The sequence below is a fragment of the Rhododendron vialii genome, chromosome 8a (assembly GCF_030253575.1).
Source record: "Rhododendron vialii isolate Sample 1 chromosome 8a, ASM3025357v1".
In the NCBI taxonomy this organism is placed as follows: domain Eukaryota; kingdom Viridiplantae; phylum Streptophyta; class Magnoliopsida; order Ericales; family Ericaceae; genus Rhododendron; species Rhododendron vialii.
The window spans coordinates 14,563,106-14,635,194 of record NC_080564.1 but is presented as its reverse complement, the minus strand read 5'-3'; the positions used below and the strand labels follow the sequence as shown (position 1 = coordinate 14,635,194).

At 36.6% G+C, this 72,089-nt stretch overlaps 3 protein-coding genes across 4 annotated transcripts in view; 1 reads left to right on the top strand and 2 right to left on the bottom strand.

Annotated features, from left to right (window-relative positions):
• The window catches only part of LOC131336162 (uncharacterized), a 24,253-nt gene extending 14,625 nt beyond the window's left edge, over positions 1 to 9,628 (bottom strand). The window contains exons 1-4 of the mRNA XM_058371889.1: positions 9,419 to 9,628; positions 9,117 to 9,275; positions 500 to 751; positions 259 to 378 (exon numbers count right to left, since the gene is read on the bottom strand). Coding sequence (XP_058227872.1) covers positions 259 to 378; positions 500 to 751; positions 9,117 to 9,275; positions 9,419 to 9,481 — 594 coding nt within the window. The 5' untranslated portion in view covers positions 9,482 to 9,628. The remainder of the gene's footprint in view (positions 1 to 258; positions 379 to 499; positions 752 to 9,116; positions 9,276 to 9,418) is intronic.
• A 20,727-nt stretch (positions 9,629 to 30,355) lies between these two features.
• LOC131336161 (thioredoxin H-type) lies at positions 30,356 to 33,635 on the top strand. The gene is made up of 3 exons (XM_058371888.1): positions 30,356 to 30,592; positions 33,085 to 33,207; positions 33,324 to 33,635. Exons 1-3 carry the CDS (start codon positions 30,506 to 30,508, stop codon positions 33,453 to 33,455), a joined length of 342 nt encoding a protein of 113 aa, XP_058227871.1. The 5' UTR covers positions 30,356 to 30,505; the 3' UTR covers positions 33,456 to 33,635.
• Positions 33,636 to 43,645: 10,010 nt separating this feature from the next.
• On the bottom strand, positions 43,646 to 51,358 carry LOC131336160 (beta-galactosidase 3). Of its 2 annotated transcripts, XM_058371887.1 has the most exons (19): positions 50,907 to 51,358; positions 50,675 to 50,770; positions 50,444 to 50,556; positions 50,085 to 50,151; positions 49,861 to 49,953; positions 49,571 to 49,714; positions 48,425 to 48,513; positions 48,232 to 48,337; positions 48,035 to 48,122; positions 47,638 to 47,756; positions 47,401 to 47,565; positions 47,118 to 47,296; positions 46,577 to 46,686; positions 46,291 to 46,400; positions 45,590 to 45,700; positions 45,393 to 45,506; positions 45,055 to 45,257; positions 44,446 to 44,782; positions 43,646 to 44,343 (listed from the first exon to the last, which is right to left on the bottom strand). In XM_058371887.1, exons 1-19 carry the CDS (start codon positions 51,075 to 51,077, stop codon positions 44,194 to 44,196), a joined length of 2,565 nt encoding a protein of 854 aa, XP_058227870.1. In that variant the 5' UTR covers positions 51,078 to 51,358; the 3' UTR covers positions 43,646 to 44,193. The 2 variants fall into 2 exon arrangements, with proteins under 2 accessions (XP_058227870.1, XP_058227869.1); XM_058371886.1 differs by having other exon boundaries at positions 43,646 to 44,782; positions 50,907 to 51,340.
• Positions 51,359 to 72,089: the final 20,731 nt, after the last annotated feature.

Sequence of the window (72,089 nt, the reverse complement as noted above, 5' to 3'; positions counted from 1 at the left end):
ACCATCTCAAGTTTTACGGTCCCTCCGATGAAAAATGAAGAAGATTAAAATTTCATCACATCACAACTAGGGACACTCATGTTAACCCACACATTATTCTTGTTTTGTTTTTTTTCCTATTCTTCAGCTTTGTCATGGAAGAGAGTTAAATACGAACTAGTAATATATAGGAATACTCAAATTTTGTTAAAAGATTAACTGAACAATACAACACAGTAGTACACATAAAAGATCAAGAAAGACGAAACGTAAACGTACATGGGGCTGCAATTCCATTCTTCCACCAACGATTATCAATCCTGCATCTCCATGCTTGAGAGTATAATTACTTATGGATATAGATATCTCCCTATGATGAGCATTATGTGGAAAATCCTCCTACAAATTATAGGGTATGAGCTAAACCAAAGAATTACACTTGAAAGTCCACAATGGTCACCACACGTGACTTTATCAAATACATAGCAACATAAAATGAGAAGGCAACAAAAAAAAAAACCTGCAGATTTGCCTCCCAGAGCTTCTGGAGGTTGTGATCGAAACACATTACAGACCAATCTGATGTAACAACAACTAGGACCTGCTTCTCTACTTGACCATGCTTATGAATCCGGTCAATAACTCCAGTTGCCATTGCCACAGCACGTCTTCCAGATGCAACACGGATCTTGTCAGGCAACAGGGAGACCTCTGCAAGAACACGTGCGTCACTGAATCCTTCATCCACACGCCTAGCATGGGGCTCCAAAACCTAGATCCAAACAAGAGGTGAAAAAGCTACAACTAACCATAATAATGAATAATGATGTTGATATGGCAGAGGAAGGCAACTGTATCAGTGAGCAAGTAGAAAAAGGACAGACAAATTAAAGCCTTTTTGTAAAGCTTACATCCAAAAAACGTTTCCTCGGTGATTGGAATTAAAAAGTAACCAATCTGTATTATCCCTGATAACCACTGGTACAAAAAAGTCCACAAGCAAAATTTAACCACATAAATTGGGTTTCCATCTCATCAAAATACCAGGATTTAGTTGCAGCACCATAGTACACCAAGGGTATTCACGTGAATACCTTCGATTTTCATCCACACGACAAATATACATGTTACTCATATTAATTTCAGCCCATTGCACTGTACAATTGAACAGCCAACCCACTCTACTCTAAACTTGAACAGAGGCAGTCAGCCACTTACAAGTTACAACCTTCCTCTTCACCTTCTTCACCAATAAGTATCCATCATCACACATTGATTTGAAGATCTCAAAAGAGGTTTGTTCATGCAAACCAATTGATTCGTTGGATTTGAAGATTTTTGGTTGTCGTGCTTATCTTATTTGCATGTAGGGATACAAACAAGCCAAATCAACCGAACAATGTCAGGCTCGGCTCGGCTCGGCTCGATACAATATTGGCCTAGCTCGAGTTCGGCTGGGTTCGATTCGAGCCTAAACAATTGAGCTCAAGTTTGGCTTGGTTCGACTCAAGCCTGAACAATTGAGCTCGAGTCCGGCTCGGTTCGATTTGAACTGGAGTTCAGCTTGTCTGAAATTTTTGAAGCTTGGGCTCAGCTAGTTTGAGTTTAACAAACCAAATCGAGCTAAATTTAGGCTCAAGTTCGGCTTGTTAGAATTTTTGAAGCTCCGACTCCGCTCGTCGAAACTCTTTGAAGTGAAACGAGCCAAATTCAAACTCGAGTTTGATAAGTTTTATTTTATCACAAACAATTTATATATACCCCACTAAAATATTATCTATGAAAAGTCCTCCAAAAAGTTATTATTTATATTTTGACCCCTGGTTTGCGAGCCTAATCAAACCACATACTCTTAGTTTTAGGCTTGGCTCCTTCATGAAACGAGCCTAAAAATGAGACTTGGGTTTGGTTCGTTTAGTAAACGAATCGAACTCGAACGAGTTCTTATCAACACGAGCCTCGAACAGTTTGCAAACAGCTCGCTTCATTTGTAGCCTATTAGCATGTGCAGGAGGGAGAAATGTCTAAGCTTGATCCCAAATGCATCTTTCTTGGTTTGTAAAGGTATCAAAAATACGGGCTTTGGGATCCTGTGGCAAAAAAGAGGATGACTAGTAAAGATGTTGAATTTGATCAGGTGCTTGTGTTGAATCATCAAAATGATGAAACAAAACCAGTAGGTCCCATGGAGGAATTCACAGTCGAGGAGGAGCTCAATAAGCAGAGTTCGTTCAATGACATAGGCGATGCTGATCATGACCCGCAACAGCAAGATGAGCCTTACATAGCCACAAAAGAGAATTGGTGAGCCTTACAAAAAAACGACAAGAGGCCAATTGTCGTTAGAGACGGAATCGCTCCATAAGAGCAAGACTTGGGAATTAATTGGAGAAATTGCCCAAGGGAAAGAAGGTTGTTGGCCACAAATGGGAGTATTTGGATTATTATTGGCAATGGTCAATATTTATGACATGGAGTTGGAGCAACTTGATTCAAAAACTACTTTCCATGAAGACTTAGACGAGCAGAATTACATGCAACAGCCCGAAGGCTTCAAAAAGCCCCGCAAGGAAGAGTACGGTGATTGTTGAAGAAGTCACTATACGGCTTGAAACAGTCTCCTAGATAGTGGGACAAACGCTTTGACTCATTCATAGTGTCGCATGGGTACACAAGTTGTGAATATGCCTATGGGACTTACTACTTGCCAATGGTTCCATGGGGTGGTGTTTATCTTGTACTCTCCAAATGGATCCCGAGTTCACACTTGGATCTGAAAGACAAGAACCACCGTTAGTGCCTGATGTCCAGAGACGTTCAGGGAGCCATTAGGTAAGTCTCAACTCAAAGAGAGGAAGTGCAGGAGCTCTGAAGGTGAGCATGAATGGCGTACCTCTCTAGGGTTTAGATCTAAACGTTATATGAGTGACTTAACTTGGGCTCCTAGCAAGCTTGTGCTAGGCACATGCCATAATTGTTCTTGGAAAAACGTCATGCATGATGTACCGAGTGCCACATGGAGGCCAAGTGACCAAACCGTCTCCAATTAACGCGCAGACTCTCAATTTGATTCGGGTCAAAGAGATCCATGCCGGGGCTCAGCTCTGTAGATCAAGGTGTTTGGGCTTTACCCCTGAAAGGCCATACTCTCGTGCCGGCCCAAGAGGTTCGGTTCGGCCCAAGCGCTCAGCCTCTTGGTGCTGATCATCCGCTAGGCCCAATAAGGGGTCATGGTTCGGCTAATTACAAGTTCATATATTTTACTTATTTTCAGTATTCTAATAGTCAATAGGTGCTAGTTAGACGGTCAGGCACCGCCTAGTGCCTAGGCCGCCTAGAGATTAGCCGGGTTTTTAACCCTTTCCTATTGTTTGGAAATATTCTCCTCCCCCCTCTCCAAGCTTTGAGTAAGTAGAATAAAACATTAAATAACATCCAAAACAGAGGAAATAGAGCCTCCACACACATAATTTCACTACAAACGGAGCCTACATGCACATGATTTCACTTTATTTCACAACAAAAATATGGAAAAGAAAAAAAAAAAAGTGACTACACAAACAGCAAGTATTAGGTCAAAAGCACAACAAACAGAAGGAGAAAAGAAAAAAAAAAAACAAGGACTACATACAAAGAGTTATTTTCTATGTTGATGACATGCCAGTAGCGGCAAAATGGAAGCATGATTGAGAAGTTGAAGTCTATGTTGAGCAATGAGTTTGACATGAAGGATCTTGGAGCTGCCAAGAAGATACTTGGGTTAGAAATCCATTGATAAAGAAGGGCTGAGTTGAGGTTCTTTCGGAAGAGTAATACTTGCAGAAAGTGCTGCAGAGGTTCTACATCCAAGACGCCAAGCACTTAAGTATCCCACTTGTAGCTCATTTGCACTCTCCGCAAAGTTGCATTCTAATTCAAAGTATTAGGAAAAAAGCACATGGCAGAGGTTCCCTATGCCAATGCAGTTTTCTTATGTATCTATCTGATGGTTTGTACAGGACCTGATGTGCAATCAGTGTGGTAGGTGCAGTGTTTTAAAAGGCGCGCGCTGAGGCGAGGCGAGGCGAGGCGCAAGGGTTGGGTTTCGTATAGTTGAGGCAAAGCGCAGAACCCATAGACAGTGTTCTAAAACAAGGAATTAATCGCCGATTAATTGTTGGCGGGGCCTATCCGATTAGGTTGGACTAACGATTAATCACCGACTACTAATTAATATGCACCGATTAATCGCTTGAAGGTGGCCCATAGGCGCTGATTAGGCGCTGATGCGCAAGCTTTGGCACAGAGGTGCAAGGCACAGAGGCAAGGGCTTCTTCTATTTTTCTAAAGCTTTAAAACTAAGAGCCTTGCAGCCAATTGCACCGCTTGGCAATTTTTGGCCAATTTTTCCAATTGTGCCCCTCGATTGGAGGTTCTCTGGCTATGCCTTTAGGGGCAATTCAGTCTTTTCCTTTCTAATGACTGTTAGTGGATGCTGTGTCATGCTGACACGTGGGAACACTGGGAAGAGTCCAGATTTTTCGTTCCAGTTTTTCTCCTCTCGCACACATGTACGCCGAGGACAAGCGAGCTACCCAACGGAACATAATTTATAGGGAGAAGACGAAGACGATACAGGGAGATTCTCCTCACCCGCGATCATCTCCGGCCACTCCGGTAAGATAATCGTACCCCCAAAGCATTCCCTTATTCAACATGATTTCCCCACTCATTCTAGGGTTTCAGCATTCACTTCTTCTTTTTTCTTCCTGAAATACCTGTTTTGTGAAATCATTGATTTACTTGTTGTTCCCCAATCTTGTTCTTCTGCTTGCATAGAGAGAGATAGAGAGAGATGTTTCTAGAGATAAATCGGGGGTTCTTCGTCGTGTACGGGTAGAAAATCCTATTCTTGTTTATAATTACATATATCCATTAAGTAATTAAGGCCTTCCTTTGATACTTCCCATTGAATGGGATGAATATGACCTCGGAACTAAAACCCAAACAATGAAAAATGCACTAATTGAAGACTATCCCATGAAAATTAAGGCAAAACACCATTTGGGTCTGGTTTGTCTCTGGCCTCCAACAAGAAGTGCAGGTCATTTTCGGAGCCCCCGTATTATATAAGGTAATTTGCAGCTTTACAACTACCTCAATTACTAGAAAACAAGGTAAGAAAGGAAACAAGAATAGAAAACTTCAATTTTTGCATTTATTTTGGCACCAGTACTGTGATCCGCAAGAGAAGTGTTATTGAGAGGATCGTGTCACTACCTTGGAAGTAAAGGCAGATTCCTCCCTCTTATCTCTCCACAACTTGTTGTGGCTTTGTATATATGTGTGCTTGTGTTCAAGGAAAAAACTTTGAGGTGTAGCTGTTTGGTAGAAGTAGAACAGCATGAATACCCTTGGAAAAAAGTTTGGATTCAAAAGAATTTTCTGGGTTGCCATGCTTGTGTTTTTCACTGTAAATTTGAGCTACAATGTTTTGGTATTATTGTTTTCCACTGCATGATTAGTTTATTGTTATTATTGTTCTCAAATTTGTATTTTAGCAAGTTTTCGCATTTGGCATGGAGTTTATGGTTATTGGTTTTAGCATTCAGCAGTTGTGGAGGCAGATGGCTTCTAATACTTCAAGAGATGGATGTTTCGACTGCAATTATCAGGTGCATTGCTATTTGCTGTCGTGTGCAAGTCCTGATATACTCTAGGGTAGCAATCTTTGGCATGGAGTTTATAGTTATTGGTTTTAGCATTCAGCAGTTGTGGAGGCAGATGGCTTCTAATACTTCAAGAGATGGATGTTTCGACTGCAATTATCAAGTGCATTGCTATTTGCTGTCGTGTGCAAGTCCTGATATACTCTAGGGCAGCAATCTTTGGCCTTCGCTTCTACAGCTTAACCTTAATCATTTTGTATTGGATACGGACATGTTCTAGATGATACTATAAGCAAGTGTGTGCACCCTACATATTGTATGTATCCTGTGAGATTGTGTGCTTCATCCTTGGATTCTTTGGAGTGTAGATAATATGTAGTGCGCAAGTTATTTGAGGTACAGTAGTGGGAGTGGGTGAAACCCCAATCCCTTGATCTTGAGGGAGTGATCGATAAGTTGGAAAGTAGAAATCTGTTCTGGGATTGTTCATGTTCACTGAACCATGTTAACCTTTTGCTAATTGGTTCCTTACCGGTTCAAACTGGAAATCTGTTGTTAGTCTACTCTTGCTTTGACCTGGAACGTGCTTAATGTCATTGTTATTTGGTTCAAGCTGTAATCTCCTAACCGTAAGGGGCTGTCTATGGTAGTCATTAATTCCTGCAGTTATTATATTTATCGCCTATCATTGAGGGGATGTTATTTGGATTATCTCTCTTCCTTTGTGCATGGTTGATTATAAGTCCTGTGGCTGTACGTGTCCAACTAGCCTTTTGGGTTTTTTATTGTGAGATGTTGCTCTGTCCAGCTAGCCAATTCTGTCCTCGTGTATGAGGTCGCCGGCTTTCTTTTGAGGGATTGCACAGCTTACTTATGTTAAGTTGTGATGTACTCGCATTCCAACAGCCTTGTCATTTTGGTTTATTCGAAGGAGCTATCATGTGGCGACAATTTATTTCCATTTGTGCTAATGCCAATCTTTGAGTGGCAGAAGTTAATATCTATAGTTGAGTTGGTCTAAACTCATCCCATCTAGCAGTCAATGCCACAAGAATTCAAAGCATTTCAATGTTGCAATATGGCCGAACTCATAGGTTTATTATGTAGTTTTACAGGCATGTGGCTAACATGTGGTGAATGCCCTCTTAGTTTTATGCCCCTCTTTTATGTTACTTTTGCCCATGTGTTTCTTTCCATGTTTTTGGCGTGTCAATGAGCGATGGTTATGTTCCAGCATCTTGCTACCCTTCATTGAGTTATGGATCAAGCTGTCTATTTGACCCTGTCTTTTTTTTGTCAAACTACGGATGGAATAGCAGTAAAAGTGCATAATGTGAATATTCTACTTGAAAGGGGGTTTCTTGGCAGAGCAAGTTGATCGAGTGTTGCATGCGACTTCCGCTTGTTCCGGTGGCGTTGGCTGCTGAAACTGGTTGGACGAGGTGCGATTCTTGCCCTTTTAAGTTCTCGCCTTTTTTTTTTTCGGTTCATATTTTCTCTTCATGTTCTGCAGCCGATGGTTGTAGCTGATCAAAGTTTGATGCAGTGCGGAGTTTGTGTTTTTTCCCTTTCATACCTCCTGGACATTTTTGGGGGGGGTTTTTTTTTTTTTTTTGTTTGGCGGGGGGGTGGGGGGTGGTAATAGTATTTCCATTTGCCATCTGTGTAGGGCTATCATGCACAGTTTGTGTGACGTTCCAATTGTTTCTTTGGTGGCTTTGTTCCACCTATTCCCGCGTTAATATTCCTGGGCAATTGTGAAGTCTTCCTATGAACACCAAAATGTGTACCTCTAAGAATTTGTCATTGATATGTTGCCAGAGTAATTATGCTTGTGTGGTTTTGTTACGGCCTTCTTTGGTGCCATGGATACTTTTGTGGTGTACTTGCATAAATATTTCTTTTTCCCCCATCAACCTCGCCTAGCCCACCACCTCGCTCTTGCCTTCGATAACTTCTGCGACAACCTCGTTCGTGGTTAAACCCTACCCTTCGTTTATCCTCTGGGACCAACGGGTTGCGCACATCCTCGTCGATAGGGCTTGGAAAAAAGGGGCTAAGCAAAGTGGTCTTGGTTTTTGTGCTTCCCGGGCGGATGGGACTCCTATCTACCAATGCTCTATCTCGTGTTGTAGTTCGACTCCCCTGCAAACGGAACTCTTGGCTATTCTAGTCGCTGTTACATGGGCCCTACAATTTAATTTCAATGTCACTTTCATCTATTCTAATTGTTTAAATGCTATTATGCAGCTAGCAGGACGGTCTGATTCACACTATGCGGATAAATTTTTGTTGCACAACCTTGGTCGGGAACTCTCCAAATTAGATTTTTGCAGGTTATCCAAGGTTGATCGTAAGGACACGCACTCCGCCCACTGTCTAGCAAAGCGGGGTTTGCTGTCTCCATCCACGTCACCAAGATGCAAAGGGGATTCCGTTTTGGACCGGAGCTACTGCTGATAGCCATCTTTTGTTCCTGTAGCTTCCTTTTGGTTGCATATATTATGGTGTTGTGTTTTCACTTCCCTTGTAATCTATAAACCTTATTTCCGCCATCAATGCATTTCTAACATTTTCCACAAAAAAAAAAGAAAAAATGGTATAAATTAGTTGCCTGTTTTTGATACCTTCGTATAGTAGACATGTCTAAGATAGAGCCATCGTTTACTTTGCTGCTTGGTTTTAGCTTCTCCTTTTACATTGTTTCTCTATAGAGCACTAAATTATTCTGCTGAATAATGATAACTAACATGTTTGATTCCACATTACTTTTGGGATGGATATGGTTATGTTTATGATGCACTAAAAGCAAATTTTTTGGTTTGTATGATTTGCTTTTCAACTCTTGCACTACTTAACTATGACTTTGAAGTATATGCAAACCGCTCGCAAAACAGATTCTACGATGAACTACCTTAGTTTACAATACCAATACTCCAAACAAAACAATGCCAGGCACGAAACACCTCATGCCAATACCAGGCATGAGACACCTCGTGCCAATACCAGGCATGAGACAGCTCGTGCTAGCACGAGCCGATCACCTAGTAACTGAAAATGCATCCTAACCCTTCATCAGAGGGTTAAAACATGTTCCAACACATCCAATAAAACTCTTCTCTCAATTTTTCAATGGGCAATTTATAATCCATTGCATGTTGGTTGTTTAATCATTTAAGGCATAAGAAGTTGAATCACCCTCTCCATCAAGTTGAGATCAATTTTGTAACAAATAAGTGCCTACCACTATCATTATATAAGACTTCGGGAATACTATATTACTCTACCCAAATCACATGGTTCAAACCCTATCTTTGCCCTAATTCAACAGTAACCACCAAGCATCATGAACTAATAGCAAGAAAAACAAGATCAGTCAAACATACAACTCAAAATTCCCCACAATAGGCACGAAATAACTTCATGTAAGGCTTGTATAACAAAGCCAAAAAATATGAAAACACCTGATCTTCGCCGATGTATTATTACCTGAATCTTGGCGTCATGAGTGGCCACGAGAATCTCCTTCTTTCCATCTCCATTGAGATCGGAGACTAGCGGCGGTGGGAGACGCTCCGCCTCGTACTTGATCGGGTATTCCTCTGAAAGATGGAACCACGCCTCTCTGAAGGAAAAATCGCCTTCGTGCTGGAATTATGCACAAAACGCATATTTAGATAAATACAACTTGACCGGACAAAAAAATGAACTTTAAAGCAGCAAAAAAAAAAAAACTAAACCGATCAAATCGGAAGAAAAAACAGTTGATAAAAAAGGTAATCAGAAGATACCTGAAGAGAGAAGAAGATTGCGAAGGCGCAGAGCATGAGGATCGCTAAATCACGCTTCCTCATCTTCCTTCGTCGTCAGATCGATCACTGACAGGACAGGGAGGGAGAGAGAGAGGACTCAGCGGAGTGGTGAGTCCACGGACTGGGCAGTGGGCAGTAACTGGGGGGTGGGCTTGGGGTGTAAAATCTGAAGTTGGGCTTGTGTCCCCGTTTCTTAACACTCTTTAGTCCTTTGGGATTAAACTAGCAATCACGAGGGACCATCAATACTTTGTTTAGTAACTTAAAATGAGTTTGGACTATGAATGATGGACTACCGAGCCAAGGATTAGGGGTATTAGAAATATTCTGGGGATATGGTATTAATAGTCCAAATCCAATTCATTTTTATTATCAATTTCTTCAATCAATTCAATCTCATCATCTAATCGCATCTCAAATAAACATGATATTAATAATCTCATCATCCAATCTCATCTCAAACAAACATACTCATTACTAATCCCTTCTCATTACCAAGACATTCTCATTATCAATCTCAATCATAATCTCATCTCCTTATGAATCTCACACATCTATCACTATTATTAAACGGAGCCTTAATACACATGTTTCGTTTTTACAAAGCTTGGGATTGGTCCAAGACGCCTGGAACTTGCGTATCAAAAAAAAAAAAAAACTCCCCTTGAACTTGATCAATGAGACCGATGGGAGGATCCCCACCAACTATTTTCACTACTCTCATGAGTCATGAGTTGAGAACGCCATCCCGAAGTACCAAAAGAGGAGAGCGTGACTCCTGACAAGTATAAAACGATGCTAAATAAACTAGATTTTTTCATAGGAAGTCAAACAGTACGTCGGATTAAGAATATCTGCACACATGCAACAAATTTAATTATGGATGCCTTTTAACGAATTTAATGATAAAATAATAATAATAAGTTTTTTAAATTTAATTGTGGATGCCTTTTAATTTACAGAAGTCACACATGCACCAAATCAATTTCATTCTTTTCCTTGTTATTTTTTTTTATCCGCTTCCTTCTTTTCCTTGTTCTTATCGCGTTTCAGAGAGAGAGAGAGAGAAAGAGAGAGCGCACCGTAATAAAAGAAGAAGAAGAAGAACCCACAAAATCCAATCGTCCCTCCTTTCTCTCACAGAATCCCTCCTACCAGATCTGATCGTCCTTCCATCTCCCTCAATATCTGTCACGCCTTCGATTTTCAACATAAATATAAATGATTTTCATAAATAAAATCTCACAATAATCCGTACGATACCCAAAATTATGTAGCATTCCCATTTCCATATTCACGCTTCCATCATTCAATATTTCCCAAAATATTACGTCTTTGGCTCTAAGGCCCAAATTAACATAAGTATTGAGTAATGAAAGAGAGTTAAGGATTACAGTATTCCAAGTCAAAAGATTTACAATTAGAGTTACAAACACATCTTCCAAAAGAGATTTACAAAGATGATTAAATAACTCCTCAATCGTTAGCTTTCAAAAATAATTCCACATCCAAGCATTTCAACCATGCACGCTACTACCCTGTGTTAGTACCTGAAAATGATAATAGGCTTGAGTTACACTAGCCCCGTAGAAAATTCTATGCTAACATTATATGCGAGAGAAATGCAAGAGAGAACACAAGATAGGAACAAGAACAAGGATTATATGGTAATCAATAACCTTGGCTCATTAATTCCCAAACGAAAACTTAGTGAACGTCATGCAACTCAAACTAGAACCATTTTCATCTTCATGTGTCCAACGTCTTTTCATCACAGGTGTCATGGGCCGAAGTTCCCGCGGGGAGGAATCCCAATACCCTCTACCAGGCACCATACCCTTCGATAGGTCATGAATATAATCAATATGAGCTTTTACTCCTGCCGGGCCAATTAAGGGATTCCGATACCCCCTGCCAGGCACCTACCCGTCAATAGGTTCTGAATGAATTCGTTGTGTCAACAAGTGTTCAAGCGTATAATATCCTCGTTATGTGTCATTCTAATTCAATCAAAGTCCATATGAAAATCAACGTCAAATTATACCAAACAATGGCTGAGGGATGCAAAGATACTCCATGAACTCAACGGATATGATTAATCATATTATGAGATGATTTGGTAATGTTTAGAACAAGTTAAAAATGATTGGCGGTCAAAATAATAGAGTTTGGAATAAAACAACAAAATCTGTCCTTAAGCCCTGTTGTATAGATACTAGCCAAGCTAGTATCGATACAACAGTGCCTAAAAACATTCCAGAGATTATGGTATCGATACTAAGTAGAGTAGTATCGATACAGATGTCTGTTCGAGCAGATTTTCTGTAGATTTCAAGGATTCCAACAACAACCATAGACACAATTTCAAGGCTAGAAAATACGTCCATCACATATATTGAGAGGTAGAATTCCTACCTAGAAGTAAAAGCACAAAACCCAAGAAGTTACGAGCCCTAGCTTTCTAAACACCAAAACCGAGTGCAATACACCTCCTCCGAGCTCACACCAATGAAATACGGACCACAATACGCGTAGAGATGAAAGATTGGAGGTTGATTGGTATGGGTTTGGGTGAAATTTGGAGAGGGAGAGAGCCGAGAGAGGGAGAGAGGCGTGAGAGTTGGAGAGGAGAAAAATGATCTCCTACTCTCTCACCTTCCTATATATACTCATATATCTACTAATTACACATGCACCATTTCACAATCAATTCCATCACTTTAGCCCTAAATCATATAAACACATCACACTTCCTATTTTCCTCATTTATAAACATTAAAATTAAATAAATTAAATACGGGTCTCTACATTCTACCCTCCTTAATGAAATTTCATCTTCGAAATTTTCCATGCCAAGACTAACTAACATATACATCACATATGCATGCAATAATTATAACCATCAATCTTATGCAACAAGTCAATTATCATGATACTTAAATCTTAAATACTCACATTGGTTCATTCCGGAAATAGATGCGGATACTTCTCTCTAACTTCGTCTTCTCTTTTCCACGTCGACTCTTTTCTACCCTGATTACTCCACAAAACTCAAACTAACAATATCATCTTACCCCTTAGTACTTGATCACGCGAATCTAGGATACGTATCGGTTGCTTCCCATAAGACACGTCGGCCTCCAACTCAAGTTCGGACCACTCTAGCACGTGCGACAGATCCGGTTCGTATTTCCTCAACATAGACACGTGGAACACGTCATGTACACCAGATAGCTTCGGTGGCAAAGCCAAACGATACGGGACCTCCCCAGTGTTCTCAATGATGTCGAACGGCCCGATATAACGCGTGAAAGCTTCCCCTTTTGCCTAAAACGCGATAAACCCCTACGAGGCGATACTTTAAGGAATACGTGGTCCCCTTCCTCAAATGACAACGGATGACGACAACAATCGGTATAATTCTTTTGCCTACTTTGAGCAGTCAACAATCTTTGGCGAATTACTTTAACTTGTTTGTTTGTTCTCTCTTGAGCTTCCTTAAGGCGTTGACGAATCGCTTTCATGCTCTCGGAGGTCTCCTTAATCATATCCGGCCCCACTAACGTGGCCTCACCTAATTTGGTCCAACACACAGGTGATCGATACAGTCTCCCATATAAAGCCTCATACGATGTCATTTCGATACTAGATTGATAACTATTATTATAGGCGAATTCGACTAACGTCAGGTGGTCCTCCCAACTACCCCGAAAATTCAAAACACAAGCCCGAAGCATGTCTTCCAAAATCTGTATCGTTCTCTCGGATTGCCCATTGGTTTGAGGATGATACGCAGTACTAAACAAAAGATTTGTGCCCAAAGCGACTTGCAAACTCTGCCAAAAACGCGCGACAAACTGATAAGCGCGTAAATGTTCACATACGCGCCCCTTAATTTATCCTTGCTAAGTCTATTTTATATTATTATTTGGAGTTTAATACTTGAGTTTTGTATTGTAAGTGTTTGGAAGCTTAATACCGTAAAGTCAATTAAATTCATTGAATTGGATATTACAATACTCTTGGCCTTAATAAAGATGTGCACGTGGGAACCCACGGAAAAAAATATTGTTGGCCCTGTTTCGTAGCGGGCCAGGCTTATAATTCCAGGAGTAGAAAAATAGGGCTTTAGGATGTCAGCTACAACACCTTATAAAAGGCAGATGAAGGGTATGCACGAAAGGGATTCTCACAGAAGACAGAAAAGAAACGAAAAAAATGAGGGGATGATAGGGTTCCAAAATTACTTTTGCAGCTTCAGATTTCTGTTCTTGCATTCAGAGTTATTTTTTCCATTCAAGTTCTTAGAGTTTTGTTTAATTACTCGCACTGAGGTAATTCGTTTTAATTTATGTTCTTTATTAAAGTTTGTCATTAGTATTCAATTAGTTGTTATCTTCCATTTATTTTCTTTCTCCGGTAAAAAAAAAAACATGATTAATTCTAGGGTTTTATTCGTTTTATTTTTAATAATGAGTGAGTAATTTTTCTGAGGTTTGGTCGCTGGGTAAAGGCGCGCCGAGGCCCAATTAGGATTTGTCTCGCAATTTTTTGCACATTAATTTAATTAAATAATTTAGTTGGTGAAAACTACGTCCGTTGGACGAATCCGAGGCATTGCCAGGGCTCATGTGAGCGGGAACAGGGGACCAAAACCTGTTCGCCGCTGTGTACGGGATCGACAACCTTAGAATTTGCATCCTTCGGAGTTTCCAATTCTCCCTAAATTTAACCATTTTTTTGAACCTTGAAAAGCAAGCGGATTGTCTTTGTTTGGTTTGGATCTATTGTTTATTTTCCGTATCGAGTAATAGAAGCATGTTTCAAATTAGGGTTTCTTCTGTTTCTTGCGCAATGATTAGTGAGTAGTTGTTTAGGTAGCGTTGCGGGGTGATTAGCACACCGTGGCCAGTTCAGGCACTGCTCTTATTTTCAAATAATGAAAAAGACAATTTTAAATTGGAAAAATACTTCCTGCAGACAAATCCGGGCATTGTCGGAGCCCATGTGAACGAGAGAATGGGGGTCCAAAACTCATTTTCCTCTGCGCATGGGTAAACGGTGACCATTAGGGTTCGCATCTTGCAGGGTATCTTTTTCAATCTAAAATTGAATATTTTTAAGAACACCGAATGAAGCAGGCTAATTCGGACTAGTTACGAGTGCTATGAACCCTACGATCGTACCTCCTTTTAATTATTTGAAAAGAACAATTTATTTCTTAGTTTAGTTAATCTCAATCAAATTACAAGGGGTGGCTACCTAAGAGCCAGTTTTAATAAGTAATAACCCGAGTTTTTAGTCAGCACACATCACCGTCTCTGTGTATTCGACTCCGGACTTTCCGGATATTATGCTACATCGGTTTCAGCCCTACGCTTGGGGCAACCCATTATTTTAGGACTAGGAATCAGTCAAGCACAAACCTCGAATCTCGATCGAACACGATAGACACGGGAATCCCATGAAGTCAAATAATCTCCCGAATATACAAACGGCTATGCATATCCACGAAATCGGTAACCTAAATAGGTAAGAAATGTGCGGTTTTAGTCAAACGGTCCACGATTACCCAAATAGCGTCATGCCCCTTCGGCGTCCTTTGTAAACCCGTAACAAAATCCATGGTCACGTTCTCCCACTTCCACTTGGCCACAGGCAATGGTTGTAACTCCCCCGTGGGTCGTTGATGTTCGGCTTTCACTTGCTGGCACGTAAGACACTTGGACACGAAAATTACAACGTCCCTCTTCATTCCGGACCACCAAAATTGCCTATGTAAATCATGATACATTTTTGTTCCCCCCGGATGAACGGCTAACGGAGAATGGTGAAACTCTCTCAAGATTTATTTCCGACACGAAATGGGTATGAACAACTTTCCTTGATAGCGCAAGCTTCGATCGGCGTGAATCATCCACCCCTCTTGAGCATTTCCACTAAGGAATTTAGCACGAAGTTCCCCCGCTTCTTCGTCATGTTGTTGAGCCTTAATCACTCGAGTCGATAAGGTCGATTGCACGGTCAAGTTGCATAGCGTAACCCTTTCCCGAACTTCCTCGAAATACGAAGCACAAAAGCCCAAATCATTCATCATTTTCCACTCGTGGATAGCTAGACTCGCTAAGTGTATCGGTTTTCTACTCAACGCATCCGCCACGACGTTCGCTTTCCCCGGGTGGTATTGTAATTTGAAATCGTAATCATTCAAATGCTCCATCCAATGGCGTTGTTGAAGGTTAAGTTCTTTTTAAGAGAATAAATATTTCAAACTTTTGTGATCAGAAAAGACTTTGAATTTTTCACTATACAAATAATGGCGCCAACTTTCAAAGCAAAAACGATGGCCACAAGTTCTAGATCATGTGTAGGGTAATTCATCTCGTGAGTTTTCAACTGCCACGACTCATACTCTACTACTCGCCCCGCTTGCATCAAGACACACCCTATTTTTAGTTGAGTATGCTAATGTGCAACAACAATTAAACCACTGGACAATTCTTCCAGTTCGTTCTTCAACCATCTCTGGACATGGTTTGTTTGAATTTAGAAGTAGCATGGAAAGAACTGAAAGTTTAGAGCTTAATGATAAGATAATAAATCTTATGGATCGAAGTGATCTAATTGCTCATATGTGTAATTATAAATATATTCATATTGGTTTAATTTTTCAAGGATCATTTTTCCATTGTTCATCCTGTGATTCCAAGATCATAATTGTTTCTGTAGTTTCTAGTGATTTGAAAACTTTTTTTGATTGTATCACTTCCTTAATTGAAAGTGATGAAGAAGATGCCGAAGCTGCATCCTGAAGTGATGGAAATTGAAGCTTTTAAGCCTTTAAGCAGGCTTCAACATCTGTTTGGGTGACTCTAGGTCTTCCCCTGCCTCGAGAATTATTACCTCGTCCACACCCTCGATCAGGCGGTCTATTCATTCTGCAAAATTAAGCACCAGCCAAAACATTCAATTTATTCTGAAGGCGTTCAATTGATAACTAGAGTAATTCAATTTCCCAGTCTTGATCATCATCTGATCCACTTTTGTGATAGTAATGAAGCATTGCTTCTCTGGCATGAATTCATCTAATTAAGTGACACCTATTATGTGCCCTTTTGAGAATAGTCATCTCAAAATCTGTTTGAAAAACATTCATTTGTAATTTCAACCACTGCTGAAAAATAATTCGTTTTTGAGCAAAATTATTATCCATTAGGCAGCTAAAATGTTTAATTACTGCTGTCTTTGAGCTATTTTGTATTGGTAAATAGCCAAATTAACTTTATATGAATTTTTGGGCATATTATGCCTTCTACTATTTAAATCCCTAATACAATCTTCCCAATATCTTATATCAGAAATTATTTCTAATCTTCCAATTAATAGCATTCAGCCCTGCAAAAATTCACGAATGAGAAAATCAGGGAGAGAATTATTTTCTCCTTTTATATATTCAATATCAAAATCAAAAGCAGACAATTCAGACTGCCATCTAGCAAAAATTTGCTTTGAAGCAAGGTTTTTAATGTCTTGTTTTAAAACCTATTTGGCTGCACTGCAGTCTACCTTAAGTAAAAAATGTTGATTTAATAAATCATCCTGGAATTTATTTATTCATTTGACAATAGAAAGAATTTCTTTCTTGATCGTGCTGTAGTTAGCTTGAGCGTTCTTCAAAAGTCCAGAAGTACATCTGACTAATTCTTCCTTAGAAGTATTTAGATTGTATTGCTTTAAGATACCTCCATAACCAATATTAGAAGCATCTGTTTCAACAATTTTCTTCCACTCCGGATTAGCAATCGCTAAGTAAGGTAATTGTTTTGCTTTTAATTTTATTCATTGGACAGCTTCAGTATGTTGCTCTGTCCAAGAAGGAGGATTCTTCTTAAGTCTTTCATATAAAATAGCCGAATCCTACGCTAATTCTTTATAATAGTCTCTTATATAATTGAGACTTCTAAGAAACCTTTGTAATTGGGTTTTATCCTTTATTTCATTTGGAAATTTGGAGGCAAATTCTATGCTTCTCTCAATAGGGATAATTTTCCCTTGATGAATATTATGTCCTAAGAATCTAACCTTAGTATGAAACAATTTCATCTTAGGAGCAGAAACAACCAAGCCATTTCTTTTAATGACATGTTTCTTGGGATTGAGATTGTTAATCTCGTTACAAACTTGAGTTATTTGTTCTTCAATTTGCACTAATTGGGTTCCAATAGTACCAAGATGTAAGTTGGTATAATTATTTTGTTTACATATTTTCTCATAACTATCTCTTCCTTCTGTAGGTTTGATAAATGATGATGCATAGTACTATTTGTATTCAGAGTAAAAATACCGATAAAGACATAGTTGGTTGGATAATAGTTGGTTTTACTGGCGTGATCAAAGGCTGGTGGGATAATGTTTTAAATGCGACCCAACGATCAGAAATTCTAAACGCTGTTAAAATAGAAGACAATGGTCAACCACAGCAAGATGTTGTTTACACTTTAGTGCAAACTATCATACTTCATTTTATTGGTCAATGGGAAAACCAACGTGAAAGAAGTAGAGAATTACTTCAAAATCTAAAGTGCCCAACGTTAACTCATTTTCGTTGGTACAAAGATGTATTTCTAGGAAAAGTAATGCAAAGACATTGATGCTAATAGTGAGCATTAGAAATCAAAATTTATTGATGGTTTACCTCACTTTTTTGCAAAGAAAATTAGAAAGAAGTTGAGGGATCAGAATAATGGGTTAACTATTGTTTATGATAATTATACTTATGGAAAATTAGTTGCCATAATAATCCAAGAAGGATTAACTTTATGTAATGATATAAAATTACATAACCAATTGAAAAAACAACATTTGACTGGTAAATAAGAATTAGGGCAATTTTGTTATCAATTTGGGTATGATACAACTATATATCCTAAGAATTATAAAAAGAAAAGTAGTAATAAAACTACTACAAAGAAATATTCTAAAAAGAAACCTTCTAAGAAAAAGAAAATAGAACAATCCGGTTCTCGAGAAGGGACTTCTAATAAGAAGCAAAATAATAAATCTAAAAAGAAGATCACTGCAAAATGTTTTAAATGTGGAAAAATAGGTCATTATGCTAATAAATGTAAGACAAAGAAAAAGCTTAATGAATTTCAAATTGATAAAGAGTTAAAACAGCAGCTTTTTAAATTAATGTTGAATTCTAGTGATTTTGAATCAGAAGGAGATTCAAAAAATCAGATTAATGAAATATCTGATGAAGATGATACCTCTTCTAGTTTAGAGGAAGAGGTTGTCCCTACTAATTGTCATTGCAACAATTTAGAATATTCTACTTCTGATAATTATTGGCAAGCAATTGTAGAAATGAATGGTCTTAGTATTAATGTACTTTCTGATAAACAGAAAGATTTACTGGATATAGTCGATCAAATTGATGATCCTCAATTAAAGATAAACAGTATTGAAACATGTATCTACTCTGCTAAGGAAGAGAAAGATGAGGAAAACCCCCCAAATTCCTAATGGAACGTATAGTCTAAAAAAAGTTTTAGACCGATTGAAACAGGTTGATAATTACAAGCCTGTCACAATTCCAAATCTTAAGGGAGAAATAAACATCCTAAAAACAGAGATAAAATTGTTAAAATCATTCTAAAATAAAACTACTCAAGAGCTTTATGATATGAATAAGAAATTAATCACTTTGGAAAAGGGTGGTACTAGTCACAAGGATGACTCTAATTATCTGAACACCATCAGTAATGTGGCTTACCAAAAATGGCATATAAGGGTAAACTTAGTTCTTCAAAAAGAATACACTATCAATAATATTATCGCACTAGTAGATAGCGGTGCAAATATGAATTGCATCCAAGAAGGTTTGATTCCAACTCAATATTTTGAAAAAACTTCTCAAAGTCTTACTAATGCTAGTGGTTCTAAAATGATAATCAAATATAAACTTAACAAAGTTTACATTTGCAATAAAGGAGTCTGCTTGCAGACAACTTTTCTTTGTATAAGAAATCTCCAACAAGAATTGATATTAGGAACTCCTTTCTTGGCAATGCTAATGCCAATGCAAACCAGCACTGCTGGAATAACTGCCCATATTGATGGTCATGAAATATTTTATGAATTTGTTTCTTCTCCTACTTATAAGGAGATAAATGATATTATGAGAAGAATTTCTAATAAAGATAAACAAATAAATTTTCTTCAAAAAGAAATTCAAATTATGGGAATTGAAGAAACTTTATAAATACCATTTTTAAGGAAAAAATTTCTCAAATAGAAGAAGATTTCAACAAAGAAATTTGTAGTAATATACCTAATGCATTTTGAGATAGAAAAAAGCATATTATTTCATTACCTTATGAGAAGAATTTTGATGAAAGGAACATTCCTACAAAAGCAAGGCCTTCTCAAATGAAACAAGAATATTTAGCAATGTGTCAAAATGAAATTGACAATTTATTCAAAAAATAACTAATTAGGAAAAGTTACTCTCCTTGGAGTTGTACAGCTTTTTATATTAATAAAAATGCTGAAAAGGAACGAGAGGTTCCTAGGTTAGCAATAAATTATAAACCTCTTAATGAAGTCTTAATGTGGATAAGATATCCAATCCCTAATAAAAAGGATTTATTAGATAGACTGAATAAAGCAGCCATTTTTTCTAAATTTGATTTAAAATCGGGTTATTGGCAGATTCAAATAAAAGAAACTGATCATTACAAAACAACTTTTACCGTACCATTTAGACATTACAAATGGAATGTAATGCCTTTTGGTCTGAAGAATACACCTTCAAAATTCGTTGTGTCAACAAGTGTTCAAGCGTATCATATCCTCATTATGTGTCATTCTAATTCAATCAAAGTCCATATGGAAATTGACGTCAAATTATACCAAACAAGGGGTGAGGGATGCAAAGATACTCCACAAACTCAATGGATATGATTAATCATGTTATGAAATGATTTGGTGATGTTTAGAACAAGTTAGAAATGATCGGGGGTCAAAATAATAGAGTTTGGAACAAAATAACAAAATCTGTCCTTAAGCCCTGTTGTATAGATACTAGCCAAACTAGTATCGATACAACAGTGCCTAAAAACATTCCAGAGATTCTAGTATCGATACTGAGCAGAGTAGTATCGATATAGATGCCTGTTCGAGCAGATTTTCTGTAGATTTCAAGGATTCCAACAATAACAACCATAGACACGATTTCAAGGCTAGAAAACACGTCCATCACATATATTGAGAGGTAGAATCTCTACCTCGAGTGTAATACACCTCCTCCGAGCTCACACCAACGAAATACAGACCATAATACGCGTAGGGATGAAAGATTGGAGGTTGATTGGTATGGGTTTTGAATGAAATTTGGAGAGGGAGAGAGCCGAGAGAGGGAGAGAGGCGTGAGAGATGGAGAGGAGAAAAATGATCTCCTACTCTCTCACCTTCCTATATATACTCATATATCTACTAATTACACTTGCACCCTATAGACATGTAAAATTTACTGTCAATCACAAATTGTCACGTGTTACGAGACCTAATAAATAGGGCACGGTAAATGGCCAATCAAATGTTGCCATGTGTCTCGAGGTCAAAAGTGAAGATGATGCATATAAGCCAATCAAATGGTGCCACGTGTCAAAGTGATGCAATTATTATTTTTATTAAGCTCGGCCAATAAAATTAAGCCACTTGGTAAAATAATAATTGTGTTTCTCTTCACAAATAATTGTCTTTATTAAAATAAAAGAAAGAAGGATAATTATTGAATTTTAATTATTTCTTTTACGCTAAATAAAGAAATAATTAAAGGGAGATAAATATGAAGGAAGTAGAGATTGGTCATGACTCTCCATCCTACATCTCTATAAATAGAGGTGCTCTTCTCTCATATTTTTCCATCTGCACATTGAAGCACACAAGCTCTAGAGTTCTTCAGATCAAAGTTTCAAAGCTCCGAAGAACATTCAAGTCAAGTCCACATCAAGGTGGTTCTTCAGATCAAAGCTTCAAAGCCCTGAAGAACGCTCAAGTCAAATCCAAGCATCCAAGCTCCAGAACTCTGAAGATCAAAGCCTCCAAGCCCTTCAGAATTCGCATCCATCCATCACACACAAGCTTCTGGAGTTCTGAAGATCAAAGCTGCAAAGGCCCTTCAGAATCTTTCAAGTCCACATCACGCTAGACGCTCTTCAGATCAAAGCATCCAAGCCCTGAAGAACGTTCAAGCCAAGTCCACGAATCATCAATCTTCTTCGACCAAATTGAAGAAGATCTCAAATACCGATTTGAGAAGAAGCTCCAAAGCTTTCAAGTCAATATCCACAAATCTGTCATCTTTTTCAACCAAATTGAAAAAGGTTGGCCAATTCAACTTGAGAAGAAGCTTCAAAGTCCTCAAGTCAAAGCCCATCAAATTCGTCGTCATCTTCGCAAAGACCGTAGAAGATATCACCGTTCAAATCGAGATCCAGCTATCAAGCTCTTGTTTCAACAACCGAAGAGAAGAATCAGAGGATTAATTTTCTTCGAAAATTGCATCAGAGATTGTAACCCTAAATTTCTCAAATTAATAAAATTGACTTATTCAGCATCTTTCTGTCTTTTTTCGCAGACTCGAATTTTGTGTGATACACACCCTTTCACAATCAATTCTATCACTTTAGCCCCAAATCATATAAACACATTACACTTCCTATTTTCCCCATTTATAAACATAAAATTAAATAAATTAAATACGGGTCTCTACAATATCCCTCCCAAAAAATCAGATCATCCCACAAGAAGAACATGTACACCTCTTTCTCTCTCTCTCTCTCTACATATACATTCATGTTGTGCGTTTTTGTGGTGGTGGTGATCTATTGTTTTTGTTGTTCTTTTTCTTCACTGTCTCTGTTACATTAGGAGAGAGAGAGAGAGAGAGAGAGAGAGAGAGAGAGAGAGAGAGCGCCAACTAGGGGTGTTCAAGAAAATCGCCTGAACTGTAAAACAGGTCTGATCCGGACCGAACCGTCCTATTTGGTCTGGTTCTATGGTCAGGTTATGGTTCCAAAAAAATAAGAACCGTTAATTTTGATTCGGTTACTGGTTCTCAATTAAAGAACCGTGGCTAGAACCGGACCGTTTAGAACTAATATATATAATTATATAAAAATAAATATATGTGTAGAGATTGGTCTACTTTTTGAATATGGAAGAAGTTAGTGCTACTGATTTAAGTGATGTTTTGGGCATTAGAGCTGCTGTTCTTTACTTCAAGACGTGTTGCTATATTTTATAGTTTATGATATAGGTTTAATTTTAGTCCTAAATATAATGGGTCATTAATGTTTTTCTGTCGCTGAATTTAATTATTCCATAAGTGATTTTGGCTACTTTATTGGTGGTTTTCGTCAATATTTTTCGGTCGAGTGTCAAGTATTTTGTGAACCATATTGGGTTTAGATTCTTAATAAAATGTCTATTATTATTTTATGAGTTATTTGATGCTTTAAATTTTTAATTTTATGAGTTTATATTTTGTGAATAAGTGTTTGGATGCTAATTGGATAGAACCGAAACAAAATCAAAACCGGACAATTTTGCGGTTTGGTTCTGGTTAGGTTCCACGCATATATTGGTTAGGTTCTGGTTCCCAATTTCCTAGAACTGTTGGAAATGGTCCGGTTATTGGTTTTCTAGAGAACCGGACCAATCCGGACCATGTACACCCCTAGAGCCAACCGTTGGGGAGAGGGATGAGGAAGGGTAAAATGGTCAAAATCCAACCAAATTAGCCCTCCATAAAATATGCCAACCTCAAACCCCACCCATAAACAATCACCTTAAGCCAGATAAGGGGAGAGAAATATGGAGGGGGATGAGCTATGGAGGGGGGATTTTTGGCAGTCAAAACAGTCTCATCAAGCTTTTATCCAGAAGGATAAGCTATGGAGGGGGCTAATGCTCCATCAAATCGGGTCCAAGAAGACATATAGGGCCCGATTGGATAGAGGTAAAGCCCCCCTCCATAACTCATCCTCCCGGATTAGGATTTGAAGTGACAATTTTGGCTTCCTTTGGATGCCGATTATTCCCCCTCCATAACTCATCCCCTGATTAGTTTTTCCTCTCATCGGGCTAAGGGGTATAAATTATGGATGGGTTTTAAGGTGGAAAAAACTAATCCGGGACAATCCACCTCGTTATGTGACAATTTTGTCGCTCTTCATCTCCCTCGTCATCACACACATTCACACCAAACCAAAAAAAATGGAAAATAGAGAGAGAGAGAGAGAGAGAGAGAGAGAGAGAGACTCATCGACACTGCTACGCAGATCGTCGCCGTCACCGTCATCCATGGGAGAAGCCGAGAAGGTTGGTGGGCCGGTGGGGTACAGAGAGAGACGAGATGCACTTGTGTAGTAAGAGCATCCGCAATAGAATAACAAATGTGAATAATCAAAATATGACACATCAGATTTTAATTATCCATTTAGAAGTTGTTAAAGTTAGCAATGTCAAATCTCATATGAGTTATTTTTGCCCATAATCAAAACCAATGAGCCCTTCAAACTTTTTTCCTTCATTTTACGCATATTTTTTGAAAAAACAGTTTTTGAAAGAAAAAAAGTTTTTAAAACAGTTTTTGAAGAAAAGAAAACAATTGTTGTGTAAAAAAAAATAATTTTTCGAAACAAAAAAACTATTTTTCAAAAAACACACTTTGTTCACTTAAAAATTGTAAATACAGTTTTGAGAAATTTTGAAAGAACAGTATTTACACAAACAGTTTTGAAATTTTAAAAACTATAAATACAGTTTTTTAAAGATAGATTTTGTGTAAAAAACTGTTTTGAAATCTCAAAAACCGTTACCAAAAAAAAGTTTTTAAAAACAGTTTTGTGTAAAAGAGTTTTGAAATTTCAAAAACAGTTTTTTAAAAACACACTTTATTTACTTACAATTTTTAAAAAATTTCAAAAATAATATATTTTTTAAAGTTTCTGAAAAAAACAAGAAAAAAAATCTGAAAATACAGTTTTTTAAAATTATTTTTTGAAAACATTGTTGAGAGAGAGAGAAAAAGGGGAAGAGAGAGAAGGTTTTTGTGTAATGATGGTGTACTTAATTGAGATAGAGAAAATTTGGTTATTAGCAGAAAGTTGCTAGTTTTGATTATTCAAAGGCCAAAATTTGATAAGTTGCTAAGAGGTTGCTAAGTTTGGTTATTCCAATGTGAACAATTTTTTAGTGAACATTGTTAATTTTACCAACATTTTGGTTTTGATTATTCCACTGTGGATGCTCTAATAGTGGGTGGTGTTTTGATTTAAAAAAAAAAGTGTGAGATTTAATCATCTGCTTCACATATACTTAAAATAACCCTTTGTCTATTCTCTTTTATTGGATCAAAATATATATATTCAACAAAGGAAAAAGCTGTAAAAAAAAAAAAAAAACCAAACTTAATATTTTTAGATTTTATATTTAAAAAAACAGAAATGGATATGGATAATAAAACACTTTAACCAAAACGAAATTTAATTTTTTAATTATTAAATTAATTAATTTATTAGTAAACTAAATTATTAGTTTAATTATCAAAAAATAATTAAATTTATTTGGTTTTGCAATTATATAATTAATATAATGAATAATTAAGTTTGAAATTGAACAAAGACAAATTCGTCATTCAACAGCTTTTTACATCATCCACCATTTGAACACCTCATCCAAACCAACTACTACTTTTTAATCCCCTTCCATAAAAGTCAACTCAATGTGGGTCCACCCTCCATAACTAATCCCCCTACTATCTTATCTCCTTATAAACAATCCCCCAAAACTATACCCGCGTCTAATCGGGTCCATAATGGTATCAACCAAAGCAAATGATGTACCACTAAACAATACTCAGTAAACATATTTTTTCCTTATTCAGAATATGGCTGTTGTATGTATTTCGAAATGAGGTGTCTTGTGTCTAAAAATTGTGAGGACCATTAATGAGCTGTATTAATTAATATATACTAATCAACAAAATGACTTTGGCATGTATAGTTTGTCGTATGTATTGCCGTAAACAATACCTAGCTAGCTACCAAATTTTTACCAACTGATCGATATGTTAGTTAAGGTATATATTCATAGGGAACTAGTAGTTCTCTTCGAATAGGTCCCATGTTTTTCAAGGCTTTGTCGATCGTCTAGCTAGTATGGAAAAAAGAAAAGGTTGCAGGCTGAGTAAAAAAAGATTTTTATAAAGAATAAAACTTGAAAAAAAATATGAAGAAATTGAGAAAAAGAAAGAGGTTTTGGACATGCACTCCCAAAAGCAAAAGCACTTCGAAGAATAATTCTTTGCCAAATGCATTTCCTCTCTCTCTCTCTCTCTCGGTTTTGGACATGCACTCCCAAAAGCAAACGCACTTCTCTCTCTCTCTCTCTCTCTCTCTCTCTCTCTCTCTCTCTCTCTCTCTCTCTCTGTTTTCCATTTTAAAACTAGTGCGGAGTACTACTCGATCCCTTTCCGACTTTATGGCATTTTCTGGAAAATGCATGTATAGCAACAATATATGCATATTCCAAACAACTTCTCCATAATATTATTACATGTATGCCTTCTACACATGCATTCAGTACACGACCGTTCCATATGTTTTTTTATATATCGGCGAATGTCAATATTGTTAGAATCGTTGATAACCTTAATTAATTGAAAGAGTACGTAGTTAAACTCTTAACCTCCTTTCTTTTGACACCTAAGCACACCCCCTGATACCGTTGAGCCAAAGATCTATTGAGAATCAATTTTCTGCCTATTTTAACTCCACATATAAAAATTGAACTTGTATTCAAATTAATACAGTAGTTGTGCATCTTTGTTTATTTAAACTAGTAATTAATTAAAATAATAGATACATATATACTCTCGTGGTATACTATCGGAATGCCATATGGCACATTGTGTACATGCAGTATATGAAATTTATGACTTTTCTATGCAAGTTTTTTGTGAATCATTTTTCGTTTTTCAATTAACTAATCAATCAAATCGAGTAAGCACGTCGATCTCGTCCGCGAAAGCATGCATATGTAATTGTATGTAGCCCATATTACATACTGTAGTTCGCTTTTATGTATATATAATATAATATAAAAAAAGTTATTAAACTCTAAAGTAGATAGTGGTGTCCGGCCGCATGATCTTAAATGCAACCATGCACTTTTAACATTTTCTAATGTGAAAAATATGTAGTGTATTTGGCGCAGTTTCATCTATAAAACTTACGGTCGAAAATCAATTTTAGAAGTACGTTGAAACAAGTACTCCCTCCGTCCCGGCCTTATTTAGAGTCCAGTATTCTATTTTGTATTGTCCCTTAATAAGTGTTCATTTTCTAAAGTTAGTGGGTAAAAGTTGGTGCATTGTCTATTTTGTCCCTAAAAGTATATTCTATTTTGAAAAGTAAATGAGTAAAAGTGTAATGATGATGGGTAAGTAGGGAAAGTGTAGGCAAAAGTTGATGTGAAATGTATAATAATGATATCCTTTTTTTTTGCTGATTTCTCGCGGATAACCTTAAAATCACGTTCTGAACACATTGAGCGGCTCGGATCATCGAAATTCAATTGAGAAAAGAAGGTCCGCATTTTATTAAAATAAGATAGTCCTTATAAGAAGGGAACTCTATATATATAGACACACACTTGCCATAAATTTCACTGGAACAAAACACCCACGTAATTGATAAAAAAAAACACACACGTAAACTAATTTGGATTACAATTCCTAAAAGCACTACTGTTCCTTTACGTCTTTTTAAAGTCCACATGCAGATCATTTCCCATGTTTTATTATTCTTTTGCATAACATCGATCTCAATATCGTGCATGACAGACCATTATTATTCCGTAGTCATTTTCATTAGATTCTACTTTCGGTTTGTGGTTTTATTTGAGTGTGAGCAACTCCAACACTTCCATATTTTCCTTAAGCTAGCTAGTTCCCATCTCCCACTCTCCAAATCTCCTAAGATAGAGTAGATTAGATTTAACGAATGGGAAAAAAAAATCCTAGTCTAACTAGAGTACCATAAAACATTAAAAATAAAAGCCTTATTTTGTTGAACTACTAGCGGATTGCCCGTGCCTAAAGGCACTTTCAACATAAATATTGTACTTTCTCTTAATTCTCATGAACACATTTACCTCCAATTCCCTTGCTCAACTATAAGTTCACACAAAGCCCACCTACAAAAATACAAATACTCAAAAAAAAGGCCACAATCATTCAAATATATCATCATAGATTTTTGTTGTATAAGAGTTACTTGTGTTTATGCGTACAAACACATAAATACAACGTTCTCTCAATTTCTCTATTTTCAAATGAATAGTAACATGAATGGAATGGATTGGAAACGCAGAAAACATTAGGAGAGTGAGATTTTAAATGTTTAAAAAAAATCTTTTTCAATCAAAATGTATAGAGAAAACGGTGATTATTAATGTGACAAAAAATGGAGAGAGAGAGAGAGAGAGAGAGAGAGAGAGAGAGAGAGAGGGTTTAAGTTTCCTTTTTTGTTTTTGTCCCTAATCGTACGGTTACAAATTCAAAGGAAGTGATCAAACGGCTATAGTGGTTGTTCAGGTTTATATGCCTAAACATTTTTAACAAAACCGCTATGTTTTATAATATAGGAGTAGATTTTTTCATGTACAAAATTTAATCCATTTATATATACTCTATATCTATCTATCTATTTATATATGTGTTGAAGTCTCACAAGCCCGGATCAAAAAAAAAAAGTCTCACAAGCCTCCAATTCCTAATCCTTAATTTTTTAGATTTTTTATTTTTTTTTTTAAGTTTTCAAATTGGGAGAGAGAGGACATGGAGAGAGAGAGAACGTGGGAGGGGGTGAGAAAAAGGGGAAAGAGAGATTTTGGGGGAATTAGGGAAAAATATTATTCAATGTCCCATAGGCATTGCCACATGGTGGCCCAATTTATCTTTACACCACACATTTTTGTTGCTCGCACTGCAAAATATCGAGCCCGTACAAAAAATTTTGTTTGACACGTGCATCGAACGGATACATCGCTTGTATACAATAAGCAAATGTAATTGAGGCTAAAAAGCCTCTAAACCTCAGATCCTAAATTTTTAGAATTTTTAATTTGTTAATTAAAAAAATTGTGTGTACTAAGAGCATCTCCAACCAAGCTCTAAAACACAAAAATAGAGAATAGATGTAACATATTAAGGGAAGATTTTGTAATTTATTCTTTTTTTTGCACTTTATAAGAGAATTTTGGAGGAACCCATGATACTTTTTAGAAATTTGGTCTCCAAAATGGAAGTAGGGTCTCTATTTTTGGAGACCCAAAAAGTAAATTTGGAGACTAAATCTCTAAAAAGTACCATATGTCCCTCCAATATTCTCTCATAAAGTGAAAAAATATGGAATAAATTATCAATTCTTCTCTCAATATGTCACATATATTCTCTATTTTTGTGGTGTTTTAGAGGATGGGTTAAAGATGCTTTAAGAGAGAGCGATAGAAGCGTGGGGGTGGGGTGTGTTTGTGTGTGTGTGTGTGTGTGAGAGAGAGAGAGAGAGAGAGGGGGTGGAGATTTTGAGTGAGATTCTGGGAGGTGGGGAGTTGGGTTTTATTATATAAAAAATATAAATAAAAAAATTACCCTTTGTAGTTTTTGTTGGGTCCATTCAATTCACGGATAGAAATTTCTTTTATATATATATATATATATATATATATATTTATTTATTTATTGTACCCATGCATAGAACAACAAAAATTACATGATCAATTGAGTTTTATGTGAACTTTTTTTTCCTGTTGTCTTGTGCATTCTTGTGCATTATACGGGTACAATGTTAGTACCTATTATTATTTTTGTAGAGATTGCGTCAGTTATTTTTCTTAATATGTACATTCTTTGATAAGATTGAAAAAGCGGGATAGAGAAATGAGGAGATATATGCAAAAAATTTAAAAAGTCGATCTTATTTTTCATTTTTACATATTTTTTATGAATACGGCTTCATTACTAGTGCCATAAAATTAGAAACTTTACCTGATCAATCATTATTATTATGGGGATATCATTTTTTTTTTTTTTTGAGGAAACGATGGGGATACATAAAAGAGCAATGGGGATATCACGGGGGGGCTGCTGTCCCAATTTTGGGGCCTACCCCAGTCTCGCTCCGATGATCTGAATCGTTCACTTTGTAGAGCTCGTCGAATAGAACTACTATGCAAAAAATCAGCGTAATTGGATATCATTAAATACCTGATCGGAGCCCATATAACTCTCAATTCATGGGTTATAGTGGATTTAATCCAGTGTTTTGGAACCATTTTTTTAAGATAAAAAGGTTCTGATCAGTCACTTAATGATATCCAATTAAGCTGATTTTTTTCATAGTTGTTCTACTCGACGAACTCTACAAAGTGAACGATTCCGATCATCGGAGCGAGACCGGGATGGGGCCCAAAATGGGGCGCAGCAGCATGCTGCTGTCCCCCCCCCTCCCATATTGTGGTAACACCATGTAATCAGTGACAATTATTTAAATGTGACCTGTCCGCACATTCAACTATGCAGCCATGGCGATTCTCAAAATTTCATCTCGTTCATAATTAATGGGCCCATCGCCTCATGTGCTTACCCTTTTCAACCACACAAAATCTCCGGACACAACTTTAAAATACCTCTGGACACACTTTTCGTTTGATACACATGAACTCATTTGCATCGAATGGTTACGGACACAATTATGTTCGAAGTTGCGTTCTTAATTATCATTCCTCTTTCGGCCGTGGTGAATTTGTAATAAAATGCAGATATCGAGGTTGATCTCCTAGTTTGTTTCCTATAAAAACGTAGAGGGGGCCGGGGGAGAGAGGAAAAAGGATAAATAAACAGAGCAGAGGCGCTTCTTGTGCGAATATACAATCTGCTTGGGGTTGTGTTTTTGTTTGAGAGAGAGAGAGAGAGAGAGAGAGAGAGAGAGGAAAATGGCAGCGGAGGGACAAGTGATCAGTTGTCATACCGTGGCTGCATGGAACGATCAGCTCCTCAAGGGCAACGAATCCAAGAAATTGGTACGTAAACTATCACAACACTTGTAGTATTTCAAAATAAACTCAAAATGTTTTTTGGGCATGATTTGTGCATTAAAATCCCAATGCTGATCCTAATTTCTGTTCTAATCCAGGATTTTGTTGTTCTTGTGCCTTTGATTGTGGGTCTTATTTGGCGCGGTCTTCTCTGATCGATCTGATTTGCTTTTTCAGTTCCTTCTTTTGAATTTCGATTTCGTCATTTGAGATTCCAATTTGTTTTAATTTGTTGTTTATTTGCATGTTTATCATTATATTTCCAAATAAAATGAATGAGACTTACGTTCAAGTCTCATGTCTAATATTAGGACGTCCTGTAAGTCCAGTCAATCCAAATGAACATCAACTTTTGGCTATTTTTTTCTGATAATACCGTAAAGTTCACACTTCACTATAAAACTTCTCACACTTTCACGGAATTTATTTATTTTTTGGATAGGCAACAAGATTTTATTAGAAACTCGACAAAGGGTACATCGAAGTCTTTCACGAAAAAATTGTCACACAATCAGGGCAAGACAGCCAACATAGGGGCAAAGAATTGAACAATGAAAAGCATGCAACAAAAAACTGAAACGGTAATAATTCCACAAATCAGGACCGGCCAGTAAAATTGCATATTTTAGGTCACAAGAAATTTGGGGCCTATGGCAAGATTTTTCTTTTTTTTCAGAAGTATATATGTAGTTATAGATTATGGACTTGTTGTCAACAGGGGGCCTTGAAATTTGACGTACTCGGGGTGCCAATTAATCCTATGGATCAACTCCTGACACCCCTTTAAATTTTCATTTTGTGTGCTCATTCGAGGCTTTGAACAATATCCAATCCATTCAATCCTGTTCAAACCCCAGAGACTAATAATACGTTTGCAAAAAAAAACAAAAGAGTTTGACCTAATAATGATAGACACATAAACAAGTTGCATATTGTTATGTTAATTGGACAGTTTCAATATAAGTATATTTCGTTGTACATTTTACAAAACAGAATTTAGTTTTGCAGATTTTGCGAGATGAACAATTTAGATTATGGTTGTAGGGCTGGTGTCGTCTCACAAAATGAGAGTTTAGAGGGATATAGAGAGATGTAGTAAGAGAGGAGATGATCCCTAAATCCTAATTGGGATTTGTTTTGTAATGTGTTTGCATAAGTCATATTTTTCCCACACAAATATTATTTTCAAAGCAGTATGATCCAAGAACTAAGTAGTCCAACAAACAAAAGTCTCTAAAGTTGATGGAGACAAATACATCAAAACCCCAGGTGGCGGAACCGAGAATTTGACACGGCTGTGAATTAGTTCTGATAATCAATTGTAACAAGATAATATTTAACTAGGCTTGCTCATTTGCTAATAGTCAATCTCTACTACTTTCATCTACAGTCTTTAAAAAGTCGATTGTCTTTGTTTCTGGTTTTCCATCCGTTCCTAGGTTCAACTTGAAGCAATTTGCTTTGTCCTTAGTCCTTACAAATGTGGTCGTGGTTTTTTTTTTTCCAGCTACAGTTAAAGGAAACCTACTTGTCAGTTCTCAAATTCTTGTGCAAATTGCAGGAATATTTTCAAGTTGGATTTTTGTCCATGCTAGCCCTGAAATTCTAGTATCCACTCCTTTTTAGGGCAACTATCCTCAACTAGTATAAAAGTGACTTCTAGGAAGTAGGAAAAACATGTGCTAATCGTTTTCATTTTTTCCCTAGCCGTCTATATATGAACTTAGTCACCTTTATTAAGGAGTTGAAGAAAAGATAAAACAGAGTTTGTGAATTATGAGTCAAAACTCAAAATAAATGACAGCAAATGGTGAAGGAAAGGACAGGCAAATGAAATGTTGGCCGTGACTTCCCCTTCCGCACTGATCTTTTCTGTTGGAAATTTAGCTAAGATGGTTTAACTTGATCAACTAATTCTGCATATCATCGTACTTGAGCTGGTAGTATTAGGACTGTTGAACTTGTGCATATGACTGCACAATCTTCCTGTTATCGAGGCTCTTTTATAATGTTCCTCTTCTGGATATAGAGACAATTTACTTCTGGATTGATCAATCATTTCTGCAATTTACCAGCCTCCCTTGTTAGTAAAAACGAGGTAATAGACTAATAGAGTTCTAGACATTTTTTGGATCACATAGGTTGAGAGATTTGCCAAGAAATGATAGGGAAGCTAAAGAAAACATTTAGCTTCTATGTTTCTTTGCCCTTTTATCCTTTCCTTTTGCCTCCACAATTTATAATCGAAAGAGAGCCTAGGTAAGGAATAAATGGTAGGCAAAACAAAACGATGAAGCGGCTGTTGAGTTTGCATCGAGGGAAAAACGTATTTGAAAGTTGAAACGCTCACATGGCGATGAGTAACTAACTGTACACAAAGATTGCTTGTGAGGACTAGAAGTGGAATTAATTTTATTAGCTCCTGCGGTATTTTCCCTTTTCATATATACACATAATCATCCCCCTTAATGGTGCAGATGGTTGTTGATTTCACTGCTTCATGGTGTGGACCGTGCCGTTTCATAGCACCATTCCTGGCAGAGTTGGCCAAGAGGCTCCCCACTGTTACCTTCCTCAAGGTAGATGTGGATGAGCTCAAGGTAAATAAAAATAAAAATAAAAATAAATTAATGAGATCAGAGAACAGTTTTCTGTCATGCTTCCAATATCCAATATTAACTACATTTAATTTGTTGGAAATTTTCTCTTGTGGCAGTCGGTTGCAAAGGATTGGGCTGTGGAGGCAATGCCGACTTTCGTATTCCTGAAAGAAGGGAAGCTTGTGGATAAGGTGGTGGGAGCAAAGAGAGATGAGCTGCAGCAGACCATTGCCAAGCACAACACCTAACCAAAAAAATACTAAAATAGAATAAAATAAACTAAACTCGCATTTTGGTTTGAGGAGTTTACGGCTCTTATTATATCATATGCTAGAGCTCTAATTATTTGGCCGTACGTTGTATAACTTTTATTAATATACAGACTTCTTATATATGACTCTTAATAAATAAAGAAACATTTATTAATACATGCATTTGTGGCTCTTATATCTCCTCTGGTATTTTAATTCCTCATGCTGATGGGATAATGTTATTAATTTGTTCATAGTTTGATACTGACAATGCATATACAGTTTAGCTAGCTTATTAGTACTAATGATGATGAGATGAAAAAGGTACGGATATTGAAAAAAGATTGGAACATGATAACCAACCGTGTGTCTCCTGCTGACTGGTCGATATCTAGTGAGTTCCACACATGCAGTAACTAATCAGAACTAAGGGTCATCATCCGGCAGGGCCGGGCTGGCCCAGCCCGCCAAGTTACTACCCAAATCCGTTCACGGGCTGGGCCGAGCAGGCTTTGTCTTTTTTGCGGGCCAGGCTATGTGCCTAAAATCGAAGCCCAGGCCTAGCCCATGGGCAACCCACTTGGCGGGCGGGCTTGTGGGCGGGCTGGAATTGAATTGGGCTTAGTAACTTATTGAAGCTCTGATTTCAAATTGAAGTTCTGTTTTTTTCCAGCTTATTAAGTTGTCAAACTTATCACAATACAAATGTTAACTAATTGAATAATAACACAAGGCATCTGATTTCAAATTGAAGTTCTGTTTTTTTCCAGCTTATTAAGTTGTTAAACTTATCACAATACAAATGTTAACTAATTGAATAATAACACGAGATACCGTGGGAGTATAAACACAACAAAAAAATAATTCTAGTTGAACTATCAAAAACTTCAAAGAAATGATTTTCCGCTTGACCAAAAAAAAAAAAAAGACTTTAAAGAAATCTCTTACAATTTCAGCAGCAAGCCAATCTTGTTCATAAGGTGTTTCAATTTTTGCAGCACCTTGGATTTGCAAAGTATAATAATGTAAAACTTTTTGTATATAACAGCAAGTCTTAAAAGTTCATAAGTTGAATTCCATCTAATAGGTGTATCCAAATTAATATTCTTTTTTCTAAAACCATAATGTTTTAAGCACTTCTTATAGAGTTTATACTTGTGAACAGAAGAATTAATATTGTGCACAATGTTTTTTTTATTTTTTCAACAAAAGAAGCTAGCAAACTTAAACCATCTTGTATAACCAAATTTAAAATATGAGCACAACAATGCACATGAAATACATCATATAGAACTGAACCAACAGGAACTTCAAGCAATGCTTTTAAAGATTTTTCAGCTACATCATTATTTGTGGCGCTATCTAAAGTTATTGAAAATATCTTTGTAGAAATACCCCATACAATCAATTCCTCATGAATATTTGCAATAGTAAGACCAGTGTGTGGTGTCTCAATCATTTTGAAAGATATTTATCATTTTTTTTGTTCAATCTTCATTGCTCATCTACAAAGTAGGTAGAAACATGGGATTTCGGGCTAATGCTCGGGTGGGTCACGGGCCTTCGGGCTAAATGATGACCCTAATCAGAACGGAAAATTCCAAGCCAGCCCCGCTTTTAAAGTTTTGTTTTATACGGACCTTTTTTTATATTTCCCTTCCCTATAGGCCCAGACGCGCGTGAAGAACATATATATGTATTTTGACTTATGCTGATGTGGACTTTTTTTTTTTTACTTTTTGCATTACAAAACTTTAAAATACAATATCTTTTATTATATATATCCATTTTTTGTAAAATTTATTTTTTAGAATCTACTCGACGAAATCTATCAAATAAGACCTATATTGAATATGAAATTATGTGTAGAATAAAAATAATTTTCTGGGTGTGAATTGTATATTTTGTGGGTGTGAATAGTTGTCTTAATTGTCTATTATATGGAATGTGAATTGTTGTTTAAGTGTGAATTGTGTATAACAGTAGAAGTGAATTGTTGTATTGAGGTATGAAATCGTGTACAACATGAGTTTAAGGGATGCGAATTGTCTATTATATGTGGTGTGAATTATCTATTATAGAGGATGTGAATTGTATATATTAGGTGTTGTGAATTGCGTATTATAAGCGGTGTGAATTCAACATTTTTGGCTATGGATTGTCTAATTTGGGGAGTGAATTGTATAGAGAATGATGTGTGAATTCTGCATTTGAGAAGTGTGAATTCTTAATTATGGGGTATAAAATAATTTTTTATGTGTACACAATTTTACATTCAATATTGATCTTGTTTGAAAGATCTCATCGAGTAAGTTTAAAAAAAATTCAAAATTGAATATGCAGAACAAAAGTGTACTCCCTCTGTCCTATAATATTTGTCCGGTCCGCAAAACAGAGACGTAAAAATAATATAATTTTTGTAAGAAAATTTGGAAAAAAATTCAACAATTTACTAGATCTTGACGAGTTCTTTTAACTTATGAAAAAAATTTGAATTTTTTCTTGAAAGAAATACATTATTTTATAGTCCCGGTTTTGCGGAGCGGACAAATATTATGGGACGGAGGGAGTAATTGCTTAAAGTTTTAACTATATATGAGTTATATATATTTATGTATGTTTCTGTATGGATAAGTATATGTACGTAGAAACATGTGACAATTCTAGAGAGAAAGAAAAAGTTATGATTAGAAATATCGGGGCGGTTCAAGGGACATCCAAAAAAATACCTGAAAAACACTCCAAATCTCAATATCATAGTTCCCGATCAAATTTTTATGATCCGAATTGTTCAATGTGTGCAGAATGTAATTTTAAAAGAGCCTGCGAGAAATTAGCAAAAAAATGACGGGAAAGTGATTGTTTTGAGCAGTTTTTAATTGAACCGTTCATCAAATCTGAGCTTAAAACTGCTCAGGTCAAGCCTTTTCCGGTCATTTTTTTGCTGATTTCTCGCGGGTACCCTTAAAATCACATTCTGATCACATTGAGCAGCTCGGATCATCAAAATTTGATTGGGTACTATGAGGTGTTTTTTTAAATGTAATTAGTTGTCTCCAGAACCGCCCCAAATTGGTGAGTTGATCAACACACAAATCAATTTTGAACACGTAACAATTTTCAGCCTTAATTTCGACTCAAAATAGCAATATATTTACTATTAAAAAAAAAGAAAAAGAAGAAATCTAAGATTCTTTCCCTAGAGCATATGTCGTGCTAGGAAGAGTTTCAGTGTCATGTAAGTCCCAATATTGTTAGCCAGCACACAATTTTAATTGTTGCTGCACTACAGCTGTAAAAGCATATCCAATTGGTCTTTTTTTTAATACTACAAGAAATTTGGTCTTTTAGAGACGAATGAAAATCGTCACAGATTACATGTTTTTTTCCGGATGACGAAGAATTAGTATGGTTGATGAAATCTATTTTTCGTCGCTTATAGTGCTTTTTGATGACGAAATATTTTCTCTCTAAAAATCAATAATTGGTGACAAAAAAAAAATCCTCGCTGATTGTGCTTTTTGACAACGAAAAAAGACATTTTCATATGAAAAATATCCCACTTTCTTGCTCTACTCAGTTTCAAACTCAGGTCTCTTGACTTTCGCATGCAAGCTTTGACCAACTACACCACACACCTTTGAATATATATTTAAAATATCTAATATATAACATATACGTTTAACATTAAAATATAGTTCGAACCTTTAAACAATTAAATTAGCAATTTTGATATCATAAAAGTTGTAGCCATTTGTGTTATTATTCAAATCCAATTCGAAGTATCTCAATCAGAGTTTTAAGCAAAAAGTTATGCCCTAAATACATTTGGTGACGAAACGTAACCTTCATAAATTTCGTCACCAAAAGTACTCATTTGGTGACGAAATACTTTTTTCATTGCCGAAAGCATAAAAAAAGAGAAGGAATTATTTTTCATCGCCAAAAATAACTATTTTGTCACCAAATGGTCCCCAAAATGGTGGCAAAAAAATTTATTTCCATTTCGTGACAAGAATATTTTTTTCTTCGCTAAATAGGTATTATTTGACGAAGTAATTTCATCATGGAAGTTGTCAGAAAATTGTCGAATTTATATTTCGTCACCAAATCTACTCATTTGGTGGCGAAATTAAATTTCGTTGCCACTTTTTCTCACCGAGCATACTTTTTATGTTATGTTAGATTTTATACAATTAATTTTATTTTTTTACTATTTTGTTGTTCCACTTGAACACAAGAGACTTCATTGGATAAATAACCGTTATCGCCATTTGAGGGCCCATGCTAGCTGCGGCTAAACAGGTAGAGAAAGAGAAACACAGAGTATACAGCTAGGGATATATTATGTATATATTCTTTCTTTTCTTTTTTTCCTTTTTACACTTAACTACTATTAAATTAAATACTCCCTCCGTCCCAATTTAGTTATCACTTTTTGGAGTTCGTGCCACTTTTCAATTGATTATATCTTGTAATTTATAATGTTTTAGGTGATTTTGAAAACATTGTATTATAGAACAAATCGAGATCTATCAAACAAGATCCATATTGGATATAAAATTCATTACCAATTTAAAGATATAACTAGTTTTTTTATCCGGTTAGAATAGAACTGAGACAAGTAAATTGGGACGGAGGGAGTACCTTAAAAACGTCGCATGTATTACTTTTGCATTACACCACGCCATCCCCACCCCAACCCCCCCCCCCCCCCCCCCCCCCCCCCCCCCCCCCATTCTTTCTAACGACAAAGAAAAATAAATTTATTAATCTTTGAAAATACAAATCAACTAAAAGAAATAAGGATTTAACGGCATCACATCCTTAAGCAGAACCTAGAAACAATCATGTGCCAATCCAAGACCAAAAAAGAGAAGAATCGAGATTGGCAAGCAGCCAACTAAGAAAATACCAAATGGGCCGAAGCCCAAACACCTATTGGGTTGAACAACAAATGAGCCGAAGCCCAGTACAATTAAAAGATCAAGTCCAACCCAAAACACCTAAGAGCATCCACAATAGTAATAATCAAAATCAATAACCAAAATGTGCTACGTCAGCATTTACTTATTACAATGGAGATGCTCTAAGGGAATCCACAATGCTATAATAAAAAATGGATAATCAAAAGTTGTCACATCAGCTTTTGATTTTTCATTTAAGAGATTGTTGAGGTTAGCAATATAGAAGTCCACAATGGCATAATCAAAATTTGATAACCAAAACTTACTACATCACCTTTTCAAATTACAAAAAAACTAAAAACTGTGAACATAAAAAATAGTTTTGAGACTCATAAAAACTATTTATTAGAAACAGAAAATAGTTTTTGATTTTTTTCAAAAAAAATAGTTTTTGTGTAACTACGATTTTCAAAAAAATAATTTTTACATAAGAAAAGGTTTTAAAAAAATAGTTAAAAATTTTTTTGTATAAAAATGTTTTTTAAAAACAGTTAAAAACAATTTTGTGGGAAAACAGATTTTTTTCAAGTTTTTTAATAAAATATTTTTTTTTGAAAATATTGTTGAAAAAGAAAGAGAGAGGGCGGGATGGGGGGTTAAAGGGAAGAGAGATAACTTTGTTCGTTTGCTATTTTAATTTTGTTTTAGTTTTGAAAATATTGTTGAAAAATAAACCGAATTTTTTCAAGCGGCTTTGTTCGTTTGTCATTTTAGTTTTGTTTTAATTAGTTTTATTTTTCAATCATTACCCTACTTCTTTCTCCAATCATTACCCTATTTTTCCAATTATTACTTTCACATCTCTCTCTATCTCTCTTCAATCATTACCCCTATCTTCAATCATTACTCTATTTCTCTTTTCACCAACTACCAAAACTAAACTAAACTAAACTCTCAACCAAATACAACCGTTTTTTTGTGTGATGATGGATGTATTTGATTGAGAATGTAGGGTCAGTAAATTTGGTTATTGGCAAAATATGTTAGTTTTAGTTATTCAAAACTTAAAATTTGATTATTTCTAAGGAGGTTGCTAAGTTTGATTATAGTATTGTGAGTCATATTTTATAAAATATTATTAACTTTAAAAACTTATTACTTTTGATTATGCCATTGTAGATGTCTCTAACACAATTTTTAAGTTCTACTTTTAATACATTCTATCGTATAACAAATACTAGTAGTATCTTCTAAAGAGTCAAATAATGGAGATGCTCTATGCCCCCTTGCTTTAGGCAGCAAAAAGTAGTTTGTTTTATAACTTCCATTGCACCGCTGCTAATCTATAAAAGGTAAAAAAACTCTGATGATAAAACTAAAGCTACTTGGTTTGGGGCTGTTGCTTTCGGATCCAGGGACCCTGCCGAGCGGCACCCCTGCCGAGCGGGTGCTGAGCGGTCAATCCGGTGGTTCATCCCGGAATCAACGGCCCAGATTGAAACATCTTTTTCCTTTTTCTTTTTTTTTTAAATCCATTCGATATCTTTGCATCCGGACCATCCAAAACACTTTTGAAAGGCCGAGATGCGCTCGGCACCCCTGCCAAGCACCTCTGCTTGGCAGGGTCTCCTTGTCCGTTGCTTTTAACTATGGGTGTACATGGTCCAGATTGGTCCGGTTTTTTAGAAAATCAGTAACTGGACCATTTTCAACGGTTCTAGAAATTTGGGAACCAAAACCTAATCAATATATGCGTGGAACCTAACCAGAACCAAACCGCAAAACCGGTCCGATTTTGGTTCGGTTCCGGTTCTATCCAATTAGCATCCAAACATTTATTCACAAAATATAAACTCATAAAATTAAAAATTTAAAGCATAAAATAATAATAGACATTTTATTAAGAATCAAAACCCAATATGGTTCAAAAAATACTTGACACTTGACCGAAAAACATTGACGAAAACTACCAATAAAGTAGCCAAAACCACTTATGAAATAATTAAATTCAGCGACAGAAAAACATTAATGACCCATTATATTTAGGACTAAAATTAAACCTATATCATAAACTATAAAAAGGACTAAAATTAAACCTATATCATAAACTACAAAATATAGCAGAACGTCTTGAAGTAAAGAACATCAGCTCCAATGCATGCCCAAAACATCACTTAAATCAGCAGCACTAACTTCTTCCATATTCAAAAGGTAGACCAATCTCTACACATATTTATTTGTATTTAATTATATATATTAGTTCTAAACGGTCCGGTCTGATTCTAACCACGATTATTTAATGGAGAACCAGTAACTGAACCAAAATTAACGGTTTTTATTTTTTTGAAACCATAACCTGACCGCAAAACTGCAGAACCGAACCAAATAGGACGGTTCGGTCCGGATCGGACCGATTTTACGGTTTGGACGGTTTTCTTGAACACCCCTAGCTTTAACAAGGAAGGGGGAGACCGGAGGAAGTGGAACCCCACATTTTCAGCTAATCCATGCTGTTTGCTCTCCAGCCGTGCTATGTACACCCCTCCATCTTCACCTCCGCAAAAATACAGAAAAATACCCATAAATTTTAAAATATTTTATTATGGAACCTTATAAAAAAATCAACTCAATCGCATATCAATAGGTATGTTTTCTAAATTCGTAGGAGAAATTGATGCCTACATGCAAACCTGTAGGTTTATCATTTTGTTTGTTTGTTCCTTTCATTGAACGACTCCATGCATTCCAAGGGTGGAACCAGGAATTGATTCTCCCCTAGACTAACTCAAAAAAAAATTCAGTTGGCAAAACAATATATATATATACATACAGGCGACCTGAAAAAATGCTCTCGTAAAAACCCTTGGACATCAACAAATTTAAAAATAAATCTCAAAAAACGTTCTAGATTTTTTTTGTCTTTCTATTATACTCCAATTTAAACTTAAAAGAGTAAGATTGTAAGAACCAACATTTTAAAATTTAAGGATATTAGCCAGTGTTCTACATCAACTAAATCAATAAAAATCTAAGCACGCCGGCCACTGTTCTGCATTTAACAATATAAGAGCAAATCTGAGAGAATAATTTTATTCACCCTCCTTTAAAAAGGGTGAACTTTACCCTCCCTGTGATTGGTAGAAATTGTGTGGGTTCTACCACAAACTAACCCTATTATTACCAATAAGTGTATTGAATCCATGTACCCTACAAAATTTTTACAGGGAGGGTAATGTTCACCATCTTTAAAGGAGGATGAACAAAATTATTATCCAGATCTAAACACACCAACCAAAAAAGTGGTTGGTGGGGGGGCTTGGGCTAAAAGAAAAAATAGATTGGACTAAAATTATCTGAGCTAATTTTAAAAAGTGGTTCCACCCTTGGTGCATTCAAAGGCTTAGATAAGGCTGTAAATGAAGTCATTCGTGAACTGTTCGAGACTCTATTCAGTAAAAGGCTCGTTCAAGTTTGATTCATTTGCTAAATGAAGTGAACTTAAACCTCAATTTTAGACTCGTTTCATAAATAAGCCGAACATGAATATAGAAGTATTTGGCTCAATTAGGCACGGGAACCTGAAAATTTTATATATATAGATAATGAAAATTTTTAGAACTTGCACAAGTATAAAAGTTTACAATTACTAAAAACTTTCTTATGTATCTGTTTTTATCGTTTTATATATTCAGTCGGGTTCCGGTGAGGGATCCCGCATTTTTTTAAAATGCGGGACTCCCCTTCCCGATTGAATTTCGATGATCCGAGCCGCTCAAAGTGATCAGAATGTGATTTTAAGGGTCCCCACGAGAAATCAGCAAAAAAAAAATGACTGGGAAGGGCTTCATCCGAGCAGTTTTCATTGAACGGTTCAAAAAAAACTGCTCGGATAAAGCCCTTCCCGGTCATTTTTTTCGCTGATTTCTGGTGGCGACCCTTAAAATCACGTTCTGCACACATTGAACGGTTCGGATTTTCAAAATTTGATCGGAAAATGAAAGTCCCGCATTTTAACAAAGTGAGGGATCCCTCACTTGATAATTTGGGTTTCTATATATATATATATATATATGAACATATTTATGTGCATACTAAAAAAATTATTATTTATAATTTTAGACATGTATGAGAGCATAAATATATTCCCTCCATTACAAATTACTTGCTCCTTTTGGAGAACGCACGGAAAAAAACATGTTTATGAGAATTGTTATAAAAAAAATTTACACCAATTTATTCTTCTCAATTAGATCTATAAATTTGCGTAAAAAAAATTCATGCTTATATATTAAATTTTTGTGTGCAAAATGGACTGTTTCCCAAAAAAGGCAAGCAATTAGGGATGGAGGGAGTATGAATTATTAATTCGTTAGGCTCATGAATAAGCTCGTGTTGAACTCAAACCTAGGCAAGCTCAGCTCGACTCATCAAATTTTCAATAAATTCGGTTCGAGTTCAAGTTCGCTAAAAAACTTAACAAACAAATCTTAACATTCTAATATTCAGCTCGTATTCAGTTCAATTCAACTCGTTTACCGTCCTAGCCTCAGATCTGCACCGGAAGGGTCACATATTTCTACGAGATTAGAACTCTGGAATCACTGATAAGATGATGCCAGCTGCCTTCAGGTGATTGAAAATAATTTGTTGGTAGATTTGGCATGTAGTAAGTCCATGGGAAGTGATTTTGTGAAAATCAATTACCGGAGTTTATTTATTGTTTTCCTCTTTTTTCCGGTCAAACGGAAATTTTATTTATTGTTTTCCGTCTAAGAATTGCACCACAATGAAATTCGCAAAAGCTTTTTTCTAATTGGGTCATGCCCTTACTTCGCATTACAATCGATAAACAAGTTTGATGGTTCTTATTTACCAAAAACCACAAAAAAAAAAAAAAAAAAAAACCCAAAGGAATTTCGTGGTTAGCCTTTTAATCGGGTATGCGTTCCTGGGTTCAAACTCGGGCAGGACAGGTTAGCCTTTTAGTCGCATAATCCTTCAAAATGGCATACGCCCGTGCTCTCAATCCTTGCCTTGCACTTGTTCTCTCAATCCTTCCGCTCACAAATTGTAGTTTTTGGAGATTTTTGAGAGACGCTTTCGCGCTCCCACACCCGCTTTATGTGACTTAGGTTAGACTTCTATAGCGCCGAGACAATATAGGATCCCTGTAGGTGGAAGGAAAGCAATTCACAAACACTCTAATTGAAGTTGAAGACAGTTACTAGCAATTAACTTCCAAACCTAACTCGACTTCATACAGCTTGCTCAATAAAGGCGTTTGGAACCACAATTGTGAAACGGATAGGATTGCTTTTCTGTAATACAAACAGGAACTCGAAAGACAGCGAGCTGCAAATAAGAAACTACCAAGTCATGCTAGGATCCACTCCCAACATGAACCAAGTTAGGGTTTGCTATCCCCCCAAATTTGACAAACAAACAAACTAATAAACCACAGATTGTATCGCCAAATAGAAACCACTTCTTCAACCGGTAGCCCATTTCCGGTTAAAAGGCCGGGGATCAGGCTTGAAATCCTTCACGGGGGCCCAGAACGGCAAAGCCCCTCTTTTTCATGTGGTCGGGGAAAAGCCCGACTCTACAAACTAATTTGATATCACTACGAAACAGAGGCCCATTTAGCCCCCTTAACTTAAAAGACTACCTACCTCTAGCACACATACACAGCCTGGGCATTCATCAACATTAACTAATAAACCTTTCACTGTACCTTTCCCTTTATTCATTCTTTCTTGCTTCTTTTGCTGATACGTATAGTCAATTTACTAGCTCCAAATTTTTGAAGTGCCCGTATCAATCTTTACCTAACCCCTTGAATTGGGTTGAATGGTTGTAGAAGTTGTTGGGGAACAAACCGCTTCGACCGTTAACCGCTTTAACACATTTGGACATGGGTCTTGCCCAAAATTGCTGTTTGATATGGCCACTGAGCATCTCTGCTGCCCTATGCATTTCTGTAATATAATACAAGTGGATAATATGATAAAAACCCAACCAATAAACTTAAGGTAAATTGTACTATTAATGTCCATAAGACACGTAATCACAGTGATTACCTTCTCTAGGGTGGAATATGAGGCAGGAGCATGGCAAGTTCCTTGCTGGAAAGTCCCACAAGTGCCCAAAGGAGTTCCAAAGCTTGCAAATTTGATGGAAGAAATGGACTGGCCTGGACCACATCGCAAGTGCACTTTTGGTTTGTGAAATTCTTGAGTTTTTCCATAGCTTTCAATTTGCCAATTCTTTATCATAGGGTGATATTCCGCGACATCGGCACAAACACTGGTTACCGATCTCTTCGCCAGAGAAATTCTTGTGGGGTCCCCTCCAAGTTCCTCAAAAAGTACCAAAAGATTCTGTGTTGGCTTTAACCATGACCGGGGCACATGATACCTGAAAACTTAATTTTGTTTGTTATTCTAGTACCTAACATTAATGGCCATAGTGATTCCATGATACAATATGAGGTTAGGCTGTATTTGCAAATCAGAGTGGAATTTTAGATTATGACAACCCGAAAGCTGTAGCAATAGTGTCGACCATAGCTTCTGCTCATAAGCGATGAAGTATAAACAGCTGCTATAGCTCTGCTTAAAAGCTCATTCTGAAACACTCAATATTTGATGCCTATAGATTTTGTTCCGAATTGTTATCCAAGGGTTTACCAGCGTTGAGTTGGCTGACCACAGCCAAGCTGACATTTTGGAGGTCGAAACGTCCCCGAATAGCTGCACCCATTGCAATTACCAGTAGCATATGCTGTCCAATATCTTCCGATACTCTGACCATTTATCCATACTTGACCTTTCCCCATACTCCCCATGTCCAAAGCTAGTGGCTCATCTCCATCAGGAGCATTGAAATAAGCCTGTAGATTCTTAAAATTGTTAGTGCCCATAATTCATTTCGGAGTGAGGTTTACATTGGAGCGCAAGTATCATTACCCTATACAACATCAACTTCAACTAACTTGGAAGTTATAACTACCGATATGCTATCATACCTTGTGCCAAGTTAATGGCTGCTGTTTTTGTGCGATCAAAGAGCCTTGCATCCAGTCAACAGAAGATATACCAGAAGGAGAAACAAGATTCATGGCCTCTCCTTTCAGCCCAACCTGTTTGAAGGAGTATAAATGATATAAAATTTCTTTCAATGACCAGGACGCCAATGAAATATAGGGAGGTGAGAATTGAAAACCTGGTAAGTCCATTTGGACCACGACAAGTCCCATTTCCCCTGGTCAAGACCATGGAGTGCAACTGGACCTAAGACTCCTGTGCTCCATGTCTCATAATGTCCTCCAACATTCTTCAACACCAAATGAAAATACTAGGTCAGAAAATAACTTATCTAACAAAATGATAAGGTTTCTATTATGCATTGGCTACTTGAATCACGAGTTCAATGGCCAAAATCTCAAACAATGAATTCCTTCAAGATATTTATAATTGGTAGACTGATTACAAAAGTAGTATTTACTGAAGATCACCAAATCAAATTAATTTTTGTGATGGACGGCTATGACCTAGGATCCATAGACTTGCATCATTTAGTCAATGCAGTAGAGTTGCCTACAAAAAAAAAGTATTAGGATCATTGCGTGTTGAGCGCATACAAGGGTCATCAACCCTTCCTCTCATCTCCCTAGATGGGTTACCAAGTGCAACACCAAAGCTAATGTTCAAATGAATACAGTGAAATGGTGGATGCAGATAGAAGTACTTCATTTTGGATGGACACATACATTGATTGTTACAGAAGTAAACATACATTGATTGTTACAGAAGTAAAGAACCAATTTAGATCAAAACGCATTTATTCCACTGCTACCCATGTAACCAGAGATAATTAGGCTATGGAAGCATCGCAATAATGAGAGGTTAGGAGAGAGTACTAACTGGCAATCCAACAGCTACACTGAGGAGTGCGATCCTGTTTGTTCCAGCACGCAAGTTCACCTTTTCTGTAAATGTAAATCTCCTATTCTCCCTTGTTCCAAATGCATACCCTACAAGATGTGAAATTCATTTCACTAACCAGCTAGAAGGGGCAGGCAAACTATTAGAAAGTATACTTTTCTATTTAATTTACTTTTTTTTAATGACCAAAACTGGACATTCTCTATTACTTTACTTTTTTAAATCAAAACTAGACACCTGTAAAAGAAGTTGTTTGAAAATGTACCTGAAAGTTGTCCATTTATGAACACATGCAAAGCATGACCTGTTGACTGCACTATGAGAGTAGGCAGTTCACCACCGCGCAAGAAGGCTTCTGACGAACCAATGTCAACACTGCCAACAAAACATAGTTGGAGATTATAAAAAACACTGCATGTAGTAGTCATATCATCAAAATATAGTGTGGGATCCTATATCATTCATTTCAAGGCAGGTCACAGCCAATATCCCCAGTCCAACTGCACACCATATGAACTTTGAATCAGGTCAACAAATCAAATCATGCTATATCACATTCATCTATAGGGGTATTCTTACAACCATGTCTGGGTAATCTTCAGTAATTGCTTATTATAGAAGCAAATGCAAGAATAAACACCACCCATTCTAGAGGGAAAAAATTGTGGGCGACAAATGAAAATGTTAAGCAATCGGATTTGAACCACTGATGGAAATTTACTTTCTATAAATGGAAATGTTGGAGAGATGAAGAACTCAACAAAACCTAAGCAGGAAGAATCATTAAATCAGGATGTTTGTCTCACCTGGTTATGTACCAAAGATAATCACTAGTATCCCTGGTGACATTTATCTGCTCCATGAGACCAAGAGTAGTGAATGATAAGCTGTCATCCAGGGAAGATGTATCTTCATTAAAAGTCTCCCACGAGAACATCTCAGCATTGCTTGGCAGCATTTCCATCTGTGATGTTTGAACTCCGACCTGTAATGGCAGTAAGAATTAATAATCATCTCAGGCAATCTATATGCATTGTATGGTAAGAATTAATAACAACAAAATAATCTAATTTGTGAAGAGTAACATACTTTGGCAGTGTTGAAAACAACGTTCCTGCAATCAGGAAGGATGCTGATGGACCAAGGAGGCAAATTATAGTGCATGTTATTGAACATCACTCTCACAGAAGACTTGGTATCGTAGTTAGAGAGAAAAGCTGCACAATCTCCTGCTTCTGAAGAATATACATGAGCCTGGAAAAATGCCAGACATTCAGCGTAAAAGTTACACGTGTTAAAATGCCGAAGCAAAGGAGACTCCAATACCTGTTGAAAACTTCCTAGAGAGGTGACAATGGGATCTGATGAAACTAAAGCTCGTTCGGAAAGCTTAATTGCCCTGTGGAGTTCCTTTAAATGACCATATTTTGGTTGCCTTATCAAACCTATCAAGTTAATGCAGTGAAGCAGTTAGCTGTATCCAAAATTGAGAATGAATGCAATATTGAGGTACACCAAATATCATGAAGAATTAGCACTTAATCGGATTTCATTTCCTTTGCTGTTCTTAAGACCAAAGAATGTTCACATGCAAAAGAAACTACAGCCTCCAGTTACACAATGACTTGAACACGTGGACAATGTGAATGCTTGTGAAGCTCATTGGACTTTTTAAGATCAATACTCTTTCTATATATACATATACCAAAGATTTTGATCTTACCGTATTCATCAAGTGGAGCATCATAGTCATAGCTGGTCGTTATGAAAGGGCCACCAGCAGAGCGTCCGAAATTGGTCCCTCCATGGTACTGTTCAGTGTTCAAACAATGAACAAGATGGATTTAGTTCTAGGAAAATTAACATAACTTGACAAAGTAGAATTCTTAACACCGTCAACAATTTGACAGGAAAACCAACCATGTAGTAATTAAAAAATGATCCTCCCTTTTGTACGAATCGAGCAACTGCAAATGCCAAATCTTGAACTGGCCTCTCGTGACTTGGGCCGCCAAACTCCGTAAACCTTCACAATTGTGAGTTGAAAACAAAGTAAAATGCCATTACATCTTACAGAAATTTGAGCCAACCAAACCAAAAAAGTAACTATTACCATCCACTCCAAGCCTCCGTCCATATTGTAGGTTTGTAAGGTTTATTTGGAGAAAAGGTATCACAGTAGAAGCCATTGCATGTGTTTATCTGCCAGCAATACCAGCCAAAATTACTTAAAGATGATTTCATCTCACAAGGATATTATGGTGAACAAAGTACACATTATTTTTTATTTCACATCACCAAAACAAGGTTATGTTAAACCCAAAAAAAAAAAATTATAATCTTCCTTCTTCACTTGTTTGGTTCTTAGTTCTCCTCTCCCACTAGCAAGGGAAAGCAAGTGAACTCAATTTCCACACCCTTTTGAAATTCTCCTTTCATTCTCTTCCTTCTTTCCTTTATTGTAAAAGGAAACAAGGAGAAGTTTTTTGCCTTCTTACACTCTTTTCGTTTTCTTACCAAAATCAAAGACAGAAAAATGATCTACTTCCCCTACAAATTTTCTCCCACTTTCTTTCCCTTCCTTTCTCTTCTACCATGTGTACCAAACATAGCAAAACCTATGTATTCGTGCATAAGGGAACAGAAAAGAAGAGAAAAGCAAAGAAAGTAAGAGAGGAACTCTAAGAAAAATATCTATTTTCTCGATTTGGTTTTGCTGAAAAAAAGAAAAAGAAAGGGAAGCAGAATGAAAAAAACTTCCCCCCGTTTGGTTTCGGAGAAAAGTGGAAAGGACAATATTAGCATAACAAAGAAAGTGAGGAATTAAAAAGAAATGAAAATGAGAAGGAACGTCAATTCTCACTTGTTTTTTTCATGAATTTTCTTCTTTTCCCTCCCGAAAAAGGAACCATACAAGAAAGGAGGAAAATTATTATTCTCTTCCTTTCTCTAATTCTCTTCATTTCCAAGAGTTAAATTATACTCTTGTTTGTTCTTGAACCTCACAAAACACGTGAGTAATTAGTTGCACATGCAGGCGCGGTATAAAAGTACTAAAAACCCTTTTCTAATACTCCTGTTTTGCTAGAGTTCAAATGAAAAGTTTAATCCAGTATGCTGCTGCTGAGTACCCCTAACTGAAAGTGGCAGAACTCAAAGCAGCAAATATAACAAACTAAAATGCAAAAGAACTGAAAGAAGATTTGACCCAAATCAAACTAAATCTTGCATTTAAAAGAAGTAGTTATGGACTGCTCACCACAGGATCTGGGGCATCTTCTTCTTTGCACATCACCCACGGGACCCCGGTTCCCAAACCGACCGCCATATTTGCGGCCCAGTTCACGTATTCATGGCCTGCAGCTCCAAGTGCCTTAGCTTGAGGCCCATACTCATTCTCAATCTTTAAAAAAAAAAACACACACACACACACATCCATCATCATCATCGTTGACTAAGTTATTTCAAGTGGACAAACTATCAAACTTCAAATTGTTTAAGCAAAAAACAAGACATGTCAAATGCCCAAATGGGACAAAGCATCTATACCTGTGAGAGAATGATGGGGCCACCCTGGGACTCAAACAGATTTTCACTCTTCATCAAGTTGACAATTTTCTCAGTGAACCCCTGCATAGCCATCTGCAGCACCATATGCAATAACAGTATAAAACCTAGTTTATTTCTGTTTTTTCACCAAGTATTTTTTACAAATGCCAATCAGTTTGTTTATAGTGTACAAAATTAATGGGTGAAATGGAGGGAGTTGAGACCTTGAAAGGCTCATTGTCTGTCCTGAAGCTTATGCCTGGAACATACTTTAGCCAAACAGGAAATCCACTGCACAGCAACACAAAAAGAAAGGAAAATTAAAACCTAACCTTACCCAGATCAAACCTGAAAGACAAGATCCCTCAATTTGAAAAGGGCAATATCTGTAAGAATGTGACTATAACACAGTGAAACAACCAAATAATATTTTATTCACACGCAAAACTATTTGCATTTTCTGCTGCATATAGATAGATAGATAGATATATATATATATATATATATATATATAGAGAGAGAGAGAGAGAGAGAGAGAGAGAGAGAGAGAGAGATCTAGTGGGAAAACAGACGAGGTAGTTACCCAAAGTTCCATTCTGCACAAACATAAGGCCCAATGCGAAGATGAGCGTAGAGACCTGCTTGCTGGATGGTCTTAATGAACCTAACTAGGTCATATCTCCCTTCAAAATTATACTAGAAACCCACAACAGAAAAACAGAAGAAAAGCAAATACATTAACAGAAAACCCAGAAAAAGAACAAAGTGAAAAGAGCAGAACCTAACAAGTGCAATTCGTGAGAGAGTAAAGTACATTGCCAGGAGAAGGCTCGTGGACATTCCAGAAAACATATGTCTCAATTACATCCAGACCTCCTTCTTTACCCTTGCGTATGAGATCTTCCCACATCTAAAAGGATTTCAATTTCATCACACACGAAAAAAGGGGACAGAAAATAAGAAAAATGGAAAAAGAAAGAAAAAACATGTGAGAAAAATCAGAGAGTAAATTGGGAAATAAATGGAATGGGAATGGTTAAGAGTACATCAGGAGTGCTCCTGGGGTAATGCATGGAGCCAGAGAAGAGGATTCTTCTCTGTCCATTGATGACAATGGCCTTCCTGTCGTAGGTGACGCTACACTGGATGAGCTCAAACCCCAGAACAAATGCAAAGCAGAGAGCAAGAACCCACTTGGTGGCTGATCTGGTTTCCATGATTCTGCCTCAAAATTCACTCTCCCTTTCTGGGTTTGGAGGGAAATTTGGAGAAAGAATAACAGAGAGAGAAAGGGGTTTTGGGAAGTGGTCTAAATGGAGTGAGAAGGCAGAGGAGAAAGGTCCATTCCCACCTCCTCTCTCTCTCTCTCTCTCTCTCTCTCTCTCTCGCTAGTCTTGCTGAGGTCTTGAGAACAATACTAGGACTAGAAGCAGCGGTACTCGTATGTGGTTATATACAGCTATCAATCACATATGCCGATAAAGCAGCCATCACTGCGTGACTGTGAGCTCAAAACCAAAAAAAGGAGGACGTAATTATTAAAAGGAAGTACGGAGTGGAGTAGTAGTTTTTTGTCTATGAATAAAATACGTATTTGGTTGAGTGGCAAATCAAATACAAAAATGCTATAGGCACATCATCCCCAACCACACTTCAATCACACCCTCTCATATGCAGGCAGGTTTCGTTTCACATACAGGCGCGTTTCGTTGAAACGGAACCCACTTGTATGTGAAAGGGTGTGATTGAGGTGTGGTTAGGGATAATGTACTAAAGAACAGAAGAATGTGGACTTTTTTAATCCAGGAAACCTTTTTTAGAGGTTTCTTAAGGGAGGGATATTAATGTTGGAGAGTGATTCGCACGCGGCTCACGTAATGCAATATTTTCCGGGTCATTATCGTCACACAAGTGGATCTGGTGGTGGATGTGGATCCATCCTATCCTACTAGGCTACTAGTATAATCTTTGCTTTGGGTTAGATCCTATTCACCCCCCCGGTTTTCCAACACTCGAGATTATAGGAATAGTGTGTCGAAATTGTTGAAAAATGTATGCATTATAATTTGTGAAAATTTATATGCATCTCTATTAATTATTTTGATGATTAATTCAATGATATTTTTATTCGGCAAATACAAAATTATCGAAAAGTCGATTCCCGAATTAAATATTTTCGTGACCTTGAAATATAGCATAAAGTCTCTTGGATTCATGATTTATATTTACAAAGACTTTATTGAGCTCAATACATGCTTTAACGGATTTATTTAGATGAAATTGTGAGCCACAGGTTGACGAACCGGCTGACAAGCCGGCTGTCTGAACAGAAAGCTGTGACAACCGGAAACCATCGGACGACCACCCGGATGACCACTAGTTCCAACGGCTAGTTCTAACGGCTAGTTCTAACGGCTAGTTCCAACGGCTAGTTCTAACGGCTAGTTCTAACGGCTAGTTCCAACGGCTAGTTTCAACGGCTAGTTCCAACGGCTAGTTTCCAACGGCTGTTTCCAACGGCTAGTTCCAACGGCTAGGAAGCATATGGATGGCTATATAAGGCATCAAGAACTCATTAATGAGTAAAAACACACAAGCTACAACATTCCATATTATTGCAAGAGCAAATTCTCAAAAGATCAAAGCCAAAAATTCTCATTGTTCTTCCACTTTCATATTATTCTTGAGAGAAAATTTGTACAAGTCGTGAGCGATAATTTTCATACCTTCTTCACATACTTGTATTTCCTAAGTGAGTGTTTGAGTCAAACACTTGAAAGCTTAGAAGACCAAATTCGGGTTGGAATTTGGGTGTTATTGTTTTTGAGAAGTTTTCGGAGAAAATTCTTGCGGTTGTGCTAGCTCCTCGGGAAAGCTAGAGGCATTCGGTTCTTGTAAGCACCCGCAAGACTTACAAGTTGTAATCTTTTAAAGATTAGTCTAACCTTCAAGTAATTGCTTGAGGAGAAGTGGAGTAGGGCCGGACCGTGGACAAATCCGGACCGAACCACTATAAACGGGTTCTATCTCTCTATCTCTCTATTTTGATTGCATACTTATTGTTTGCATATATTGTTAGAGATAAATTTTTATTGGTAATTATTACTAGCAATCCTATTCACCCCCCCTCTAGGTTGCATAATTTGGGTAACAATTGGTATCAGAGCCTTGGCTCTTGTTTGTAGATTTAACCATCTAAGAGTTAAGATCCATGGCAACCACTAGTAATGTTTCTTGTATCGAAGGTCAATCGTCCAATAGACCTCCCTTGTTCACCGGAGAAAATTACTCTCATTGGAAAAATAGAATGATGATCTTTATTCAATCCACGGATTATGATCTATGGAAAATTATCAAAAATGGTCCCATTATTCCTACTAAGAAAGTTGGAGAAGAGACTATGCCTAAACCAGATTATGAGTGGAGTCATTTGGAAAAGGCCTCAATAGAAAAGAACTATAGAGCTATGAACCTTCTTTTTTGTGCTATTACTCCCAATGAATATGATTGTGTTTCCGCATGTGAATCGGCTAAAGAAATATGGGATAAGTTAGAAATGTCACATGAAGGAGATAGTCAAGTTAAGGAGTCCAAAATTGATATTCTTGTGCATAGCTATGAGCTCTTCAAAATGAAACCGGATGAATCTATATCTCAAATGTTTGCTAGATTTGCTAGTATTACTAACGGTTTAAAAGCTCTTGGAAAGATTTACAGTCAATCCGAAATGACAAGGAAGGTGCTCCGTTCCATGCCAACCAATTGGGACACTACCACCTCCATCATCCTACAATCCAAAGATTTCTCAACATACACGATGGACAAGCTCATGGGATCTCTCATGACGGAGGAAATGCATCACAACCTCAAGGGTGAAAAAGAGAAGAAAGTTAAGGATCTTGCCTTCAAAAGTACAACAAGCAAATCAAAAAGCAAGGAGGATTCAAGCAACGAAAGTGAGGATGATGAAATGGCGCTCATCACAAAAACGTTCAAGAAACTCCTCAAAAATAGAGCATCTCACAAAGGCAGAGGATTTTCAAGAAAAGATGGAGGCAAAGAAGAAAATAGTAAAAAGGATCCAATCATTTGCTACGAGTGCAAGAAGCCCGGCCACATCAAAAGTGAATGTCCATATGCAAAAAAAATATTCAAAGAAGGACAAAAAGAGAGCTATGATGGCCGCATGGGACAATAGTGACGATAGTAGCTCCGATGAGGACGATGAGCAACAAGAGGTCGCTAACTTGTGTTTCATGGCCATCGAAGAAAACGAGGTAGATCTCGACTCATCCTATTCCTTTGATGAATTATTTATTGCCTATAAAGAGTTGAAAGTAGAATTTGAAAAGGTTGTTTCTAAAAACAAATTTCTTAAAAAGGTTGCTAAAGATCTTTCACTAGAAATAGATGATTTAATTAAAGAGAAAGATATTTTGGAGGAAGAAAATGAAAGTTTAAGAACCTCTTTGGAAAAAGAAAAAGAGTATTTGAAGGATACTTCCAAAAACGAATCTTTAGAAAAACAAATTGATGATTTAACTAATTCTCTTTCAAAACTCACTAATGGAAAAGAAAGTTTAGACATTCTTCTTGGAAAACAAATGGTTTCTTTTCACAAGGCCGGAATTGGTTATAATCCCACTCAACACAAAAATCTTTTTGAAAAAAATGTTCCTCCTTCTAGCCATTCTAAATTGACATGTCATTATTGTGGTAAAATTGGTCATATTTCTCCTACATGTCCTATGAAAGGATACTCATCTTCTAATGCAAAAAAGGTTTGGGTTCCTAAGAACCGTATCAATGCTAACCTTCAAGGACCCAAGATGATTTGGGTACCAAAAGTCAAGAATTGATGTACTATTGTAGGTATGCTTCAAAAGTTCTCTCAAGGAAGGAAGTTGGTACCTTGATAGTGGATGTTCAAGACACATGACCGGTGACAAGAGGGCTTTCAATTCTCTTTCGTCTAAAGATGGTGGACATGTCACATTTGGAGACAACAACAAAGGTAAAATCATAGGAATTGGCAATATAGGTAATTCTCCTATTATTGAAGATGTTTTACTTGTTAATGGTTTAAAACACAATCTTCTTAGCATAAGTCAATTATGTGATAGAGGAAATCGTGTTATCTTTGAAAAATCCAAATGTATCATTGAAAATGTCAAAAGCAACAAGACACTTTTCGTTGGACAAAGACTTGAAAATGTATATGTTTTTAATCTCAATGATTTAAGTAATTGTGATATAAAATGTTTTTCCGCTTTGAGTGAAAATAGTTGGCTTTGGCATAGGCGCCTAGGACATGCAAGTATGGATGCTATTTCAAAACTCTCTAGAAAAAATTTGGTAAAAGGTCTTCCTAAAATCAAATTTGAAAAAGATAGACTTTGTGGTCCTTGCCAACAAGGAAAACAAACCAAGGTTTCTTTTAAGTCCAAAAATGTTGTTTCAACTACTAGACCTTTGCAATTACTTCATATGGATTTGTTTGGACCAACTCGCTCTCCAAGTCTTTGTGGAAACTATTATTGTCTTGTTGTTATTGATGATTTCTCTAGATATACATGGGTGATGTTCCTAGCTCATAAGAATGAGGCTTATCCTAATTTCACTAAACTTTGTAGAAGAGTTCAAAATGAAAAAGGATTTGTTATTTCTAACATTCGTACGGATCATGGAAAAGAACTTGACAATTCTTTATATGAAAAGTTTTGTGATGAACATGGTATTGGTCATAACTTTTCTGTACCTCGTACTCCTCAACAAAATGGAGTAGTTGAGAGAAAGAATCGTACTTTGGAAGAAATGGCCCGCACTATGCTTTGTGAAAACTCTTTGCCAAAATATTTTTGGGCGGAAGCCGTTAATACCGCATGCTATATTTTGAATCGAGTTTTAATTAGGCCTATCCTCAAGAAAACTCCTTATGAGCTTTGGAATGGTAGAATACCCAACATTAATTACTTTCATGCCTTCGGTTGTAAATGTTATGTATTAAACAATGGAAAAGATAACTTGGGTAAATTTGATTCAAAATCGGATGAAGGCATCTTTATTGGTTACTCTCTTACTAGCAAAGCATATAGAATTTATAATAAGCGCACTAATCTTGTTGAAGAATCTATTCACGTTTCCTTTGATGAATCTAATCCTTGTGCTACTAAGGCTGTTGTTGATAATGATGACTTAGAAATTACACATGAGATTCATGACTTGAAAATTCAAGAAAAAGTTGATGGTGATACTCAAGTAGAAAGCTCTCAAATCAAAGAAGATGAAGTAATTAATCAACCTCAAGATGCCATGGGAGACAACCAAGATCTTTCCAAGGATTGGAGATTCGTGCAAAACCATCCAAAGGACTTGATTCTTGGAGAAGTTTCGAAAGGGGTAACCACTCGCTCGTCTCATAGAAATTTTTGTGAAAATCAAGCTTTTGTTTCTCAAATTGAGCCTAAAAACTTTCCGGAAGCTCAAGATGATGAAAATTGGATTTTGGCCATGCAAGATGAGTTAAATCAATTTGAAAGGAATAAAGTTTGGGCATTAGTACCTAAGCCTCTTGATCACACTATTATAGGTACTAAATGGGTTTTTCGTAACAAGCTAGATGAATCCGGAAATATTGTTAGGAATAAAGCTAGACTTGTTGCTCAAGGTTATAATCAAGAAGAAGGTATTGATTTTGAAGAAACTTTTGCACCGGTAGCTAGATTAGAGGCTATTCGCATATTACTTGCCTTTGCATCTTTCAAAAATTTCAAGCTTTATCAAATGGATGTGAAAAGTGCATTTTTGAATGGGTTCATAAATGAAGAAGTTTATGTCAAACAACCTCCCGGCTTTGAAGATCATGTATACCCCGATCATGTTTTTAAACTCTCAAAAGCTTTATATGGTTTGAAGCAAGCACCACGTGCATGGTATGATAGACTTAGTTCATTCTTGCTTGACAATGGCTTTACTCGTGGAAAAATTGATACTACTCTTTTCATTAAAGCCAAAGGTAAAGATATGCTCATTATTCAAATATATGTTGATGATATTGTCTTTGGTGCCACTAATGATAATATGTGCAAAGAGTTTGCTAAGTGTATGCAAGGTGAATTTGAAATGAGTATGATGGGGGAGCTTAACTTCTTCCTCGGACTTCAAATCAAGCAAACTAATGAGGGGATCCTAATCAACCAAGCCAAGTATGCGAAAGAACTTATTAAGAAGTTTGGCATGGAAGGATCAAAGCCAACGAGCACACCAATGAGCACATCAACTAAGCTAGACAAAGATGAGAATGGTAAGGCCGTCAATGAAAAGATGTATCGAGGTATGATCGGCTCATTACTTTATCTCACTGCAAGTAGACCGGATATAATGTTTAGTGTTTGCATGTGTGCTAGATTTCAATCATGTCCTAAAGAATCGCATTTAAAAGCTATTAAACGTATTTTTAAATATGTTGCCGGTTCTCATGACTTAGGATTGTTTTATCCACGTGGAGTTGCATTTGATTTAATTGGTTATTCAGATGCGGATTTTGGAGGTTTCAAAGTTGATCGTAAAAGTACAAGTGGGACTTGCCAATTTCTAGGGCACTCTCTAGTGTCTTGGCATAGCAAGAAACAAAATTCCGTAGCTCTATCTACCGCCGAGGCGGAATATGTAGCGGCCGGAAGTTGTTGTGCCCAAATATTGTGGATCAAACAACAAATGGAGGATTTCAATTTGCAATATGATCATATTCCTATTAAATGTGATAATACTAGTGCAATTAGCTTAACCAAGAATCCGATTCAACATTCTCGAACAAAACATATTGAGATTAGACATCATTTTATAAGAGATCATGTTCAAAAAGGGGATATTGAACTTAACTTTATTAGTACCGACAAGCAATTGGCGGACATTTTCACAAAACCCCTTGGTGAAGAACAATTTTGTTTCATTCGACGAGAACTCGGCATGTCTAATCATTTATGAAAAAGTTGTGTTCTTGATGTCAAAAGTTTTTTTTTTTTGGATTCAATGTTGAGTTGATTGAATTCGTAAATATCATACTTGATGGAGAGTACAAATGATCTTGATAAAGAAATCACCCTCCAAACATTTTATCATATGTTTCATTTTCCTGTGTTTGGTATGAAGAAAATCAGTTTTATGGTCTTTAATGCTACTCCTCTTAAACGTTTTCTGGACTTAACCTGCATTTGTCAGTGTAGAGACCCGTATTTTATTTCCATAATTCTTTATGTTTTATTAAGGCATGAGTTGTGATATAAAATAGAGAATGAGTTCGGATGTCGAATGTGCTAGAATTTAGAAGTTCGGGATGCAAGTGTAATATGCATGGGTGTATAAGTGAAGGTGTGTGTAGGGGATAATTCTCCCCCACATATATTTCTTTTCTTTTCCGGGCAGACACACACACGTTTCTCTCTCTCTACTCCCTCGACCGACTCTCTCTCTTTCTCACCTCTCCTCCAAACTTCTCTCTTCGATTTCATCGCCTTAGAATGAGATTTCGGAAAAATCCCAAGTACTAAAGTTGTTCTACGCGACGAGATCTTCCTATTGATCGAAGAAGAATCATGATCGGAGCACTTTGAGGTTTCCTCCATGTTCGGGCTTGCTTCTAACCCTCGAGGTAGGGATCTCCTACCTTCTTTACATGTTTAAGTGTTGGTTAGATGTACAAGAATCAAGTTTGATCATTTATTTTGAGTCTTGAACAAATCTGTTATATGCTGATAATTTCGTGGGTTTTGGAAATCTGTCTTTTGGGAGCCCTCTGCTAGAAATCACTGGCATTTGTCATGATTAAGACCTCAAGGGGCGGGTCAGGGTCGTGACAGTCAGTCGGATGTCCAAGCGGATGTCCAACCGGACAACCGTGATGTTGAGACTTATTCAAGCTTTTGCGTTGCTAACTCTGATTTATTAAGTATCTTACACTTAGTTTGTATGAACTTCATGGCTTAGTGCTTAAATTGTCTCTTATATACTTCGCCGATATGAATTTCTTGTCTCTAAGCTTGCAGGGATAATCATTCTCGGTAATACCCCTCGCATTCTTTAAAAAGCTCTCTTTTAGGGGGAGCATGTATTAAGGGGACACAACAATAAACACCCGAACACAATTTTCTTCCCCTATTCTTGTTCTTTTCGGCGCCACCCCTATCCTATCTCTATCTCTTCATCTATCTCTCTTTCGGCGCAGCATTTCAAACAATTCGGCGCAGCATTTCAAACAATTCGGCGCAGCATTTCAAACAATTCGGCGCAGCATTCCAAACACTTCTCTCATACTCTATAAATTCCACAACACTCTCTCTATCTCCTCATCTATCTATCTCTCCTTCTTTCTCGGCCTAAAACTCTCCAAATCTCTATCCTTCAAAATCGAGCAATGGCAAACATACCGCAAGGATTACCGATTGAGTTTTACGAAAGAGATGCCGAACGAGCAGAGTTCAGGTTGTTTATCCAAACCATTTGGATGCAACTCTTTATCTTCATTCTGCTGTGTGCGTTACTTACCATGAGAATACCACCATGGTTCGGATGGAATGTAAATGTGGATACTCTGTGGTATTGGATTGGCATTATAGCTGCCGTTGTAGCAGCCATTATTCGAGAATACGAAAATCAAGGACGCCAAGCTCTCAATGAACGAAGATAGAGTGCTACAGGGCAAGAGCGGCATGGTGCTGGAACCATGGCCCTATTGTTTTTCTCTTTTTAGTTTTTTTTTTATGATGTCACAGGGGGAGAAAAAGCCAAGTTTTAATTGATCTATCTTGCCATTTTGGGCAAATTTAAAAAATTGCTTGCTATGATCTGATGATTATTGCTATTACTCGTTGATCATAGATAACTGCTTTGGTGCATGTATTAAGGGGGAGATTGGCATAACTCCTACTTGAATAAAAACTATCATTTTGTGTCATCATCAAAAAGGGGGAGATTGTTGAAAAATGTATGCATTATAATTTGTGAAAATTTATATGCATCTCTATTAATTATTTTGATGATTAATTCAATGATATTTTTATTCGGCAAATACAAAATTATCGAAAAGTCGATTCCCGAATTAAATATTTTCGTGACCTTGAAATATAGCATAAAGTCTCTTGGATTCATGATTTATATTTACAAAGACTTTATTGAGCTCAATACATGCTTTAACGGATTTATTTAGATGAAATTGTGAGCCACAGGTTGACGAACCGGCTGACAAGCCGGCTGTCTGAACAGAAAGCTGTGACAACCGGAAACCATCGGACGACCACCCGGATGACCACTAGTTCCAACGGCTAGTTCTAACGGCTAGTTCTAACGGCTAGTTCCAACGGCTAGTTCCAACGGCTAGTTTCAACGGCTAGTTTCCAACGGCTGTTTCCAACGGCTAGTTCCAACGGCTAGGAAGCATATGGATGGCTATATAAGGCATCAAGAACTCATTAATGAGTAAAAACACACAAGCTACAACATTCCATATTATTGCAAGAGCAAATTCTCAAAAGATCAAAGCCAAAAATTCTCATTGTTCTTCCACTTTCATATTATTCTTGAGAGAAAATTTGTACAAGTCGTGAGCGATAATTTTCATACCTTCTTCACATACTTGTATTTCCTAAGTGAGTGTTTGAGTCAAACACTTGAAAGCTTAGAAGACCAAATTCGGGTTGGAATTTGGGTGTTATTGTTTTTGAGAAGTTTTCGGAGAAAATTCTTGCGGTTGTGCTAGCTCCTCGGGAAAGCTAGAAGCATTCGGTTCTTGTAAGCACCCGCAAGACTTACAAGTTGTAATCTTTTAAAGATTAGTCTAACCTTCAAGTAATTGCTTGAGGAGAAGTGGAGTAGGGCCGGACCGTGGACAAATCCGGACCGAACCACTATAAACGGGTTCTATCTCTCTATCTCTCTATTTTGATTGCATACTTATTGTTTGCATATATTGTTAGAGATAAATTTTTATTGGTAATTATTACTAGCAATCCTATTCACCCCCCCTCTAGGTTGCATAATTTGGGTAACAGAAATGTGTAATAAAAACGTATAAGAATGTTTGAGCGTATTAAAAAGTGTAAAACCTGCATTGGGAGATGTGCAATTTTTTTTTTATCTACTGCTATATTTAACTTGTTGACAACACATAGAGTCATAGACTATCAAAATAAAAGAACCGTTAATAAGAACGGAAAGTCTATGGGTACGTACATTCATGTACATACGCACTTGAAATTTGTCTTGGGTCTTATAAAAATGATCCGTACTGTTCATATTGTTCAAAATAGTTTATTTACGGTCCTCGTAAAAAATCAACTCAACCCGATATCGGTAAAGGCATTTACAATACATCCAACTTTGCTTTAGAATTCAGGTCTGGATTCTATAGCAAAAATGGATGTTTCATAAACGCTTTTATCGAAATCGGGTTGGGTTAATTTTTTACAAAGATCATAAACAAATTATTCTGAACAAAATGAGCGGCTCGGATCTTTTTTGTAGGACTTGATACGGATTTAAAGTGCATATGTACGCGATGTATGTACATGAGTGTATATACCTAAAGCAACACTCTAATAAGAATGTGTATTAATTTGTCATTTTATTTAGGCCTAGTTTCTCAAATGGTTTTTCCCCTATATAGTGCTAAATTTTGGAAATTTGTTAAAAAAAATTGGGTAAAAGTCATAGACTATACATTTTAAGTCAAGACAAACCAAAAATTCGCAAAAAAATTGACGCAAATTTAAACTAACAAATGTAAAAAAAAAAAAAATTAAAGAAGGACAAAACAAAACCAAAAAAGTCCAGACTATTTTTGAAAAACTAGGCCTCAGTTTATTGACACCCCGTAGACTATTAGACCCCTTTGTCGAATTTTTGTTGTCGGTGTGGTGAGAGTATGAGACTCACGTTTAGAATTTAATTAAACATAAGTTTCATCTCTCTGTTTTTCTTGTGCATCTTTAGTTTTTTGGTTTAGGATGAAAATCATTTGAAGTATCGGATAGCTTTTGTTGAATGCAATTTGTGCTTTAGATAAAAAAAAGAAGTAGTAGTAGTTCTGGAGGTTATAGACTGGTGCTTTTCTCTGTACTCTTTCGGTTTGTTTTGAATATTAGAAAAGAACAACTGCTTATTTCAATTCCATTTTTAATTCTCGAAATTCAAGAAAATAATTTTTGCACCTCCATTTGCTTGTACATGCACCATAAGGAGGGCCATGGAAATGCATTCAACAATTACGTGTTTATTTTTTATTTATGAAAAAAATTAAAAAATAAGAATGTAAAATAATCGATTTTTTATCAAATCAAATCAAAAAATTTAGGATTATAAGTACCTAATACTTGTACATGAATAATTATCGATAATATTCAAAATCAAATAAATAAAAAATAAAAAATTGAAAACTCTAGATCCAATTCCCAACATAGCTTCGCCCCTGGATTGAAGGAGTGGGCAGTGGGGTACGCAGAGTGTTGTTTGGTTAGTTTTCAGTGTGAGATGAGATGGATGAAGAAGACAGAGGAGGAGGGGTCAGTCACATGGTGTATCACAATGTTAAGTAGCAGTCCGTAGTATTATCATGTCTCTTCTCATCTCGTCTCTTGACGGTGGAAGCCTGCTTGGCATCATCTAGTATTCAATTCTGCTACTGCCATTTATTACTTTAATTTCTTTTTCTCTCCTCATCCTTCGCAACGTACTGGTCTCATCCCGGCCCCCTCACAACAATACTGGTACTTTACTTTTGTACCCTAGCTAAGCCTAACTGTGAGTGACACCACCACGGCCCCACCAAACCAAACCAATTCGGACTGGGATAGTGGGATATACTCCTATATCCTCACCTCACCTGTAAATTCCCTACCATCAATTCATTTTTATCATCGTTCGTACGTATGTACCTATTAGTATCTTTCTAGTTTTGGAGTGCTAATTGTTCGTGTAAAAACTCTAATTAATCAAATATCGACAACCATCATAATGAAATATCACGTATATACGACTTGAGAAAAATGGAGGGTTACAATTCTGATTGGTCATTGTACTCATCAGGATATATTTAGTTCAGCACAAAACTTATTGATATCTTATAACTTGTTTTTGTCCACTCGACTTCTTAAATTAATCGGATCATGCATTTGGGATTCTCATCAGGGTTCTAATTTGTCTCTCAACCTCTCTTATATATGATACTCCTTATGCCACAAGGAGTCCACGTGAACATCAAAATTTTAAGTAAATTAAATTAATTAAAGAAGAAAATTTCATTCCTCGGGACTAGGCCTGTCAATAGAGTGGATCCGATCCAAATTCTAGCGGAAGAAATTCTGTCCGAAACCGATAAAATCAATCCGACAATCCGAATACTAATCGGATCAGATTCGGATATATCGGATCTAATCCGGTAACAATAGTCCGAGTGGAGCAGGGGAGGCTAGGAAAGTGGAGCACGAGGAGGCTAATCGGATCAGATTCGCAAGTGGAGCACGAGGAGGCTAGGAAATAGAGAAGAGGGAGGCCGGAGGGAGCAGGGGAGGTGGAGGTGAGAAGTCCTCCATCTCCCCCCTCCTAACAACCTAAGAAGCAACCCTAGAAGGAGGAAAAGTTTAGAGAGAGAGAGTGTGTGTTCACGTTTGTTACGTTCACACTACTTGCGTACGTACAATCTAGAAGGATTGACAGCCCTACTTAGGACTATCTTTGTTGTTTTCATTATAATTTTATGATCCAGACACGACCTTATTGTTTTTATCCACAGTGCTGATAGTAGTTGTTTTGCTCTGATGATGTTTAGTAATTGTGGTGATAGGAATATATATAAATGTCCAATTAAGGTAAATAAATTGAGTTATACTTAAATTTTGGTTTAAAATTTTAACAGTTTAATTCTAATATATATATATATATATATACAAATTTTGATGATCTGAGCCGCTCAATATATTCAGAACGTGATTTTAAGGTTGCCCGCGAGAAACTAGCAAAAAAACTAACCGGGAAGGGCTTGATTTGAGCAGTTTTTTATTGAACCGTTCAGTAAAATTCAATAAAAAATTGTTCGGATGAAGCCCATCCCGATCATTTTTTTTGCTGATTTCTTTCGAAACACTCTTAAAATCACATTCTGATTACATTGAGCGGCTCGGATCATCGAAATTCAATCGGAAACTTAGGAGATTTTTTAAGGGTTTTTTTAAGTGTCTCCGGAACCGCCCCGTATATATATATATACATACATACCTCAAAAATAAAGTTGCTAATATATATATACATACATACTTCAAAAATAAAGTTGCTAATACTTTGAAGGAATCCTACATAAAACAGTTTGACTAGCTTTAATCTGTTCACTAAATCGGCAAAACTTCTGTGATGCTCCCAAGTGGTATGGGAGCATCATACTCTCAATGAATTACAGCCCTTGGATTGAAAATAGATAAATTACAGCCCTTAGATCAAAACCAAAAACTAAAAATAGGGTGGTTTTGTTAAAAATGAGGCGGTTTTGATCTAAAAAACGGAGGATTACTTATCACAGAACAGACAATACTTACCATTCACTAAGACAACACTTACCATTGTATAAGGCAGAACTTACCACACAAGTACCACACAAGTGTGGTAAGTTATGCCTTATACAATGGTAAGTGTTGCCTTAGTAAATGGTAAGTATTGCCTATAATTCATTGGGAGTATAATGCTCCCATACCACTTGGGAGCATCATAGCCTTTGCCCCTAAATCGGTGGTGGCAAAAGGAAGGATGAGAAAGGAAGGTCGCGCGCCTCCCGGCTCCCTCCAATATTGCTTTGCTTTTGTCTCAAGGAAGTCCATGCCTTTTTAACCCATGCATGTATTTAGGGCTGTTACTCGAAATCGGAAAATCGATCGAAACCGAAAAAATCGGACCGGATCGGATTTTTTAAACCGGTTGAATAATTTCGATCCGGTTCCGGTTTATAAAATTTTATAAACCGGAAAAATAATTTCGATCCGGTTTATGTGTTTTAAAAACCGGTTGAAACCGGACCGGTTATATATATGTATAATATATACACACACACACACACACACACATATATATATATATATATATATATATAAAAACATAGGGGAGGGGTTGAATTATGGGTTTTTGGTTGATATTTTGTAGTGTATATTGGTCTAATAAATATATTTATTATATAAAAACTATTTTTATGGGCTTAATTATGTTTTTATGGGTTTTTTTTTATGTATTGGGCTCAAAATTGATCCTTTTTTGTTGGGCCCAAAAAAAATAGTTGAATTATAGATTTTTGGTTGATATTTTATGGGTTGAATTGTGAAATTTTTTGATGTGTTGAGCAAAAAATATGAACCATGAATGAAAATCGGATACACCGGACCGAAACCGATTGAGCCGGTCGAAACCGGACCGATTTTATCTCAACTAATTCCGGTTTCTAAAAATCTTAAACTGGATATCCGGTTTCGACCGAAAAATACATCCAAACCGGTCGAAACCGGACCGGTATCACTATCACCCCTACATGTATTATATATCAAGTATGGCCCTCACTAATGTTTCCCATGTGAAACCTGTCTACTCTCTCTCTCTCTCTCTCTCTCTCTCTCTCTCTCTCTCTCTCTCCACTTGTAGAGCTACATACGTTCTAGTATTTGTGGTGGCATAACAGGCTTTGCTTTGACCACCGACTCATTGAGTTATACTGGAGTAGTACCCATTTGATTTAGGATACGATAAATTCGCACCTTATTAATTGATCTACATAGTATAGTTATATCATTTTCTTTGATAATGCAAGGTGTCTCAAGCTAGCTTGTGCACATCTCAAACTACTTTCTACATCCCATTTTATAGTTGTTTTATATACTTATGCGTGGAGTTGAGACCGGTGACCCTGACAAGGAGGGAGCTGCATCTCCAATATTGACATAAAAATTGAGGATGTCAATTTTTTTTTGAAATCCTCACCAATTTGACATGTTGAATTTGACATCTAGAAGATACTCACTCAACCATCATGCCAAATATATTATTTTAGGAAGTTTTACAGAGTAAGGTAATGAAAGATGAATTTTGACATAAATGTCAAATTTGACATTTTGGCTGGAATTGTTTCACATGTCAATTCTTCCTCTTGGCATGCCATGTCATATTTGATATCCTTAATTAACACATGGCTTCAAATTGGAGATGTCAAATTTTTTTGAAAGCTTATGTGACATTTTGACATCTCTAATTTGATATCAAGCTCTCTCTAGATCTCCAACCCTTATGTCAAAAACTCAAATGGACTCTCCCTTTTTGAACTTGAACTAGTTTTTGAACTTCCAACAGTAAGTTATTGAAAATTGGAAGGCAAGAGGTAGTTGTCAAAGTCACGTCAGCTTTGGCATGAGTGAATGGCATGAGTGAAGACAGATGATTAAATTGTGAGTTAATGCAAAAAGTGACTGTTAACTTGTCAATCTCAACTTTGACATCTCATGTTGGCCGGAGATAGGTCTAAGTCTCAGGCCACAATTACTTTGCCAACACTCGGGCTTACTAGCTAGCTAGTTACTCTATTATTAGTACTCTATACATATATATACGTGCATTTGAAGGTCGTTGTCGTAACGTTTTCCACTAGCTACCTGGCTGGACAGGAAATAGTACTCCAAGGAGAAGTACTACTGCCTTTCCTGAATACGCGTGGTTCTTTCTTACTACATTGTGAATTGAATTGGATTGGATTGGAGTAATATATAATTTTCAACATACGGTTTATTCCTCCATCCGGTTCAACTTCAAGTCAGCTGTTTATTATAGAGGTTTTTTTCTTTTTATCCCCAAATTATGCACATTTTTTCTACTTAATTCTTAAATTATTAATTTGACGATTTCATCCCCTCAACTATTATACCGTTACCTACTTAATCCAATAGATAACGGAAGTTAGGAATTTAGACGAAAAATGTCATATAAGGCATGTTTGGGACCCTTTAGAGAAGATACTTGATTATGAGAGTTCTAAAAAGAAAAATTATAACCTTTTAGCATAAAATAATGAGAAGAATAAGATTTTTACACCGGTTCACACGGATTGAAAATTAGAGCGCTTAATTTTTAACCATTATATAAACAGTCTAAATTCTATATAAAGAACTCTGTCTTTTAAAAAAAAATATGTATGTGTTAGTCTCTATAAAATACCACGTAAAATTCTAATATATAAACCTTGTAAAACAATTAAGTGTTCCAATTTTCAATCTGTTTGAACCGATGCGAGGTTCTTATTTTTATGATCATTTTATCCTAAAGGATCGTAATTAATTTTTATCTCTAAAGCTCTCATGGTCAAGCATCTGCTTTACATGTTCCCAAATAGGGTCTTACGTGACATTTTCTGTCCAAATTTCTAATTTCCGTTATCTATTGGATTTTTACATCTATTGGATTAAATAGATAACGGTATGATAGTTGAGGGGATGAAATCATCAAATTGATAGTTTAAAGACTAAGAAGAGAAAATGTGCATAGTTTAAGGGATAAAAAGAAAGAAAAACTCTTTATTATATATAGTACTCCGTAGTACAGAAACAAAATTTGGTATTGGGGACCAGCTTGTGCTTTCTCCAGCGCTCAACGGCGAGAACAAAGGAAGAGGTGGTCGAAGGGACACTAAAACCGTGGGCCCCTCTCTCCAACTTAACTTACTTACTGGCACCTAACTAATTATAGTAGTAGCAAGCAGTTGGTCAGCCACTTAAATTGGAAGCGCAGATTTCGGGCATTAAATTTGTATCGGTCCACTTATCAAGTTTTACCAATATTAATTTCTAAATGAAAATTGCTACTCCTATTAAAACAAAAACAACAAACAAACTTATTGTGTTGTCAATAACATGACCTTTCTTTTACATGTCGTGATCATTTTTATTTTTGATGACCTGCCAATATATACCGTTCATGTAATCACGGTTTTCCACAAGTGATCGATTTTCATGATTTAAATTTGATGAAAGACTCCAACCGAAAATATATACTGTTATCAAATTAAATGATTAATCAATTGCCGATGTGTACGATCGATATGCAGCTAAGGGAAAAAAAACTTTGAAACTAGAATATTATGACCCAAGCATTACACAGTACAATTAAATCTGAAAATAGTAGTAGTAGAATTCAGTTCATTAGTTGGGGAGGCTTTCTGCACCTCCTGTCTGTTTCAAAAAAGTGGCCGGGGTCAGTCTTGCATTGCCCTACCACAACTTAACCTTTGACATAGATACCTTTGAGTCTTTGACCTGAAATTATTTCTTGCCCCAGGAGCAAAAGCAATGCTCCTCTCTCATGTCAACGAGCATTGCTCCTGATCATTGAAGAATTTCTTTTGCTTGGTTGGGCTTCGTGTTTTGGTCGTCTTTGAGTGATTGGTTTAGGACGTTTGTTTCTTATCCTTCGGTCCAAGGTTTTTTTGTTGCATGGCGTCTTGCCTTACTTAGTGTCTTAGGTCTTGGGTGACGTAGGCCGTTGTGCGATTGGTCTGTTTAATCCCTGTATCCTTTTTCAAAAATTAATGAATTTGTTTTCTCGAAAAAGAAAAGAATAATCCATTTTGCTTTGACACATTCCCAAGCCCAATTGAGAAATAAAACTTTTATACAAAAAGAAATCGGAAACTAATTAAAGAAAAAGTAAAGCCCTCAGTTGCGGTAGGTTTCTATTTTTTATGCTTTAAGCACCAACCTCTTTATATAGATATGGTACTATATAAATTGAAGCGTTATCTTTGGTGATAATGCTACCCACATGAAATTAAAAAAAAAGTCATCTCAATGATTATATTTTTAGAATGATTGTCTGTGTGGATGAAGTGTCGGGAAATGCTAAGGATGCATCAATGTGTTACATTCCAACTACATCTCTCTCACATGCATGTGTGGGAATTTCATAATATATGCTAAGGACCCGCTAGGAACGTGTATGTGAGAGGGATGTGGTTGAGATGTGACAAATTGACATGCCTCTAGCATCACAATATATGCTAGGGACCCGTTAGGGACCCATATGTATATGAGAGGAATGTGGTTGAGGTATAACAAATTGATGTGCCCCTACCATCTCCCTGAAGTGTCCTCCCAATATCAAATTAAATTAAATTGGTAAGTAGCTAGCGAGCCAATGAGGTTCTCCTGTACACCATACTTGATTACTTGGGCATTCTAGAGAACATTCATGGACTCCTTTTGGAATTTTCTTTTCACAAGAGACAATTAAGTATCCCTCCACAATACTCCTTTAACCAACTTTTTTTCACCTTCTATAAACCCCTTTAATTCTATTTTTACTGTATATACAAATAGATTAAATTATTTATATTGTCAGTGTAAATCTTTGTTTTCTTTAAATTAATTATATTGTGTCACGTCATCATATTCTATTAATTGAGACCACTATTTTGACGATGTAGCGCAATGTAATTAGGGCTGCAAACGATATGAGCCGCTCGCTAGCGACTCAAAGCTCAGCTTGACAACGGCTCGGTTTGAGATACAAACGAACGAACTCCAGCTGAAATGTTGGGAAATGAGCTGGGCTCGAGCTAGTCGAAACTCGGCTCGCATTGGCTCGTGAGCCCAATTTTATAATAATAATAATAATAATAATAATAATAATAAACCATGATTTAAGTGGGGGCCATGGCGGTGGGTTGCTGTGCTAGTCTCCCCCGTGGTTTGGATTACGCAATCAGGTCCAATAGTGGCTCGACTGCAGGGTTGTTCCTCGGTTTCAAAAAAAAAAAAAAAGCTTTCCAATTTGCCTATCATCTTTTAAAACATTTTTATCTTTTTCATCTTTTTCTATTCTTTTGAAGAGAGAACCGGAGGAGGGGGGGACAACGAAAATTTATAATAAAAACATGACTTGTGAACAGTTACTTGTCACTTTAAGAGAGTTCTTGTAGCGTAGGTTCGTTTCCTATGACTTTGTTGGCTCTGCAACGCAATTAACATAGCTGTATGACCCGTTTGTTGAATTTGTTGCCCTTGCTTAAATTAGATCAAATGAACCCTATTAAACTATTTTAGCTACTAGGATAACAATTTTGTAGCTCCAACAACTTAGCCATGTGGCTAGACATTTTACCAATTTGCATTTTGACTAGATACGTACGTGTAACTAGTTATTGAAGGCTAGACAATTAATTTTGTTAACGAACTAGAAAGTGTATGTACATGCTCAACAATACCTTTTTATGTACTTGTTTTTTTATCCGTACCTATTTGTGTACTTTTAATCAGGTATAAATGACCAAAACGTGTTGGAACATGTATAAGACTAGTGACTAATTAATCAAAACAGCAATTTGTAGGAGTAATTAATTTTCAGGAAATGGCTTCTGCAGTTCCATTTGGAAATACAACAAGCGGTTCACCCCACACGGATCACTACTTCCGAGTCATCCATGCATTTTGTAAAAATCGCCGGATGGAATGTCCTCGCAAGAATTCAAGTAGATATTAGACATAGTCATGCAAAATATTAATAGTATTAGACTCGTCTATGTGTTTTCTACATAAAAGTGCTTTGAAGAGATGGTTGCGGATGTCTGATCAACTTAAATTTTTGAGTGAATTATTTATTTTCTGATATTTCAGGTGTCCGAGTTAGTTTTCGCACACCTTGACTAATCACGAGGGACTAATTTCACTGCCCACTTGGGGGTTCCGATTGAGTGGATTATTTATTCATCTAGCCCTACGAGAAGGTGGAAGTTGGACGGTGGTTGTAGTCACAGTGGCGGGCGTGTGGGTGGTGGCTGTCGTGCTTGGATGGGGTGGCGGCTTGGGATGCTTGTGTTAGGGTGGGGATTTTTCTTTTCTTGGTTGGGCTTGTCCCATTAGGTGTTGGACTTTGGCCTTTTATGTGTGAGCTTGTCCCTTGGGGTTTTCTGAATTGATTTCTTGCCAATCGAGAGTTTAGGTCTCTGATGGCACAGATTTGTTCTTAACTAATTTTAGAAATATGATGTCATTCTCATTTTTCCTATTATCATTGTAACACTTTCAATGATTAATAATTTTTTTTGCCATTCTAAAAAAATCAGCTCAGATCATCGAGTAGGGATTGACACGCTACAGAGGGGAAAAAAAAAAACTATACTCGTTCCTTAATGGGCCCACATTAGAAGAAACATTACACTCAACTGGAAGGCTCTGAAAAACAAAAATGAAAAAAAACCTGGGAGGATAGGGGAAGGCGTGATTGGCTCGCTCGAATCTGATTGGATTGGATACACCGTACAAGTAAAAGAATAGGATTAACCCCCAATATAATATTTCTAAAACCACTAACAAATTAACACTTTGAATAAACACACTCACAAGTACAGTGGGACTCTCGTACATCCCACATGTGGGATCCATCACATTTGTGATTGTGTAGTTATTTGTGTGTTTGTTTGTGATCCTAGAAGAGTTGGATGAACCCCAAGGCCCAAGGAGTTGATAAAGTGGGCATGAGAAAATAATAAGATCCCGTTCCGTTAAGATTTTTATTTTTTAAGTACTTATTTGTTTTTAAAAGACAGATCATTCTCTTGCAATACATCATCTTTAATTCAAAAAATAAATACTTATTTCCCCCAGTAAAACGGGACTTTAAGTGTTTGACCATGAGGTTGCATATGTTCATACAAAAATGTTACTTGCACAACCGTTGTGTTGATTGTGTACGTAATTCTGACCGTCCAGATGTATTTGGACGGTTTAGATTTTATAAAAACTCTTCCAAGGAAAAATTTAATTTTTATAAGGAAGAATTTGAACGAATCCTGACCATTTATTACAGCAATGGACGGCTAGAGATTGGTTGTGTGTTGTGTTTTACACAACCGTTGTGTGTAGCACTTTTGATGTTCATATCCTAAAAAGGCCAACCATCCCAAACTTTGGAGCCATTGGAGACTATGTCAGGTTGTTACTTTCAGGTCTCTAGAATTAATCGAGATGCATGCAAGTTGATCCGAATATCCGATTATAAAAAAAAGGAAAAGAAAAAAAATGGTGAAATGATATGATGAGGAGCAAGAGAAGAGAGGTAGGAGGAGTAGTTATAATAGGACCCGGCAGACAAAAGCGAGATCCACGTGCCATGTATAATTGTCTCCAAGAAAGAAAGAACCCAAAAAAGTTTAGCAACCCACCCCGGGA

What these genes read in the sequence shown, in the direction of transcription:
- LOC131336161 (XM_058371888.1), top strand. Translation starts at nt 30,506, where the DNA reads ATGGCAGCGGAGGGACAAGTGATCAGTTGTCATACCGTGGCTGCATGG. An exon ending in GCAACGAATCCAAGAAATTG is followed by an intron (nt 30,593 to 33,084) that starts GTACGTAAACTA and finishes TTAATGGTGCAG; the next exon opens with ATGGTTGTTGATTTCACTGC. An exon ending in TAGATGTGGATGAGCTCAAG is followed by an intron (nt 33,208 to 33,323) that starts GTAAATAAAAAT and finishes CTCTTGTGGCAG; the next exon opens with TCGGTTGCAAAGGATTGGGC.
- LOC131336160 (XM_058371886.1), bottom strand. Translation starts at nt 51,077, where the DNA reads ATGGAAACCAGATCAGCCACCAAGTGGGTTCTTGCTCTCTGCTTTGCA. An exon ending in ACCCCAGGAGCACTCCTGAT is followed by an intron (nt 50,771 to 50,906) that starts GTACTCTTAACC and finishes AAATCCTTTTAG; the next exon opens with ATGTGGGAAGATCTCATACG. An exon ending in GGTCAGCCAACTCAACGCTG is followed by an intron (nt 44,783 to 45,054) that starts GTAAACCCTTGG and finishes TTAAGTTTTCAG; the next exon opens with GTATCATGTGCCCCGGTCAT.